The sequence below is a fragment of the Tachysurus fulvidraco genome, chromosome 5 (genome assembly GCF_022655615.1).
Source record: "Tachysurus fulvidraco isolate hzauxx_2018 chromosome 5, HZAU_PFXX_2.0, whole genome shotgun sequence".
NCBI classification, from domain to species: Eukaryota; Metazoa; Chordata; class Actinopteri; order Siluriformes; family Bagridae; genus Tachysurus; species Tachysurus fulvidraco.
Genome location: NC_062522.1, coordinates 28,416,473 through 28,488,561, shown reverse-complemented (window position 1 = coordinate 28,488,561; position 72,089 = coordinate 28,416,473). Strand labels below are relative to the sequence as shown.

Here is a 72,089-nt window from a genome sequence, read left to right as displayed (position 1 = left end):
TAAATAATTCCTCAACGGTCGCACATAATTTCCCACATAATATACTGAACCCCCGAAAACACTACAGTGAATAAAAATACTTAAAATGTCTGGAATGCAAGAAATACCATAGGATGTACATCATCCCTGGAATATAAGGAATATATGGAATAGTGAAAGTGTCTGAAATAGACAGGACATCTGGATCACACAGATTAAACAGAAAATCTGGAACAGAATACGCCTTGACACAAGTCAATACAACTTATGCAACAACGAATCTATCCAGAACATTCCAAACACCCAGACCCCACAGAATCCAAGGTGGTCCTGGAACAAACTCTGGAATACCGAAAATGATCAAATCCAGGAAAGACAGGAAAAATCTGATTATTTCGGAACACTCGAAATCCACCAAAGTTTATTTTATTAGAACACAGAAAGCGGCCAAGATAAAAAGAGCACACTGAAACAGCCTGGACAACACGGAATGCTTGGAATACTATGGAAATACATGGAATAATGAAAATGATTTACAGGATGTGCAGAACTTTAAAATAATAATAATAATAATAATAATAATAATAATAATAATAATAAGACAATGCACAGCTTATCCATAAAATACACCCAAGACATGAAATTCGAACAGAATAAAATGGAAAAAAACACCTAAAACACACCGAATTACCCACAGAACACACTTATCAAACCGGAAACACACACACACACATACACATACATACACACACACATGCACATACACACAAACATACACACTTACATACATACTGTACACATACATGCATACACATGCACACACATACATATATACAAACTTACATACACACACACACACACACACATACATACATACTGTACACGTGCACACACATACATACATACACATGCACACACATACATACATACAAACTTACATACATGCACACACACATACATACATACTGTACACGTGCACACACATACACACACACACAAACATACATACATACACACACACACATACATACATACATACACATGCACACACATACATATACAAACTTACATACATACATACACACACACATACACATGCACACACACACATATACAAACTTACATACATGCACACACACACACACACACACACACACACACACACACCCTGAATAAGTGACACACACGCATCAGTTGTATTGAAACATTTCCATTAGTTTTTAAAAGCAGCTTTGAAAGTTGTTTTGCAAACAAATCAGCAGTGTAACCGGTTGTCATGGCTGTTTAAAGCGGATCCCATCACGACATGTCCCCACACTGACACACTGATTTACTGACCAGATGAAGTCGGTGCAGTGGCTACAGAAAGTCGGTTGCTTGAAGAACCTCGCGGTGAATTTGTGGTTCTTCACTTCGTGGACGTTTTTCTGCCTCAACGCTCCTTTACGGGCGAATCGGTTCGCGACGTCCGCTGAGGACGAGTCAGTGACATCAGCCATGGCACGATATAAAGAACCAAAACAATGTAAACAAAATAATTCCTCGTGCAGCTGACAGAAAGTTGCTGTCAGATCAGAGTGTGTGTGTGCGTGTGTGAGTGTGTGTGTGAGTGTGTGTGTGTGAGTGTGTTAGGTTTTCCAACGTAATGCAACAGGCTCGCCGATATTCCGGAGGCGGAACTCGGACCGACTCGCGCTCTTCTACTCGTCGTTACTTCTACGCGGTTTCAGTTCGTGCTCGAGCTCGTAATCCTCCGCTTCCTCCTGGAGCGCGTGGTGACGTCACTCAGGTCCATAATTGAATGGGAGGGATAGAGGCGCGCACGAGGCAAAGTCTCATGCAGGGAGCGACATCCGGCGGCCAAAGAGCAGCTGCACAAACAGGGTGCAAATTTATGCTCATTTCTGTAAGGATAGAATCTCTACAGTCGTGGCCAAAAGTTTGGAGAATTACATAAATATTAGTTTTCACAAAGTTTGCTGCTAAACTGCTTTTAGATCTTGGTTTCAGTTGTTTCTGTGATGTACTGAAATATAATTACAAGCACTTCATATGTTTCAAAGTCTTCAAATGTTTTTTTATCGACAATTACATGACATTTATGCAAAGAGTCAATATTTGCAGTGTTGGCCGTTCTTTTTCAGGACCTCTGCAATTCGACTGGGCATGCTCTCAATCAACTTCTGGCCCAAATCCTGACTGATAGCAACCCATTCTTTCATAAGCACTTCTTGGAGTTTGTCAGAATTAGTGAGTTTTTGTTTGTCCACCCGCCTCTTGAGGATTGACCACAAGTTCTCAATGGGATAAAGATCTGGGGAGTTTCCAGGCCATGGACCCAAAATTTCAACGTTCTGGTCCCCGAGCAACTTAGTTATCACTTTTGCTTTATGGCACGGTGCTTCATCGTGCTGGAAAATGCATTGTTCTTCACCAAACTGTTGTTGGATTGTTGGAAGAAGTTGCTGTTGGAGGGCGTTTTGGTACCATTCTTTATTCATGGCTGTGTTTTTGGGCAGAATTGTGAGTGAGCCCACTCCCTTGGATGAGAAGCAACCCCACACATGAATGGTCTCAGGATGCTTTACTGTTGGCATGACACAGGACTGATGGTAGCGCTCACCTTTTCTTCTCCTGACAAGCCTTTTTCCAGATGCCCCAAACAATCGGAAAGGGGCTTCGTCGGAGAATATGACTTTGCCCCAGTCCTCAACAGTCCATTCACTATACTTTCTGCAGAAGATCAATCTGTCCCTGATGTTTTTTTTGGAGAGAAGTGGCTTCTTTGCTGCCCTTCTTGACACCAGGCCATCTTCCAAAAGTCTTTGCCTCACTGTACGTGCAGATGCGCTCACACGTGCCTGCTGCCATTCCTGAGCAAGCTCTGCACTGGTGGCACTCCGATCCCGCAGCTGAATCCTCTTTAGGAGACGATCCTGGTGCTTGCTGGACTTTCTTGGACGCCCTGAAGCCTTCTTTGCAAGAATTTAACCTCTTTCCTTGAAGTTCTTGATGATCCTATAAATTGTTGATTTAGGTGCAATCTTAGTAGCTACAATATCCTTGCCTGTGAAGCCATTTTTATGCAACGCAATGATGGCTGCACGCATTTCTTTGCAGGTCACCATGGTTAACAATGGAAGAACAATGATTTCAAGCATCACCCTCCTTTTAACATGTCAAGTCTGCCATTCTAACCCAATCAGCCTGACATAATGATCTCCAGCCTTGTGCGCGTCAACATTCTCACCTGAGTTAACAAGACGATTACTGAAATGATCTCAGCAGGTCCTTTAATGACAGCAATGAAATGCAGTGGAAAGGTTTTTTGGGGATTAAGTTAATTTTCATGGCAAAGAAGGACTATGCAATTCACTCTTCATAACATTCTGGAGTATATGCAAATTGCTATTATAAAAACTTAAGCAGCAACTTTTCCAATTTCCAATATTTATGTAATTCTCAAAACTTTTGGTCAAGACTGTATATTCAATCGTACAAACAAATTACTGCTCTATTACTATCAGGCTCTGACCCTGTGCTCTGGCCCTGTGCTCTGACCCTCTGACTCTGACCCTCTGACTCTGTGCTCTGGCCCTGTCATGTCATAGATATCTATGTGGCTCTGTGCTCTGACCCTCTGACCAGTGGTGTAGTCTAGTTTTTTGTATTGAGTATACTGTGATTTTTTTCCCCCTCCCAGCCTCATATGCACCCATCCTAGAGCGACACCCCATAGGCACCACCACACTCACTAATGCATAAAATATGCATCTACGTGTAATTTAGAGCATTATTAAAGACTGCTTATGTGTTATCAACATTCCAATTTATTATAAGCAACAAAAGACAGTCAGTTGATAAATCCTGTGCTCCAGGTCCCATATTCATATAACATTTAAGGCTAAATGTAGCTCTTAAAGGTAAAGTTCACCCAAAAAAGAAAATTGTGTTATTTCCTCACCCTCAATTTGTTCCAAAACTGTATGAGTTTCTTTCTTCTGTTTAACACAAAAGATGATATTTTGAAAAATAACACAATTTTCATTTTTGGGTGAACTTTACCTTTAAGAGCTACATTTAGCCTTAAATGTTATATGAATATGGGACCTGGAGCACAGGTTTTATCAGCTGTCAATTTTCAATGTACATTTAAGAGTTAACAATAAACATTTGTTCAGTTTTATCACCAACACTCTTTCATTGCAGAATATTATGAACTGAATGAACTGGTAGTTTACAAAGCTTTCCAAATACATTTGTACTCGGGCTGTGGGTGAAATGTCACCCGAAGCTGCTGTAGCTTTAGGAGCAGGCTTCCGAAAACACTTAGGGTGTAGTTTGAGTCTGCTTTCGTTTCAGATCTTCTTTTACATGAGTTAGTTAATTTCTAATTTGCGCCAATAAAGACCGTCAAGCAACTGATTTTCCTCCTTGGTAGGTCACAGGCCATGGAAGCCCCAATGGTCCAAAAACGTTAGTGATTCGCAATCGCAACCACAGTCTGTGTTCGCAACACAGTGCGGGGTGAATTTATGAATTATGAACGCTTTTTAAGTGGGTATACAGAAATCCTAGGCCTTTCCTAGTGGGTATACAGCGTATACCTGCGTATTACGTAGACTACACCACTGCCTCTGACCCTGCGCTCTGACCCTCTGACCCTACGCTCTGACTCTGCACAAACAACAACAACAACAACAACAAAATGATTATAAGATTATAAGATTATTTGGAATCTGAAATGTGGCTTCAGTAAACATTGCAGTTAAGGTGTTTTAGTATTCATTAAGTTTGGGCATGGACACAACTAATTTCTGTATCAGTTCCCTATGGTGGAAATTTCCTCCTAGTTTTAACCAGCAGAACTTTTACTTCATTCATTTCACTTTTAAAGCACTGATAATCAAATCTTTTCACCAATGCTTCCCACAGAATATCTATAGGGTTTAGGTCAGAACTCTGGGAAGAATCCTTTCAAAAAGTTACTGGATTGCTTTGAATCATAATCCTGGTTAAAAAAATCCACTTCTGATGGATCATTAGTTTTATTTACTCATTCATCTGAGTTCGTATGTCCATCAGTGAACACAATTGTAGGAAAACCAACCTCAGCCACCTTCCTGAATTCCTCTCCTGGTTTTCTCCACCCAATCCCTTGACTATCAGCGTCACTAAAGTAAAATTTAAATTCATCTGAAAATAAGACTGATTCAGAAGGTTCAAAATTCTTCCCTGCATTCTTATGCTTGTGACTGATGAATGGTTTCTGCTGTAAATAATTTGTTCTAGACCTATATCTGGTAATAGCCATTGTTGTCTGACGTAAGCATGGCTAGTTAGTTATACTGCGGTCTGACCCTCTGACTCTGCACTCTGACTCTGCGCTCTGACCCTGTGCGCTGACAATCTGACTCTGCGCTCTGACTCTGTGCTCTGACAATCTGACTCTGTGCTCTGACCCTGTGCGCTGACAATCTGACTCTGTGCTCTGACAATCTGACTCTGTGCGCTGACAATCTGACTCTGTGCGCTGACAATCTGACTCTGTGCGCTGACAATCTGACTCTGTGCTCTGACCCTGTGCGCTGACAATCTGACTCTGTGCTCTGACCCTGTGCGCTGACAATCTGACTCTGTGCTCTGACCCTGTGCGCTGACAATCTGACTCTGTGCTCTGACAATCTGACTCTGTGCGCTGACAATCTGACTCTGTGCGCTGACAATCTGACTCTGTGCGCTGACAATCTGACTCTGTGCGCTGACAATCTGACTCTGTGCTCTGACCCTGTGCGCTGACAATCTGACTCTGTGCTCTGACCCTGTGCGCTGACAATCTGACTCTGTGCTCTGACAATCTGACTCTGTGCGCTGACAATCTGACTCTGTGCGCTGACAATCTGACTCTGTGCGCTGACAATCTGACTCTGTGCTCTGACCCTGTGCGCTGACAATCTGACTCTGTGCTCTGACCCTGTGCGCTGACAATCTGACCCTGTGCGCTGACAATCTGACTCTGTGCGCTGACAATCTGACTCTGTGCTCTGACCCTAACTTACAAAGTCTGGATTTTCTTTTGGTATTTGTTATAAGGAATAGAAAAAAATTATGATTTTGTGGTTGTTTGTGGTTTAAAAAAATAAATAAAATAAAAAACTAAAACAAAACAAAAAATAATTAAATAATTTGTTCTAGACCTATATCTGGTAATAGCCATTGTTGTCTGAAGTAGTTTTTCTTACATTTTACTGACAATTACGGTTGGATATTGTCTGCATTCATCCCCAAGTCCTTCATCTTTAAACTGTTAACATTATATCCAATGGGTTAAAAGAAAGATTTAGTGTTTTTGTTGATCTGGTGAAAATTGAGGTCTTCTTTGTGCAAAAAGGTGATGATTCTTAATCATTTACTGTTAACATTTAGCTGGTCACAAGCATTTCAGAATTACTCATTTTAGCACCAACATTTTTTGATGTCAGGATGTTGCCACTTTGGGAATTAAAGTTTAATGACCATTGTTGTGATTAAGGTTTAGTTTTTCCATGTTTCATGCACAGAAAATTTAGTTTTCAGAAATTTACACCGCTGTACTTCCTGATGTTGACACACACGAGGAATTTGGTTCTAGCTGTTTGTGACTCTCAAAAGTACAGACATAAATAACACTATACTGTACAAACTATACAAGACAATGCAGACGATGAGATACAATATAGACAGAATGAGTATTAAATATGAATATAGAATATGACTGATCAGTTATGTATATAAAGTGTGAGAGTGCAAATAACAATAATGTGCAATATTATGCTTTTTGTACAATATATAGCAGCAGTAGTGTGTGTAATATATACAGATGATGTGATGACTGACAGTCCTGATAATGCAGTGCTTATAGATATGAAGCAGTGAATAGAATTATGGTGAGTTGTTGATCAGGGTGATTGCCTGGGGAAAGAAACTGTTCCTGTGTGTCTGGCAGTTTTAGTTTTAGTAAGCAAAGTTCTGTAACGCCTGCCAGAAGGGAGGAGCTGAAAGAGGTTGTGTCCAGGGTGTAAAGGGTCAGTGGTGATTATTCCTGCCCAGTTTCTGGTTCTTGTGTTGTACAAGTCCTGGGGAGTGGGCAGGGGGGCGGCAATTATTTTTTTCTGCTGTTCTAACCGTGCGTTGCGGTCTGTTTCTGTCCTGCTTTGTTGCTGCGCCAAACCAGATGGTGATGGATGTGCACAGGACAGATTCAATGACCGTAGTGTAGAACAGCATCAACAGCTCCTGTGGCAGACCAAACTTCCTTAATTGACATAGAAAGTACATCAAGACGTGTTTGACACATGGACGTTTCCTTCCTTAGTTTTGCCATGAGGCTTATGGCATTTTATTAAAAAAAAAATTTTGTATTTTGTAGCATTAGATAAGCCACCACCTTGGATAACTGTTTCCTAAATCAGTTTGATATCATTCCATCTTTTTATTTCCTGTCTCCTATCTAACGATTATGAATCTATATAAATATCTCGTTATTTTTACTTAAAAACAAGATTACAGTGTTGACATGTTGTTATGGCAAAGCTTGTGAAGAGACATTTCTTTATCATTTATGGAAGAAGTCTCCTGTGTCAGCACTTTGGTTAAATATGTTTAAAGCATTGTCGTAATTTTCATTTACTATCTTCATATATTGTCATAACCGATGTCCTGTTGATACGGTGCAAGTTTTTGTGAGTAGACATTTTATTTAATGTTGATGGAAGGAGTCTCCAGTATCAGTAACAGTCAGGAAACTTTGATGTGCTGCATCATTATATTATATTAAATGCAGTCCACTTTTTAGGCCTTATCTCTTAAAGCCTGAGTGAAAGACGAAAAAAAACAAAAAACGCCAATGTTAAATTGCCAAAACAAATCTCTTGTTCTGACCTTTGAGCTCAGATTTGTCAATCTCAGGAACCCAACGGCTAATAAAGCAAATACCACTGCTCCGATGAAGAAAAACACGAACACTAAACATCTGCTTGCTGCTTAATAGCTGATTTAATTTCTTTTATAAAGGTATTATCTAGAATTGTCACATCTCTGAAACTCAAAAAGAGGAATAAACTGTTTCTGACATGAGCTGTTTTGACTGGATCTGTAACACACAAAGGAGTATGAAGGTCAGAAACTTTTGAATGCTGGTAAATGACGATGACCCGGTTTCTCCATCACCTCCCCCAGCTTGTCTAAACAAGATTTCTACTGTACAAACAGCCCAGAAAAGTCTCTGTAGTCAGTATCAGTGGATTAAAAACACCTACAGTAAATATGAGGATGAGGACAGCTTTTCAGTGCTTGCTGTTGTTTATATGGCACGGGTGTCTGCTCACCGCTGTAACCTCGACCAGTGTAAAGTAAAGGAAACTTACGTTCTAAATAATGGTTTTATGATTTGTTTGAATGTTCTAGGTGTAGCGTCTGGTACATGTCGTTTTAGATTTCATGTCCCAGGCACCCCAAACTTCAACATCTACTGTTCAATTAACCGATGACCACTCAGGTTTTACGATTTTATTGAGGGCTACACTCCACAGCGTCACACACCCACACCTGGCCCCAGAATGTCTGGAGCCTCAAAAGACCAGATAACCCCATGCGGCTTATTAGGGGCCCGCAAACAGAACACACACACACACACACACACACACACACACACACACACACACACACACACACACACACACACACACACACACAAAACACAATGAGACATTCCTTTTACTAATAAAACCCGAAGATAAGGTACTCTAAGGTTCTCATTCTTATAACCCTGTTGTAATGCGTCCTTCTTTTAAGGCTTAAAATTATTTGCTCCTTAATTTCCTGACAAGGGTGTATTTTATTCATGTGTCAGAAAACAACATTGTATTTTAAAATCAGTTATACTCTAATTACTGATCATGGCATGTTAATGTATACTTGTTCTAATGCCGTATGCCCCTTCAAGGTCTAATGTCAGAATGTATACGAAGCTATCGTTTTCTTTTTACTTCCCTAAGGAAAGTGCAGTTTTGTTCTGTGTTTCATTTTTGTTTCTTTGCCTTTATAAGAACACAATATCGTATTGACATCAGTCACCCTTCGATTACTGATCTATGTATGTAATGTACCGCTGCCTTCATACCGTCATTACCCTTCATGTTTAGTATCCAAATGACCACAAAATTATCGGTTACTCATTTTTTTCAAACACTGGTGTATTTTATTTGAGCATGAAAGGTGCCATACCATCTTAATATACCCTGGATCAAACTTTAAAGTCATCTAAAAGTTTGATAGCTAAACCACGCCCACAGAGACCTGAAACAAAGGGAGCTTTTCCCTCCAAAACCTTGACCGAAGTATTGGTCATCTCCCCAAAGATGGGTGGAGTTCGCGACCTTTAAATTGTCACAAACACCACTAATCCGTGGTCAGACTTTTGGAACAGCTTAGAGACGACGCCATCTTCCTTCATAGAACTTCCGGCAAGCTCCACTCTCCAGAACCTCCAGGAAGAACGCCTGACCCCATTCTGACTGAGATTTCTCCGTTACATCCAGATTCTTGTGCTGCAAACCAATGCAAGTAGCCGTTTCCTCTACCAATCAATTTAGATGCATAATTTTAAGTAGGAATCTTTCATTGAATCATAAGGTGAATTTAAGTTTCTGTGACAATTTCCCAGTCAGGGTGTGATTAATTTTTGAGTCTAAGCTTGCCATTCCTTTCCTTCCTTTCTCTAGTTTTCTCTTTCCAGTCTCTTCCTCCCTTTCCCCAATTTTAATTTCTTTGTTTTACTTTATTTATCATCTTCGTTTTCCCTATTTCTTTTGTTTGTTTGTGTAGTTAGTTTTATGTTGTGTTTGTCTCATTCATTAAATGCCATATCTTTGTGCCAAATAAGTGATTGTCTCTGAGTATCGCTCACAAATTAAGGTACCTGCAACATCAGGTCTGAACTACATGCTCTATTAAGTTAATTCAATTTAAATTACGGTGTAGAGTAAAACGGGAGTGAACCTTCCTAGGCCGGGAAGATACCTCCTTCATAGAATTAATAAAGTTACACGGCCTGTTCGGTGGACGAACAGACCAAATAAGTGTAATGTTAATTCCAGTACCGTTAATTTCAACTCAGGTTAAAATATTTAGAGTCACTATAACACATTACAATTACTTATAAATATTTACCTTGCTTCGCGAGCCAAAATCGCTACATAGGATTTGACCGAAGGGATAACTTGAGTATTAGGTATCAAGGAGAAAGTATTCGGGGGCCTTAATTGTAGTATAAGTAAGTATATATTGTATAGTTATCGGACCGTGGGTCAGACTTATTTTACGTTAGCTCAGAAAAGTAGCTTTAACAGTTACTTTAGAAGAAATATTTAATCCAGAAAAAGAATTTACAGAAATACAGATGCAGAATGTGAGCCCTAATGATCAAACCAGGAAAATGGGAAAGAAACCTTGAGAGGAAACAGACTTGAAAATGAAGCCCGTTCCTTTCTGAGATTATAAATCGTTGTCTGATGTGCATGGTTATGATTACCGCAACTGGTCTTAGTTACAGTACATATCTACAGTATCACGATCTTCAGATCATCCGCTGAAGCAAGCATGAAAACTTGGGCATAAACTGTGACGAGACTAAGTTCTGAATCATAAACAATGAAAGCAGTCTGTATGAAACTAAATAAATAAACTAAATTGATATGAACGTACAGTATATGAGGTTTAATATTGTACAGAAAAAAGGTACACCATATCTTAAAAATAGATAGATAGATAGATAGATAGATATATTGATTGATTTCTGGCATTTAGCAGATACCCTTACCTAGAGTGACTAACAATTTGTTTAAATTTATATAACTTCTAATTGAAGGTTAAGGGCCTTCCCCAAGGGCCCAGCAGTGGCAGCCTGGTGGACTTGGGATTCAAACTCATGACCTTCCAGTCAGTAGTCCAACACCTTAACCACTAGCCTGGTAGATAGACAGACAGACAATGAATACCTCTGACTTGGGGAATATTATTGATTGAACTCCAAATAAAGAGCAATTTAACCTGAACTAGAGCACCAAAGACGGCTAAAATGACAGATTTCCACAGGTTCTCTCTTGGGCTCTGTAGAACAAAGCGATATGCAGAACACTACCGAAGAACTATTTTTAACAGGGTTGTGTAGTTGTTCAAAGAGTGCAGTGTAAAGCTCACATTTTTTGCATCATGATGTAGTATATCACAATATATTGTTACACCCCTATTAATCATAATGCAGTGGTGGCTCAGGCGGTTATGGCTCTGGGTTGAGGATCGGGGTTCATTTTTAATAATGTACAACGTCACAAAACAGCTTTACAGAAGTATAAAATGAAACTTTGGAAAGGAAAAGCTCCCTAAAGACAATTTGAGGAAGAAACCTTGAGAAGAATCAGACTCATCCTCATGTCCTGTTGTGTGTATGTTGTAGCATTAGATAGGCCACCACCTTGGATAACTGTTTCCTAAATCAGTTTGATATCATTCCATCTTTTTTATTTCCTGTCTCCTATCTAACGATTATGAATCTATATAAATATCTCGTTATTTTTACTTAAAAACAAGATTACAGTGTTGACATGTTGTTATGGCAAAGCTTGTGAAGAGACATTTCTTTATCATTTATGGAAGAAGTCTCCTGTGTCAGCACTTTGGTTAAATATGTTTAAAGCATTGTCGTAATTTTCATTTATTGTCTTATTATTTAAATTGAATAACTATCTTCATATATTGTCATAACCGATGTCCTGTTGATACGGTGCAAGTTTTTGTGAGTAGACATTTTATTTAATGTTGATGGAAGGAGTCTCCAGTATCAGTAACAGTCAGGAAACTTTGATGTGCTGCATCATTATATTATATTAAATGCAGTCCACTTTTTTGGCCTTATCTCTTAAAGCCTTAGTGAAAGACGAAAAAAAAAAAAACGCCAATGTTAAATTGCCAAAACAAATCTCTTGTTCTGACCTTTGAGCTCAGATTTGTCAATCTCAGGAACCCAACGGCTAATAAAGCAAATACCGCTGCTCCGATGAAGAAAAACACGAACACTAAACATCTGCTTGCTGCTTAATAGCTGATTTAATTTCTTTTATAAAGGTATTATCTAGAATTGTCACATCTCTGAAACTCAAAAAGAGCAATAAACTGTTTCTGACATGAGCTGTTTTGACTGGATGTGTAACACACAAAGGAGGATGAAGGGAGTGTGCAAACATTCAAAAGGTCAGAAACTTTTGAATGCTGGTAAATGACGATGACCCGGTTTCTCCATCACCTCCCCCAGCTTGTCTATACACGATTTCTACAAACAACCCAGAAAAGTCTCTGTAGTCAGTATCAGTGGATTAAAAACACCTACAGTAAATATGAGGATGAGGACAGCTTTTCAGTGCTTGCTGTTGTTTATATGGCACGGGTGTCTGCTCACCGCTGTAACCTCGACCACTGGTAAAGTAAAGGAAACTTACGTTCTAAATAATGGTTTTATGATTTGTTTGAATGTTCTAGGATTTGACCGAAGGGAAAACTTGAGTATTAAGTATGAAGGAGAAAGTATTCGGGGGCCTTAATTGTAGTATAAGTAAGTATATATTGTATAGTTAATATTACTTACTTTACGTTAGCTCTGAAACGTAGCTTTAACAGTTACTTTAGAAGAAATATTTAATCCAGAAAAAGAATTTACAGAAATACAGATGCAGAATGTGAGCCCTAATGATCAAACCAGGAAAAATGGGAAAGAAACCTTGAGAGGAAACAGACTTGAAAATGAAGCCCGTTCCTTTCTGAGATTATAAATCGTTGTCTGATGTGCATGGTTATGATTACCGCAACTGGTCTTAGTTACAGTACATATCTACAGTATCATGATCTTCAGATCATCCGCTGAAGCAAGCATGAAAACTTGGGCATAAACTGTGACGAGACTAAGTTCTGAATCATAAACAATAAAAGCAGTCTGCAGCAGCTTATGATTGTTATGATTGACATGTGATCCACGCGTCTGTGTTTCTGAGCCTCGATCCCCGGGACAATATTTATTTTGTGGTTTTGTGTGTGTGTGTGTGTGTGTGTGTGTGTGTGTGTGTTGTGTGTTGTGTTTGTGTGTGTGTGTGTGTGTTGTGTGTTGTGTTTGTTCAGTATGCCGTCGGCCTCCTGAGGAGAACGGCTCAGAGCTGAGTGGAGGACAGTTATTTTTCGAGCCAGGGACGGAGGTTACACTGTCATGCACCCAGGGATACTCAAATGCCGGGGGGTCACGTAAAATAATCTGCAAAAATAATGGAGAGTGGACCACGCGCGAGCTGAAGTGCAACCGTGAGATAAAGCAGACAACACACAAACTTGTAGTGATGTTAAAAAGAATTGATCAGTCTCAAAATATCATTTTTAAGGTTACATTTGCCTTCCTAACCAAAATCTTTTACCACAGACACTAAACTCCACATTAAAACTAAATAAATTATTCAGAAATAAATGAAAAAAAATTACTGGAAAAAATGTAATAAAGGCAGCCATCTTGGAAATACAATTTGGCACCATTATTTACTAAGGACTTAATAATATAGTATAGTATACAATAATATAGTATGGTAATAATATAGTATATATATATATATATAAATACGTACATTTTGTAAGAAAGAAACATACTGTATAATTGTGTACTGTACAGTATATGTACTGTATATGCTGATGTTATCTACAAGAGGTTTCATATTTGACCTATTATTTATTAAAAGTTTCACCAGTGTAAGATTATGACAAATTATATTGTTGTCTTATTAATGAGAAGGAATAAAGAAAAGGAATAAATCACTTTATAAATCATTGTATAAAAGGAATGAACTCCAGAGCATCAGATCAACAGTAAGTGATTAGATTCCTATAAACAACAAGCGACATTAAGTTACTTATTCAAGCAACGTGAAGCGTTTTTTATACTTCTATTCTTACACAACTAAACACACATACAGTAGGTGACACACACACAAACACACACAAATTCAAAACTTATGGCTCAGTCATATTAGACCTCACTGTGTTTACTTTCTGAGACATCTGTAAACACAGTCCTGTGCTGTCATACTCACAGAAACCTAACCGGGCTTCAGCTCAACTTATCAAGCATGCTTTGATTTCCTGCGCACAGATTTCCAAGACGGTTTTAAATAAGCAATAATCAGTATAAAGGCACTAAATTAGATTCATGTTGCACCCCACATGTTCCCATGGTGATGGTTTATTATGTTCTAATGTTCTCACGCAGCAAAGCGATGTCCGGTTCCAAAATCACTGCAAAATGGAAAAGCAGACTTCGAAGGAATTGTTTATCAAAACGTCATCACGTATTCCTGCTTGGAGGGGTGAATACATTTCACTATACATATTGCCTCATATCTTTCTATAGAAGCTTGGAATGTACTGGATTTGGTGTTTCTTACATACAGAAGCCCTGAACCTCAAGAAAAATCCATTTTATAACGTTACTATGTCATTTAGGTAACGTTTATGGAAGAAGTAGGGCGTACAGTACGAGAGCTTTGATTAGAGTCATGTCGGGATTTCAATTCAGTATCTTGTTATTTTTAATTAATAACTTGTTTTTTCAACACCAGTGACAGTTTTGAAAGTGCTATGTCGTAATTTCTATTTAAAGACAGGGTCTTCGATTTTTGAAAGCCAATGTTGACAAAACAAACAAACAAACACGCCCCTAACCCAAATAGGTCCCACCCCTGTATTGATAGCTCCGCCCGCACATACATACGTAACCCAGGCTACTAATGGAAAGAAATGTGTCTTTATCATAGCTGAAGGGAAGAACAATACGATTGTAGATAAACAAACAAGCAAAAATGACACAAGCATAATCATGTAAAGGACAAAGGCATATATTATTTCTGTGTAACAAAGCAAAACCAACGTTACTCACCTATCGAGAAGGAAAAAAGCGCCTCGGCGTCTTAAGTAAAGTTGACTTTCCCGAGTCAGTAACTCCTGAGCTAAACGCTGTTACTACACAAAACGAGGTTGTAGCTGCCTCTCTACATTACTACGATAGAAAAGAGGTGTTATTTGTGTAGTAACAGCGTTTAGATCAGGAGTTATTGACTCAGGAAACTCCAACCTGTGAATATGCGCTAACTTCCTGCTCCTTCAGTTCTCTCCAGCACTGGAAAGCTGATCCTATATTATTAACACGTCCTACTTCTTGCCTTATCGTAAGTCTTTCTTCGCTTTCTTTCTTTGTTTTTATCCTTCATGTCAGTGTTAAAACCGCTTTCTGCTAATGTCACACATGCGCATTGAACACTCTCTCCGCTGCATATTGACAAGCCCCGCCCCTTTCTTCTCATTGGCTACACGTTTGTTTTGATTTTTGTTTTGATTTTTGTTTATTATTCGGCCCGACTCAGTTTTCTGAAGCATTTCTCAAAAATCGGAGACCCTGCCTTTAATGTTATGTCATTATGGATATCTACAGGGATGTAGTATAGTATAATGTATAGTATGGATGTAGTAGCCTAGTGGTTATGGTGTTGGACTCCCAATGGGAAGGTTGAGAGTTTGAATCCCAGATCCACCAAGCTGCCACTGTTGGACCCCTGAGCAAGGCCCTTAACCCTCAATTGCTCAGTTGTATAAAATGTAAGTCACTCTGGATAATGCCATATGCCAAATGTTGTTGGTAAGGAACATTTTTCTGTAAGCAGACATTTTATTTAAAGGTTAAAGGAATGAGTCTCTAGTTAATTTATTTTTTTTTGCTTCAGGGAAACTTGTGCTTCAGGGATTCTGTACTTAAATATAATACAAATATTCATTATAATATTCCAAATGCAGTTTTAAACACGTGTGTATATACTGTAAAACATTTCTGGTATTTATTTGTGTGTGTTTAGATACATACTGGTTGGAGCCAGTCAAAGCAAATGCTTACACACGGGCCAGTGGAGTGAGACTCCCCCACAGTGTGAAGGTACGCCAACACTTAATCATCATCAGACTTAGTTAAAACCTGATGTCCTGCATCACAGTCTAATTGTTTGTTTTTTTCCACCTCAGCTATTGTTTGTGATCTTCCGGTTATTCCACCTTACTCCAAAATCGTATATGACAGAGCGTTCAGTGGGAACACCGTAGATTTTGGTTTTGGAGGAACCTATGAGTGTTTGCCTCCCTTTGTTCTCTTTGGTGAGAAAAGAGCCACGTGCACTGCCAACGGCACATGGAGCGAACCACCAGAGTGCAAGCGTGAGTACGAATTACTTCATTACCTCAGAAGTGAATGCTGTAGAATGCTGTAGTCCAAATCCATGCTTCCAAATCCATGGTTTCAAAATTTCCAATTTTTGCAAACATTATATTTCTTGGCTGAATGACAGTGTGTGCTCGGAGGTTAAGGGAGACTCATTCATTCACTCATTCATTCACTCTCACTCATTTCTCATTAATACGGTCCTTTTTTTTTGCAGTAGTAACATGTCCCGTGCCCAGAGTAATAGAGAATGGATTTCTGTCATTTGCTGAGACTCGAGAGCATGGGTATACGGAAAAAGTCAAGTACGGCTGTAACCCATCCTATGTCCTCGTTGGACCAGTGGAGGCTGAATGTACAGAAACTGGCTTATGGTCCAGTATTCCTGCATGTAAAGGTACCTGCACACACACACACACACACACACACACACACACACACACACACACACACACACACACACACACACTATGGATACTATATATCGCAATGCTGCGATTTGTATCTGATTCTCTTCAGTTCCGTATCTGGATCTAGAACTTGAAGTAGGCATTGTCTAAGCCAAAGGTCACATGGCAGTGCAAAGCATTACTGGCATCTTCCATATACATAATCTCACAGATGCCTACGGCTGGCTAGCGTCACTGTGATTGACAGTGAGATCTTACACACAAGACATTCCTTTACCTTTGCTCTGTTCTACTTCTTGCAATAGAAACTTCCGTGACTCTGAACATGCAGTCACTAAGGATGCTGGAATACAGATCTGACACCTCATTCATGCCTGTAGGAAAGTTAAAACCTCCCCCTTACACAACTGACATATGATTTGGCCCTGATCTCTATACACACCTAGACTAAATGCCTTCTATGGCTGTAAACAAATCCATTGATCAGATGAGCAGATAATACTAGACAGAGGTATTTATACTGTATAAAAGTATATAGTCAGAGACCATGATCCTGCTGGACACAACCAGAAAACGTTGCACAAACATGTGGTGTTGTTTTGGTGAACTTTGGAGAACTCACTGAAACTTGTGGGGGAGGATTGCTTGGTTTCACAAATTTGAAGTTGTATATGAATATTTTGAGCACTGAACAGATACAGAGACAGAAATGGATAATGGTATCGTGATACATGCCTCACCTTACGAAACACGCACATGTTTTAGAGAGAAAGTGATTTGAATCTTTTAGACCACATTACGTTACAAACCTACACTGATATGTTGGAAATCTTATGCGCGCACACACACACACACACACACACACACACACACACACACACACACACACACACACACACACACACACACACACACACACACACACATTTGACAAACCTTTGATCCTGAGTTTATAATGTAGTCACATCAGGCCTGTGTTTGCTTCCATAGACATCTGTGAACACATTGTCAACGTCAGCCATGTTTTTTATTTCAACATTGATTTTTTTAAAATCCAGTTTACAGAAGGCTGTGAGAGATTAACTGTGCACCACATGTTCCATGGTGTGAGCTTCATTAACTTCAGACCAAGTTAGCGAGGAATCGGTTGAACTTTTGAACCCTATCTTGATTTTGCCTTCGTGCAAATACCACAGAATTTCAACGTAGCTCCAAGCGCTGAAAAAACAACAAAACATTTATGAGATATGCACAATTAAAAAAAAAAAATAGGGAGATTTGTGTACAAACAGATATGTGTATGATTCATACTTTCTGGGCTGATTGGATTGATTAAGATCGGGTTGATAAAAAAATTAATGACTTCAATAAAAAAAAATTATTGCTGTGGCTTTAAATTCTAATTGAAAATTAAATAATAATAATAATAATAATAATAATAATAATAATAATAATAATAATAATAATAATAATAATAATAATATGGACATTTGTTTTCGACATGTTTTGGAGTGTCACTGATCTAATAATTCTTACTAATGTTGTAAATCACAGTAACAGTTAAACAAATAAAGAAAATAAATAAATGTCTAAGCTTAGATAATATTGTAAGCATATATAGATTGCTATGAACATATATGAGGTTTAATATTGAAAAAAAACATGTACACCATATCTTAAAGATCTTAACGATAGATAGATAGATAGATAGATAGATAGATAGATAGATAGATAGATAGATAGATAGATAGATAGATAGATAGATAGATAGATAGATAGGAAGAGAGAGAGAGAGAGAGAGAGAGAGAGAGAGAGAGAGAGAGAGAGAGAGAGAGAGAGAGAGAGAGAGAGAGAGAGAGAGAACAAATAAATAAATACTTTTTTCCCTCCTCATTCTCTGCCAGGTCCTTGTAAGGTTAATATATATAGGGGACGCATTATGTACAAAGGTTTAAAGATATGGATTGAGGACTTCAGTCCCAACCTGGTGTTGCACTCAGAGTCTGTCACTGTCTACTGTATGAATAATGGGAGAAACTGTGGCTATCCTGTGACAATGCAGTGTAACGACGGACAAATGCCGATTCCCACCTGTTACGAAGGTACGTTCAACTACATTATATTTATTACATTTATAAAAGCAAGGCTGAAGCAGGACAGGCCTAATGACAGGCATAGTGCATACTATGATCTTCAATAGCATCCATTTGATGATTTGGTTTGTACTGGACTGGGGGGGGGTGACAGAGAGAGAGAAACATTGAGAGAGAGAAAGATTGAGAGAGAGAGAGAGAGAGAGAGAGAGAGAGAGAGAGAGAGAGAGAGAGAGAGAGAGAGAGAGAGAGATATTTTTATTCAAGCTCAATTCCCACCCAATGGCCAGCTCGCTTCTAACTACCAACAATGGTGATTTTTTTTATATATCTTTATTGAATGGATACAAGTGGATGCGTGAAAAACCACGATATGATCTTATCAACATTAAACAACAATAAAAAAAAATGATGGTGAAGGTGATCACATCATTCCAACTGAGGCACTTGTTCATACCTCTGCAATCAGACGCCCCTGATTGGTTAGTGTTGCTGTGATTGACAGGAGAGCTGAGCGACTGCAGGCCCCTCTTTTTAAAAATCTTTATAGACTTATGGGAGAAATTAGCAAATTATGGTCCCCACAATATGACCCCAGAATAACCTGGACAAACTCTTTATCATGTTTAATGTCCAAAGTAAATTATTAATTTATTATTATCACTATGGATGGTTTGAGTCTAATTAATTAAGTCGTTCATTAATTAATTCTATTTTTTGCTTGTTTGTTTACAGAACCTGGTGCTATGTCATACAAATTTCGGTCAGGATATCTGCCATCTGAGATCGAGCAGTGCAACTGATCACTGCAAGCTAGGACACGAAAAGGATGAATAGAAAAAGACATTTTGACGTCTGCTTGAAGAAAAACAACAGTTCTTGCTTCCAGGGTTTAAGATCACTCTTCCAGCATGTAATATTATGACTGATCAAGACATTTAAAAATATAATATCATTTTAATTTTTTTATTAAAAAAAAGTTTTTGCTTTTAATAATAATAATAATAATAATAATAATAATAATAATAATAATAATAATAATAATAATAATAATAATAATCTATTTTAGATTATTATATTTAAATAAAAGCAAAAACACAGAGACTGTTTTGTCTTTTGGACTTTCCACAACCCTAAATGGGCAAAAGTACAACTTAGATGCCCTTATCAGAGTGACTTACATGTTTATCTCATTCTCTTTATACAACCAAGCAATTTAGGGTTAAGGGCCTTGCTCAGGAGCCCAGCAGTGGCAGACTGATGGACCTGGGAATTGACCTCACAACCTTTGAATTGGTAATAAAGTACCTTAACCACTAGGCTACCAACTCCACCTTATTATTATTATTATTATTATTATTATTATTATTATTATTATTATTATTATTATTATTATTATTATTAACTAGTAAATTAATGAATGTTTTTGGCAAAGGAATAAACACTTGTAATAAACACAATACTGAAAAGCATTCACATATTTTTTCTGTAAAACAATAAACTTCTACTAATACAATAAAAAAAAAACTTAATATAAGTGATGAAGTGTGTTTGGATGTGAAAGTAAAGAGACTCCCTGAAGTTTGTCAAGTTGTTTTTATCCTATAAAACAAGTAGAAAAGAAGATGAAAGTGAAGGAAAGGAGATGAAACAGAAGAGAAGATAAATGGTCTCTGTAAGACTGTAACTGTAAGAAAAGAAAAAGACAGAACAAAAGAGAAGAGAAGCGGGGAAAAAAGAGAAGAAACTTTTCTATAATAATCACCACAAATTGTAATTCAATAAGAAGAAAACATTGCTTACTGTGTTGCATCACCATCCTATAAGCTTTATAGTCATTTATTTAAAGTTCACTGTATGGCCGCTAGATGGCGCCAGTGGTTTTAAGTAGCGTAAATATCAACACACAGAAACGTCGCCCCCTAGTGGAGACTGCTGGAGTTCTATAATATATAATGTGTGTGACTTTAATTCTAACAGTATATTCTAAATAGACAAAATAGACAATAATGTTGTTGGAAGATTATTTTAAAAACCATTTAAGGACCCCAAAGTTGCACAAATGCCATATTCATGAAAAAGAATTTTAACTATTTTATTTTTTGCAAAAAGTCATTTTTGGACATTACGTTTGTATCCAAAAATTCAGATAAAAGTTCATCCTAAACCTCAGTGTTATTTTATTCCCCACTACAGCTTTACCTAATGACATTTCCACATTAAGAATATTCAAACATCTTAATATTAATAAAACATGTTGCTCATCTGGAAAAACTTAAAACTTAAAAAAAAATCATTTATAATGATTATTATTATTATTTTTTAATTAAGCAAGTTTAATCTTACTATGTGCATTAGTTGCAGTATTGAAGCATGTACAGAAGAAAACAGAAGTCACAAGTCATGCTGTTAAAGTCATGTTTTTGTCCTTTTTTTGTCCGTTTATATGTTTTGTGTTGTGTAACATCTGAAAACATATAAAAAAACATGTCTCAATGCTAAAAAAAAAAACAAGAATCCACAAAGTCATAAGTCTTAAACACGTCTCCATATCAGAAACCTTAATAAGACAGAAAGTTACAGCTTTAACAGTGATTTCTACAAAGCTCTCACACTGGAGACTCCTCCTAAACAACAAAAGCTAAATAAACATCTCCTTAAATAAAAATTCACCATGACTATAATGAACACAGTCTGTGGTGCATCAGTCATACAAGTCCTTAGATAAGTTGTTACTATAGAAAGGATCTACAAGAAAAGGACTAGTTTTAAAACCGCTGTTATTGGAGAAAAAAAACCCAGCATCTTGTAATTCATCAGAACTGAGAATCTAACAGGAATTTTGTATAAAATAGGCATCAAATCTAAGATTTCTCCAAAATAATGTCAACACTAGGCAGAATGATATTAACATAACACGTGTTAGATATTTATTCATTCATTCATGCATTCATTTTCTACCGCTTATCCGAACTTCTCGGGCCACGGGGAGCCTGTGCCTATCTCAGGCGTCATCGGGCATCAAGGCAGGATACACCCTGGACGGAGTGCCAACCCATCGCAGGGCAACGTGTTAGATATAATATTTAAAAAGAATTTGATGCTGACTGGTTAGTTGTTAAATAATCTCTTTCAGTTAGTTTTTGTGTGTGTTGTACATATACTTAACATAAAAGAAATATTTAGATTGTTTGTGATCAAATATGGAAAGTCTAAGTTATTTCTAACAGTAACTTCATTCTAGTCAGGGTCACAGCGGACACGAAGCCTATCCCTGGAACACTGGGCGTGAGGTGAGAAAACATCCTGGATGAAACTGACAGGCAGAAATGCCCTGCTTCCTTCACCGGGATTGATACTGTTTGTCCATTTCTCTTTGAGGGAGACTGACGAGGCCACAACACTTTCAGTCAGATTAACAGGCTCCAGGCCTTCTTCACCCGAGCTGACAGGCACAGAGACCATGACTCAGCATGTATTTTTCCTGAATCCACGGTGGTCTCCGTTTTTTTCAACGGAGAAGAAACAGTTAATTGTAGCATCATCTGTGTGTGTGTGTGTGTGTGTGTGTGTGTGTGAGAGAGAGAGAGAGAGAGAGAGAGAGAGAGAGAGAGAGAGAGAGAGAGAGAGGCTTGCGTAAACTTCATGTCAAAAAGTTGGTCTGTTATCTCGAGCTGGATTTTTTTGTTTGTTTGTTCTGGAGAAGGCGGCCTCCATATCTCAGAAGAGGTTCATGTTGATTTATCTGCTTTTTTTTATTATTATTATTTTCCTTTTTGACCTTCCATGTCCGCATTCTGTTTTTCATTCTGCTAATCTGCAGCACCATCTGTGTAGGACGTGATGGCTCACCACCTGGAAGTCATAGCCCTTAGAATGTACTCTCTCTCTCTCTCTCTCTCTCTCTCTCTCTCTCTCTCTCTCTCTCTCTCTCTCTCCCTCTCTCTCTATCTCTCTCCTTATCTTACTGTATTGCAAAATCTTGGGAATTTTGCCGTGGTACCTTTCCCCAAGTGTTATCTTACATCATGGCTTCACTCCCTCACTGAACCCTTTACCCAAAGAAACAGCGCTGTCAGATCATCCGATTATATCAAACTCAACCCTCATCCTCATCAGCTCAGCGCGGGAAAGGTCGTAGCCGTCGGTCATATCGGACGACCTTTGTTTCTAATCCTTGGCCTTCTTCTTTCACATTCTTGCGCTGCATACAGTAGGTTTCTGCATTATGCTACGATTGGTTATACCGGATGTTATAAAAATAACAGTAAAAATACTGTAAAAGGCACAGCTTAAGAAGACCACAGTGTTAAATAAGTTGAAGATTTTTCAAATGGGGAATTTTGGGATTTCTAGGTGTCATGGATATGTCTTAAATATATATATATAAAGCTGGAAAAAGTTCTGACCATCAGGAACAGGTGATGCTCTTTGTTCTCATCTTTCTGTCCGTCTTCGATTCTCTTTAGATCGTCCGCTCTGTGCCCTTTCGCATCACTGCATCTAGCCACATCTTGTTTCAGCTCCGGTTTTAGCCATATCAAACTCCCCCAATGACTTCCTGTTTGGCCCATCTCTATGTAGTGCCCTTTGTAGAGCGCTTCAGAGTCAGCATCAGTAAGACTGACCCTTGTGGAGTTTGATGTCCTGTGGGATTAGAGAGAAATGGAAAGAGAAAAGTTTGTCTTCTTCCCTCTGGCTATGGTGAAAACAGCAAAAAAAAAAAAAAAATGGAGAAGCATCACATGTGAAAACATCAAATGTCCAGCGCGGAATAAAAGTGTGCTATTTGTTGCCAACTACAAAGTGGAGATGTGTGAACTTCAAACGACATCTGGCCTGTGTGAGCTATTTACACACACTCACACACAAACACACACACACACACGCATGCTAATTAAGTCAATTTGAGCAGTGTACAGGGTACAAGCCAGCATAGACACTGAAAATAAGAGAGAGAGAGAGAGAGAGAGAGAGAGAGAGAGAGAGAGAGAGAGAGAGAGAAAGAGAGAGAGAGTGTGGGTAGGCGTCTAACTTTTTTCCTTTAAATGTCCCCATTATGAAAGGAATACATGAGACATCGTGGGAACATTTGGCTTGTGTCCATAAAGACAAGTGCTTTCTAAAAAAATAATATTTTAAACACTAAAAGAGCCAAAAGATGTCTTAAGATGTTTTTGGGTACAGAGGTTAAGGCTTATGAGGAGGCTTAGCATTACTTAGCATTACATTCTCTACAAAGATAATGCTGAGAGAGAGAGAGAGAGAGAGAGAGAGAGAGAGAGAGAGAGAGAGAGAGAGCGCTATAACATACAGTATGTCTTCAGGAAGACATTGATTCCACTTTCAAGATGTCTGCTATGACTGTTTGAGCAGGGCAACATCCTTTTGTCCATTTTTATAGAAGTCAGAAACCACATGAGAGACATTACTGAGCAGCTCATTGTGGTTTGAGGCGAGCATGTGATAATTTAAGCCTGCAGTTTGCATGATGATAAACTAGGGCCTGTAAGCTTTCCTAACTTGATAGCTACATTACCATGGAAGTCCGGCACAGCTTAAAACTCAAACCTCAGACACCACATGCATTGGCTGACAGAATACATTTGTACGTTCTTTTTTTTATTTTCAGATGAACTCTTTCTTTTGAGGTTTACGGAGATCTATTTGAATTGCAGTGTTGTGTAAGAAAGGAATAAAAGCAGATGAGGCATGCTGTTCTAGATATCATTCATTCATTCATTCATTCATTCATTCACTACCGCTTATCCGAACTACCTCGGGTCACGGGGAGCCTGTGCCTATCTCAGGCGTCATCGGGCATTGAGGCAGGATACACCATGGACGGAGTGCCAACCCATTGCAGGGCACACACACACTCTCATTCACTCACACACTCACACACTACGGACAATTTTCCAGAGATGCCAATCAACCTACCATGCATGTCTTTGGACCGGGGGAGGAAACCGGAGTACCCGGAGGAAACCCCCGAGGCACGGGGAGAACATGCAAACTCCACATACACAAGGCAGAGGCGGGAATCGAACCCCCAGCCCTGGAGGTGTGAGGCGAACGTGCTAACCACTAAGCCACCGTGCCGCCCCGTTCTAGATATAGATTATATAATAATAATAATAATAATCTCATGTCATAATAAAGTGACCCCTATGTGCCTTTGACAGTTACTCTTACAATGTGACCATCGTTTCCATTAACACCAGAAGTGTTTCAATCTTTTCATTCCGGTTTTATTCCTCTGTGCATTTTATACTTTTGTTCATAGTTAATGTTGTGAAATTTCCTTATTATTTGTTAAGCTATAAACAGTTGTTCCTGCTGTTGTTACTATAGAAAAGATGATGCTTGGCGTAAATGAAATGAAAGAAAGAAAGAAGCAGTAAAACGATTAAAAAACACCTTGTAAAGTCATCATCGTCATCGTATGCCAAAACCAACAATAGCATCAAAGAGCGGATATGAGCAGCGTTCATCAGGATAACATTCTCCCTCTCTCTCTCTCTCTCTCTCTCTCTCTCTCTCTCTCTCTCTCTCTCTCTCTCTCTCTCTCTCTCTCTTTCTCTCTATGTGATGAGAGTGTAAGCAAGACCAGTCCACTGGGAAAGTGGGTTAGAGCAGGACAATGGCGCCAAACTGGTCTGCAGATTTGTGTATAGAGGAGAGGAAAAAGAGGAAGAAAGATTTAACTGATATGCTTTGAAGCCTGAGTACATTGTTTGTAATAGATAAAAGAAGGAATGGCGACTGTGTGTGTGAGTGTGAGTGTTGGTGACAGTTTATTTTAGAGGAAGAGGACTGTCACCACTTTGTCATTCTAACCTCTAGCTTAACAACACACACACATCTTGAAGAGGAAGTGTCAGGTTGCCCATTGGCTAATTTGGAACGCGGAGATGCTTTGAAGATGAAGTTAATGAAGTAACACTTTTCCTCTGACGATCTCATTGTGTTTCCAAAGAACAATTAGATTAAAAGTATGAAACCGTGTCCTTCACGTCCCCAACAGTCTTCCGCATTCTCAGGAACAGGCTCTCCTTCTAACAATAGTGGGGTTTTCCTCAGCCACAGATGCAAATATATTAAAAAGGATAATTAACAGAACTTTTTTTTTTTTTTAATTATGGTATAGAATATGCTTGTGTTTGTCCTAAATTCACTGGAGCCTTTTAATGCTGTTAATTTTTTATTTGTCACTTACAGTTCACATTCATACGCAGTACGACATGTAGAGAAATCCTTGATATAAAAATAGCCAATTACACTAAGTAGAGAATAAAAACTAAAATAGTGTAAGGAATAAAAATAAAACATAGAGTAGATACAATTTAAAGAAGAAATAAATAGATCAAAAATAGAGGTAGTAACTGAATATGGTGCAGCGAGCTATGTGAATCTGGGCACGTCGTATGAATTGAAATGAAATGAATATCTCCACATGTACATTAGAGTGCAGTCTAATATGTTTCTTCACATATCCCAACTGATGAAGTAAGTTGGGGATACAGAACCACTGGAACATGGATGGTTAAAGGCCATGCTCAAGGGCCCGATCCTCCGATCAACAACCCAGAGCCTTGACCACTTGAGCCACCACTGCTCCTAAATATATAAGAATATATATATTCTTAAAATGCAAATTGTGTAAAAGTCCCACTGTGGTAGTGGGTGTTGTGGCAGTCCTTAAAATTTCAGAAATGAACCAGGCTCTAGGTGTTCTAGGTGTAGCATCCGAATAACCTACGGAAAGAAGTTCGCTCTGTGTTTGCTTTCAAGTTGCAGAAGCACTTCCCTGTAAGCAACAGAAAAAAAAAATTAATTGATGGGATATCTGAGGTCTTTTATTATCTTCCTAGCCTTGGACCACCACTGCTTGCTGTAAACAGACTCCAGGTCAGGGAGCTCAGCCGATCGCATCACCCTCTGGAGTGCTCATCTGTCTTGTTCGGTGCTGTTGTTGCTCATGTTGGAAAAACTGCAGTTTCACCATAAATAAGATGAGCGAGGAATCAGGAGAGCCAACCAGTTGTCTAGTGTGTGATTATTATTTTGCCTGACATTTTTTTATGTCACACTTAACTTCAACTACATTTGCTTACACCTCCCTTCATCTGGTACCCTACCAATGATTAGCCATACAGTATATCTTTATTAACATAGCATAGAAAATAACAAATATCTGTTAATATTAGTCGTACATTACGTGTGCCATTCTCTAAACAAATCCCAGCTTGAGCTGTTACTATAGAAATGCATGAGCACATTAATATAAACTCATGTTTTGTCTCGCAGCCAGAGCTACTGCCCCATCCATGGCGTTGTAGAAAATTAATCAAGACCTTTTGACAAATCAGAACTGAAAATCCAACAGTGCTGTTTGTATAAAAGAAATAAAAGAATGACTTCATGAGTGATTGTGTTATAACACTGAATCATGTTGTTTCAGCAGTAATGGTGTTACTCATTAAGTATTGCATTAAATAAGGTTTGGGAAACGTTTATTTAAACACGAGCCAGCTGTGAATTGTGGCAAATCCATGGCTGGATTCTGATATCTTCATTTTTAGGCTGCTTACGTTTGTGTCCACTAGGAAGCAAACTCAAATTCAGTTAAAATCCTCTTCTGAGTTGATCCTGAGAGAAGGCTAAGAAAGAGAGATAGACCAAAAAAAAAGACCTGGCATTGACTAATATGATGAGTCTCTTCTTGCCCCAGGCGAGTCTTTACTCGAACTCATTCCCTTTTCCCAGTCTGGGACAATTTTCCTGGAACAGTTTAACAAAGACAGATTCACTTACATGGCTGTTCCATTAGTTATGGTGTACATGATTATCAGAACATAGCTGCTGGGGATTTCACTGGATCTCGAGATTGAAGGTTAAAGTCTTCTAACGTGAAGCTGAGACATCTGTAATAAGAAAAAAAAACTGTTTTCAATCCTCAGTGGACTGAGCCACATTCACAGAAAGAGCCGAGGACAGTTTTATGATTCTATATGATTAATGTTTTTGTTTCCATGGCAACACCTTATGTAGATGCTCCAAGGTCTTTTTCCATTTATAGAAGGAGTCTTCAGTGTCTGGAAGTAGAACCTGTGAAAAAAAAGTATATTTTTCATGTATGACAGGTTTCTGTTCTCGTGTTTACCAGAAGTGTAAACTGTGTGAAATTTCAAACATTACACCATGTCTTGGATCAAGTAATCAAGATTATGCATTGAAAACATATTTTCATTATTAGCTCCAGAATTGTAATCTTGGAGTAATGTCACTGGAAGTTATTACAACAGTTCGGAGTTTAGAGTCAATGTATAAAGGTTTATATTTTAGTCATATTTAGTTAGTTTGACTCTAATAACAACACACCCAAGCTTTAAGAAAAAAATTATAAATTGTATGATGAGTTAAAAATCCTCATGTTAGCTAGCTGACTAGCCTTGTCAGTGGAGATTATTCACATTTAAAATCCTCTCAGAAATCCTGTCAGTTTACCTCGTTAGCTAGTTGACTATCCCTTTCAGTGAAAATTCTGAACGTTTATTGAGTTAAAATCTTTTCAGAACTTCTGTCAACTTACATCAAGTTCGCAAATCGACTAGCCTTGTCAGTGAAAATTATTAACTTTTATTATGACTTAAAATCCTTTCGGAAATCCTGTGAGCTTACCTCATGTTAGCTAGCTGAATGGTTTTTCCAGTGAAGAATATGAATTATGGCTAATAATCCTTAAACAGAAGTAGATAGGCTTATCTAATAATCTAATAACTTAATTTTATAAATAATTAACAAACCATGTAAAAAGTTTATGTACCAAATAAGGTTGGTATATTTCTTATATCGAAGTATCATGCAAACATCTCTGAGAGAATGTTTTGTCTAAGTAATGCAACCACAGTGAGAATCAGACCATCTGCATCTGAAGGTTCTGCATTAATGATATCGAGCACTAGACAAAAAATAAAAGCAAGCAGGAATTTCGCAGGAAATTGAGTCATCAGGTTTCACCTGACGTGTGTTCATAAGGGGCCTGTAAGCAGACAGAAATGGACGATTGGGGAGTTTGATAGGGAGTAGAAACACACAGCAGGAGTCACTTTTTTGTATGTTATAAATCTATAATCCTCAACAAAGTAACACGTACAGTATATGTACATGCACATTTACACAGACACATACACAGACACACACAGAGTGTGGGTGGATTAAAAAAAAAAAAGCCTAAAGACATATAGAAAGAGATATAGTGATTATCAGCAAAGCAGTAAAGAAAGAGAGTGAAAAATTGAAAGGTAAGTTTGAGAAAGGATGAAAGATGGTATGAGAATAACATTCCTCTAGAAAAAAAAACAACAAAAACTGACCATGATAGAAATCACACATATAAACGGTACTGTTTTTGATAGTTAGAACATGTGGTATGAGTTAGAGCAGTATAGAATATTTCTCAATATCTGATCTTATATCACTCTACATGACACCTGGAAAGCCCTTCATGACATCTGACTTGAATCTACATAAATATTTACAAAGGCTTATTCTAATAGGGATCAGCTGGTGTATTAAATCCTGTTTCTTTATTTTGATGTTGAAGTCGAAAGACATTGATTTTTGCTGACATTTGTTTGTGTTATGAATTTCTGGGCTGATTTGCGTTACGACATGACATTTAAAGCTCTGGGTATTTCTGGTATATCAGATTATACATCAAACCCAAGGCCAATTTAATTCAGAGACAGAAAAACTATACATAACTGTATTAAAATGGTGTCATGGTGTTGCTTTTATATTAATCGCATAAATAGAAACTGATTAATGCCTTTGTTTATGTGGTTATAGCTATGGTAACATTCAGAGGTAAAGTTGGTCCTATAGGTTTTTAGACGAACTTAAGGCTTCAGGACAAGAGGCTTTGCACCTTCTCAAGATTTGTGGATGATATTCACAACAGGAAAAGAAAAAAGTAACTAAAAGTAAGACAGAATCTTAACCGATCAAACATGGACATATACATAAAGTAGTGTCCTTTAACTAGTGAAATTTGTTCTGATGTCTCTGTCTATCATATAAACAAACCCCACTCGCTCTATACCTCTTTCTTCCATGCACGATGTATGTATGTTTATGTATGAATAATTTTTTCAGCAGTCCATGAAGTGTAGAAATCCCCACATGCGCACACACTTTATCTCTGCACACTATTAATCATAAGATTGTCTAAGCTCAGGATGTCTAGAGGGCGGATATGACCTCCAGATGTCGGTAGCGGTAGACTTATAGAACAGTAGCACCTGTAACCAGTAGACACACACACACACATATACTGTATATACACACACACACACACACACATATACTGTATATACACACACACCTCACACAAATGAGTCATCGAGTCATCCGGTCCAAGTCATGTTCTTCATTGGTCATGCTCTCATCAACGACAGTGCAGTTGAATTATTACTGTACATATGATGTTTGTGATGAGTGGGTCACATAGTGTAAAAAATAAAAAAAATAAAAAAGTGCACCGGTTTTCATCTTGCCATCATTTTTCATTTAGTGTTCGCAATCAGATGTAATGCGAATAAAATGTGCCCGGAGATAAAGCCAGTTTACTTGAATGGGAAACACATGGGAACAGAAAAGGAGAATTCACTTCCGATAGCGGTTAATTTCTCTGTGCACTCAATTTATCAGGATGAACTTTTGTGAATCTGTGATAATAGAACGTGTAAAGAAATAAACAAGAATGTGAGCTGCAGTTGATTAAGAACTTAGTATTGAGTAAGTGCTTGATGTCCATTGTGACCTCTGCTTTAACACTGAAATAAATAGAAATGTTTTTGTAAAAAAAAGTTTAAATCAATATTAGTCATATTTTTTGCATTTGATACATTATTAGATATTAGGGCCTTTACATGTAAGCTCTGTCAAATTTCCTATTAATTAAAAGTACTGTAGCTCAGAATGGGCACGTTTTTTTTTTTTTAGCTAGCTAGCTAACCAAGTAAAAAGATTTCTGAGAGGATTTTTAACTCAAAGATATGTAAATTTTTTTCAAAGTAAAGATACACAACTAGCTATCATGAGGTAACATCTGAGAGGATTTTTAACTTATAATACTTGTTCACAAGTACAGATAGACAGCTGGTTAAAATGAGATATCCTTCAATCATTTTTAACTTCAACTTTAAACAGTCAACTAACTTGGCGTAAACCTGAAAAATCTCTGAAAGGAAATTTAACTCACAATAAACTTTGACACAAGGAAAGACAGTCTTTCTAGCGAACATGAGGCAAGCTTGCAATATTTCTGACAGGATATTTAACTCATAACACCTAGTTAACATGAGATAAACTTTCATGTTTTGCCTTATTTGTTTAAACTTCTAATAAAACCGCACCAAGAGGAGATAACTAACTAGTTAAGTTCATAATCTTTATAAAAGAAAAAAAGGATAAAAAGCTATCTAAAATCTATCGAGATGATTTTTACTTCATAATAAATTAAATAAATAATAAATTCAGAATTTGATCATCAAAAGTAACATTAGTCAGACAAATGTCAATCATTTTCATGTAATCATCCCTGCTAATGCTAGCAAGATGCTATTTTGTAAACCTGACAGGATAAAAAAACCTCTAAGCACATAATACATACTGTAATAGAATAAAATACATATCTGTAGGTCATGTCTTGCTAACCCACATAAATTAACGGACTTAAATGGATGTGTCCATCTGAACCAGTTCAACAATGTGTATCAGTCAAAGTCTGAAAAACCCACCAATGAACTAGTCATTTTGTGATGCAATAGGGGAATTAATCGGCTCTATATAATTTCCTAACATCACACTTAAATTTTTTGTAACTTCTTCCACGGAATATGTATTTTGAATAAATAAATGTAATGAATGTGTCAGTTATGCTCCAGGGAGTTATACACTATTCGGCTAAAGGTGTTAATGTGTGGATACCGTTCCATCTCACCTATATGTGCTTGTTGACCATCGCATTTCAGATGTAGTCCTTCTTTGCTGTTATAATAACCTCCACTATTCTGGGAAGTCTTTAATTAGATTGTGGTGCAAGGCTGTTGGGGATTTCTAACCATTCAGCCTCATAGGTCAGACACTGATACTGGGTAAGGGGGTCGGGGTGCAGTTATTGTTCCAGTTCAGTGGAGTTGGGGTCAGGAGTCTGTGCAGGACACTTAGAAACTTCCATTCCAACCTTGGCAAAATATTTGGAACATGTATGGCCCTATTCATTCAAATAAATTGCAATGCTACAGCATATGAAGATATCTTATACAATTTTGCTTCCGAATTTGTGGGAAAAATCTTGTGGTAAAAGTCCCAAATATGATCAGATGTCCACAAATGTTTGGCTATATAGTGAAGTATAGATAGAACATAGAATATAACCAAATTTGTTAAGAGAACTAGAGTAGGACATCTTTTGGAAAGACTTACGTCATGTGTTTCCTTTTTCACGCTGGTAGCGTATTCAAAAAGAGGCCCATAACCCATGAGAGACGTGTGGGACGCTATAGACACAGTGATGTTCCCATATGGCGTACCTCTGACTGTCTTTTGCTGTTCCTCTCCTGTCTGCATTGAAAATGTGGAGCACCTGTCCTGTAAAACTGTTCTGTTGTTCTTCCAATAGCTAAAAACCTCAACAAAAAAGGCACTTGAATAAAGAAGCGAGAAAAGAGAAGATCCTACTCCATATTGATCCTCACATTAACACACTAAATCCTCACCGGAACACATGTCAGGTGCGTGGTGTGTGTTAGATCGATGTTTTTAATAAAAAAGTTGTAAGATGTAGGAAAAGGAGTGTGTGTGTGTGTTTGATGGTATCTTTGATGGCCCGGGGGGTGTGTTGCATCATTTGGTGCACTGATTCATATGCTGGAATGTGAGAGCTTTGGTTGGAAGAAAGGGGGAAAAAATCCATCCTTTTTAAAGATACATTTTTAGATGTCTGAAAAAGCGTTCAAAGAGTGCAGCGAGATGGCGGAAGATGGACCTTGCACACTGATCTTTGAGTTCAGACCTTGGCTTCCTCTTATTATTGTAAAGGCTGGGATTTGACTAGATGAAGCTGAAACAATCTGTAAGAGTGCAATCGATTTCAGTTCTCAAAGCTGAAAAGTTGGATGGGTTACAAAAGTGCAATAAAAAACACTAAATAAAGGTTTTGAATCATCTATACATTCATTTGATCGCACAATGTTCCAATCAGAATGCAGCTATCTATATAATGCTGTCCCATTCAGGGCCTGAATATGTTATACTCAGAGTATGTACAGTAGTGTGTGTTCGGGCTCTGGGTTGTATTAAGAATCTACAGTATAGCTTCAGGACCTGAGGTATGTGTGTGTTCATACACACCAATGATTTTATGTTATTGAACAGTGACTGTGTTTTTACTGTGCGGTCTGGACCTGCAGTATGTATTCATGTCCTGAAGCTGAAAGAATGACCTACAGTATATTGAATCCAACCAATACCTTAGCACTGTCCATGTGCATGATGGATCTCGGAGCAACTCATCTGTATGTGATGGACATTAATATGTTCAAAGACGCCTTTGGAAAAAAAGGGGGAAGCTTAATGAATAATGAATCTGTAGCTGATGTCAATTTTAAATGGATTTTAGAATTACAAACAGCATGTAAATCGTCAGCTCTCAGAAGAGGAGCCCCGGTGCTCAGCTGTTGTTTCCTTTCATCTGGCTAGAGACTTACTGCTACTGAACAAGAACTGACAGATAGAGTAGAGAAAAAGAGCGACGGTGAATATCACTGACAGCTGGTGCTATATAATATATGAATAATATTACATAGTATATTCTGTAAGTATCTATTCTATCAACTGAGTTGCCGGTTTATTAGATAAACTTTAGAAGTAATTATACTCACTGACCATTTAATCAGATGCGATAGTTGCGATATGGTTTTTTTTCTACAAATAGAGTTTAAAAAATGTTGCTGCATCTTTTGAAGTTACACCTCCATCTTGCACTAAAGATGCAATATGCAAAAACAATGCAAACACTATTTGTAGGAAATGGTATATAATTATATATATAAAAAATTGAATATCAATCGATTGCACATGGTGGATTAGTGGTTAAACCTTCGCCTCACACCTCCAGGGTTGTGGGTTCGATTCCCGCCTCTGCCTTGTTGCATGTTCTCCCCGTGCCTCTGGTTTTTCCGGTTTCCGGTTTCCTCCCCCGGTCCAAAAACATGCATGGTAGGTTGATTGGCATCTCTGGAAAATTGTCCGTAGTGTGTGAGTGTGTGAGTGAATGAGAGTGTGTGTGTGTGTGTGTTGGCACTCTGTCCAGGGTGTATCCTGCCTTGATGCCCGATGACGCCTGAGATAGGCACAGGCTGTGACCCGAGAAGTTCGGGTAAGCGCTAGAAAATGAGTGAGTGAGAATATCAATCGAACCATAATTCAAAGTGTTTACTCAACCTCAGAATTCCCTAGACCGATCTCAATCCGATCATCATCAGTGGGATTTCCTGGACAAAGTCCAATCCACGGAAGCTCCACCTTACAACTTACAAGCATTAAATGCTATCAGCTTGATCTTGTGTTCACAACAGACATTTAGAGTTCTTGTAGTGTCCATACCCTGACATATCTGAATTTCTGGTGGCACAAGAAGAACCTACACAATATTAGACAGGTGGTGTACATTTATGGCAAATCAGTGCGTCATATTCTGCTTTAGCCAACACCATGTCTAATTGATGCACAATTTACAAGCATAAAAGCCTAAACACCACAGAAATCTATTGGAATTACTTACTTCCTCTTGTGAATTACAGTATATTTAAAGTCATTATCTACACCAAAGTAGTACAAGTGCTCCGGTTCTACAGGTGGTACTGTATGATAAATATCTTGGCGATTTCTTTGCATGCTGCAAGGTGACACCAAAATAAAATAAACTCCTATGTAATTAGCCATGTCAGGCTTGATCACATGTCCTTTTGCTCCGTAATTACATCATGTTATTTGTGGAAGTCAGCCAAATGTCATCTCTGCATAAAGAATGCTGAAGCCTCTAGACTGTAGAGGGTAAGTGTTTACACAGTAATTACACACAAATTATGTTTGTCGACTGTCTCATTTTACATTCCTATATAAACTATGTTGTAAGTGTACTTGTCCCGACATGTTGAATGACCCCATCTCATTTTCTACACTCACAAAAATGAAACCAAGTCTTATGGTTTGACTTGAAACTTGAATTCCAGATAAGATAAAGTTTTCACAGTTCAACCCCACACTTGTGAAAAATAGTTCATGTTATCCTGTGAAATTCTTTTCAGATTTGGGTTTTTTTAATGGGTTCCCTTTCAGTCTGGTTCCTCTAAAGCTTTCGTCTTCATGTCTTCTTCATGAGGAATTCCTTGCCACTGTTACATATGGCCCAACAGTGGCAGCTTGGCAGTGATAGGGCTTGAACATTTTTGCATATTCCAATTTATTAGGAAGATGGGGTCTGAGCACAGGATCAGCCATTGTGTAGCTGTTGGGGTCCCAGGAGAGGCTTGAATCCACTCTTCCCGACCCAATCCTTCCATTTTATCTGGGCTTGGGACCAGCACTGAGAGTTAACCCCTTAGTAGCTGGGTTGGTTTCCTGTCCAGAAATCATACTTGGGCCACGATGGTGAGAGCATAGGATTAGCCGCTGGACCAGAATGGACTTTATTTACATGCAATATTTATAGAAATGTAGACAGCCTTAAGCACTTCAGCAGAATTCAGAATGTGTAAAATGTTGAAAAATACATCACACAGCATGACTAATTGTAGACATTTTTATAGACGTTTTGTCCACCAGAGTATCGACGACCATCTTAAATTTTTTTTTTTTTTTTACTCGTCCAGCATTAGTGCCAGGGGGGCATGGTGGCTTAGTGGTTAGCACGTTCGCCTCACACCTCTAGGGTCGGGGTTCGATTCCCGCCTCCGCCTTGTGTGTGCGGAGTTTGCATGTTCTCCCCGTGCCTCGTGGGTTTCCTCCGGGTACTCCGGTTTCCTCCCCCGGTCCAAAGACATGCATGATAGGTTGATTGGCATCTCTGGAAAAATTGTCCGTAGTGTGTGATTGCGTGAGTGAATGAGAGTGTGTGTGCCCTGCGATGGGTTGGCACTCCGTCCAGGGTGTATCCTGCCTTGATGCCCGATGACGCCTGAGCTAGGTACAGGCTCCCCGTGACCCGAGTAGTTCGGATAAGCGGTAGAAAATGAGTGAGAGTGAGTGAGAAAGAGCATTAGTGCCTCATAACCCCACTACTCTTCAAGTAAGTAAGTAAAGCTGTGAGTTTTGAGCATGAATTGTCCAACCTTCCATTCTTGAATTTATTGGTTAAATAAGTATATTGTCCAGGTACATGAAGTGCACTCTTCTTCTTTTCATTGTGAACACACTTCTTACTTTATGTTGCAATTTCGGAAGCAGGTGACCTGTAAATGCAGGTGAGTATAGCTATAAGTTAAGTCTACCTCTAAGTCCAAGTGCACTTGTGCATAAATGGTGGATGTATTTTGATGGTTAATGAAACATCGCATGGCTGAGACATTATTTGTTTAGACCATTGGAGGCGAAAAGCAGATGATTCCGGTGGACTTCAAAGCCTTTTACTCCAAGGATGTTGCTATTTTCTCAGGTGCCTCTGGAGCTCTGGAAACTTGTTAGTTTATAAACACTGCTCGAGAGGATGCCAGCTGTGTACCAGGACTGACCCTCAGCAAGAAAGGGGACAGAGCGACAGAGAAAGGAAATAAGTGTGTGTGTGTGTGTGTGTGTGAGTGTGTGTGATATAGAGAGAAAGAACAATGTGTGCCAAATATCTTCCTTCTCTCAGCCTCCTCCTGTCCTAAAGAAAGTAATCTTACATTGACAATCTTACATTGACTTACATTTGTATCTAATATTATACAGCAATTGAGGGTTAAGGGCCTTACCCAGGGGCTCAGCAGTGGCAGCTTGACAGACCTGGGATTCAAACTCACAACCTTCCAATTAGTGACTCAACACCTTAACCATTGTGCTACCACATCCCACAGGATGTGTCAATTAAACCCCCTCAACCTCCTGTTAAAGTTTCCTTGACCAGCCTGACTCCAAAGCTGTGGCTCGAGCAACAGTGCGACACATCAGACAGTTAATTAATTTCTGTGTTTGTGTTTTGCAAAGTCCAAACACATGCCGAGCCTCAGAGGAATCTGGTCCACTTCAAAGCACAGCACTGGAAACACCTGCAGAATCCCAGAGTCGAGGAACAGCAGGGTGACGTGACGACACGAGCCGTACTGTTTATCTACATGTTACTGAAATCAGCACGACTTTGTACTTGGATACATTGAAAACAACAATGACAAGAAAAGCACTACATCAAAACAATGAGACAGCCTACAGGGAAGAGGTACAGCATCTGGCCGCATGGTGTGCCGACAACAACCTGCTCCTTCACACCAGCAAACCAAAGGAGCTCATGGATGTCAGGAGGGAGAGAAGAGGCATGCACCCCCTCATCCAATCCACATCATCCAGCTGCCAGTTGAACGTGTCTTCAGCTTCAAGTTCCCGGGGATCCACATATCAGAGGACCTGTCATGGACCACCAACACCTCCAGCCTGGACAAGAAAGCTCACCAGTGCCTGTTCTTCCAGAGGACAATGAAGAAACATCACCTGGCTTCAGCCATCCTGGTGTGTGATTAATAGCCTGACCAACTGTGACAGTTTGTTATGGGGAACTGCACTGCTGCAGACCGCAAGGCACTGCATCGGGTGGTGAAAACTGCCCAGCTCATCACAGGAACTTTACTTCCAGCAATTGAAGACGTCAAAAGAAAGTGCTTAAAGACTCCTCTCACCCTGCCATAGATCATTTATCCCCTTCCCTCTGTTAAGTGCTTCAGGAGCCTCTGGACAAAAACCAGTATACTGAAGTATATTATGTCAAAAGCACCTGTATATTTGTCTGTATATCTTGTATATCTATTCCTATATATCCATAGTATATTCATCTGTATATTATGCTGTGCATACTGTACTGTATATACTGTACAACTTGCACATGCTGCTTATTGCACAACTGCATTTCGTTGCCTTGTGTAATGACAATAATGTTGAATCTAATCTAATCTAATGATAAGAACCGGGTGCTGGTTCAGAGTTGGTTCCACTGGCGAACCTTCTAAGAACCGGTTTGCCTTTCCACCGGCTAGAGAGCCATCACAGCAACGAGTGTGACGTCACTGTATACGTGTCACGTGTCCCAGCAATGTTAGCTCAGCAGCAGCAAACACAACAATGGCGGATGTTGCTTTACTGTTAATGTTCATGGCTTTGCTAACATACATTGGCATCCAAACGCGGCAAATAAAACGTGTACGTCCAGCTCCATGTAATCTGTATAAACGGAGGCTGTAATCGATAAAGTACATAAAGTTATTTAATCATTAACACTGAAAAAAAGCCTTAGCATGTAGCTACCTACTATCGTGTGTGCTGATAATGTATCATATTGCGTTAAAGTAAAAGTGTATTAAACATTAGTATACTTAAGGTACATTATCGAATACACTAACAGTAGCCCCGCCTACAGCCCCACCCACAATCGGTTCTTAAGTCTAGACCGGCAACGTTTTGGTGCCACTTAAGAACCACTTTTCCTGGTTCGGAGCTTTGGCGGTAGAAACAGAAAGAACTGGTTCTAAATTAGGCTCTGGCTCCGAACCAGCACTCAAACTGCCTTGGTGGAAAAGGGACATAAAAGCTACCTTCCCTAATCAAAATAAAAAAAATCTGGGAAACAAAAGCAAAATGTATAGTTTGTCTCTCCAATGAATATATAAATTTTTTGATGACTCGTCCTGTACTAGTCTTGTGTTCATCCAATTAAATGTCCTCTTTATACTCTAGATTCTCTACATACGGTAGAAGCTGCCCCCAGGGATAGATCTTGCTCTACATTAGCAGCTTGTTTGGTCCTTTGTTGCATTTTTCTTTTTCACCATCATTTGGTTAAGAAAAAAAATTATTTGCTTGGAGTTAATTTAAGTGTTTTACCATCTCGGGACTGTTCAGTCTTATAACTTTGCAACTCAAGTAAACACTAGTAGGTGTGTAATGGTTATGACTCTGCAACTCTAAGTTACAAAATACACACAGCGTTTCATTGTGTATGATTTCATCTGATTCCTGATCCACTGGAAGTGAAGGTATTGTTTGGAAGTCTAAAGCCCTATTCGGACGGGATTAGTTTTACGTGGGGACGTGGGGGTAAAGTAATTATTACCAGAGCTTCTCTGTGATTTTAGTCCCGTCCGAATGTGCCATCCCGGTAATCATTACAGACAATGTCAGTAAAGATTATGGTCACTTTTACCTTCTGTAGGGTTCGGAAAAATTACCTCAGGTAATACTAAACCCGTCCGAAAAGACCCGCTGTAAATATGTACGGTAAAATTCCGTCATTTCCTGCTTAAATGTAGTTTTTGGCACGTTTTGCAAGCATGTAGGCGCCATGTTGTCTGTTTGCGCACGTGATAACAGGAAGCAACGTTATACGCACATGACGACAAGGAAGTTACTGTGGTGCGTAAAGCGAGTTACCCCTCCCACTTCTGCTAGTTTTACTGAGATGTCTTGTCCCATGCGAATTGGCCAATTAATATTACAGACGTCCTGATGTAAAATTGCATTACTCCACGTCCCCACGTAAAACTAGTCCCGTGCGAATAGGGCTTAAGAAAACCTTTAATTCTAATGTCTGTACTGTTTCTAAGCAAAATATACAGTACTGTATGGCTGAATGTTTCTGGACACCTGACCATCACACTTATATGTGGGACTTTCTGAAACTGTTGTATACGATGATCTCGTGTAGCATTAAAATTTCTCTTCACTGGAACATGTAGCAAAATGTAGGGTGGGTGGGAATTTGGCAAATTTGGGTGGAACCGCCCCCCCCCCACAAAAAAAAACAACAACAACAAATAAATAAATAAAACATATACAAAATATTCTTTAGAATGATTTCTAGTTCTCTAAACAATGGACCAGTGTGTTGTTTCTTTACCATTATTATTAGTGCCACAATGAACTGAACAACTATTTCCAACCACAAAGATCCTTTCCTGTAAACATTTATGGTGGGAAAATATTGTTCAGTGTTTGTGTCAGTGCATTTTGCATTTCCTAGCCGTATCCATGAGGATATCCTCTGCTCTAAATGGGTAGAACGTTAGAAGATGTCTAAGCCTAATTTAAAATAATAAGCATTAATCAATAAGCGTAAACATAAAGTTCTTCAGATTTGATTACTTTTGTGTGAGTTGTTTTCATCCTCCCCATTTCCCTTTAGGAACCAAGGCCTTTCTTTTGTAAGTATCAATGAAAAAGGCTACCAGCTGTTTTTTTTTTTTCCGTCCAGTGCCTCCTAAGGAGCATCTGAAACCATTTAAATCAAACCCAGTCACAGTTTCCACAGAGCATTATAGGCATTCCAGCAGCTCCTTGCTCCGTGCTGGCCTGCCGAGCTCTGTGGGGGAAAGGGGAGGATGAAGAGGATGAAGAGGACTAGGAGAGCACAAATATTCGGCCCTGCCGAGCTCCCTACTGACGCTTTCAATGAGCAGAGATGCTGGGAGAGCCTTCAGGGTCCAACCCTTCCCTGCGCACCGATAAGACGGTGCCCTTTCTTGTCTCTTTGTATACCTTCTGGCTGAAGAGAGGAACAGAGAGTCCGAGGGAGGGAGGAAGGGGGAAAAGGAGAGAAAAGATGAATCAGAAGGCACGGCGCAGGCTGGCGCACCCCTGCGGTGAGGCGTTCACTCAAAAGTCAGCGTGAAAACAACGCAAAGTGGGGGGAGAAAAACCCAAAAGAGAAAGAGAACAGCGTGAGATACTGGCTGCATGACAGCCGCGGATTAACGTTTGGTAAACTATGTGAAAGACAGCGTTTAGAATCTAAACTGCAAATAAGCCACAAATTTTACATCATCTACTTTTTATTTCTACCTTTTAAAATGTCATTAAAGGTAGATGATTTAAAACATGGTCGCCTGGGACCCGCTACCCTGCGGAGCTGAACTCAAACGCTAATCTAACACACCTGGCTCAAATATTCAGTTGCTACTGAAGACACTTATTAGCTGGATCGTGTTTGTTAGGCTTCAGCTGGATACAGTTTCCATAGCCACTAGGAGTCCAGGAGAAGGGTCAAAATACTTCTATACCGGGATGTGCTAGGATCTCTAGGAGGCTGGCTGTTGCTAAGAATTAGGCCTTTTTGCTAAGAAACTGGCACTGAGTATCACTCAAACTGAGCTAAGAGACATTTTGTTCTTGCCTGCCAAGTGATGCAACAGAAAAGTCTTCATGCTATCTCAAAACTAGTCATTCTATCCAGAAGAGAGGGATTGCATAGTCTTTTTCACCTGTCAGTCAGTGTGAGTTTATGGGCATCTGTGAGCTCACGGATGCGGAAGAAGGCAGAATGTCCTGCAAACGTATTAGATACCTATAGCACAAGAGAACAATACACAGTACTGCATGCTGCATTTCCCCAACGGTTGTCTAGAACATAGAACCACTATGACGTTCACACGTCCACTTGTCCAGTCCTTGCCCTTGCTAGCACCCGTCGCCTTCTGGTCAGTGTCTTCAGGCGCCGTGTCTTCTGCTACATGCGGTGCTGTTGACAGTGATTGAAAACAGGACAGGTCAAAATGTCACGCTGCGGGCACACTGCAACAACGGCTGGACACTGGCTCTCGAATTCGGGGCCAAGTTTAGGCAAATACACAACACAGACTTTAGCCCTCCATTGAGGACAATTGAGGAAGGGAGGTCCGTCCCTGGTGGTCTGCAGTCATATCATCTTTCACTGGACAAAAGGAACAGGAAGAGACAAGAGATCCACGCATGCTGTGGGAGAACGTGTTAACCAACCAACCCCCTACACACACACACACACACACACACACACACACACACACACACACACACACACACACACACACACACACACACACACACACACACTCATCTTGGCCTGGAGCACCTACAGGCCCCACAGCTGTTCTAAACAGCTGTCAAATTGATTATTTATAGATTTTACAGATATGCTCATAAGATTTTATCCATATTGATAACTGCATATCAACCAGACGTCAATCAGAAACCGTTAGTTCTGCATCAAAAAGAAGAATTCAAAACTCACAACTTACAAAAAACAAAACACATTCACATTTATATTTACCTCTATAGAGCAGAAGTGTTCTAGTAAAAATGAGCTCATGTACAATACCATCTGTGATTGAGTCAAGTGTCTCTAATCTTCGGAATCACACGCATGTTCAACTTTCCATTTCTTTCTTTCCAACTACCCAAAACAAAACAAACTGAGCCTTGTATTTGAAAGCAAAGCCCTGATATGCATATTTTACAAATGTATACTACACATAGTTTTGTCTAATTCTAAGGAATGAAATTCAAGCACATATGGATGTAATACTCAGGTTTGTACAGGAACCTCCGGAATGAATAATGTGTATTTTAAATCAGAAAGGAAAAGAAAGTACTGGGCTCTTTATATTTACACATTTTGTAATGTGTCCACAACAGAAAGGGTTCTGTATTCACTCGGACTTGGATTGTGCATTCGACTGTAGTTTGTCAAAGTCAGGAGATCTCAGTATGGCTGTGAGATCCAACCAGGATCGTGACTTTTACCTGAACTATTCACCTCATATCCATCCATGCATCCATCCATCCATCCATCCATCCATCCATCCATCCATCCTCTACACCACTTATCCTACTGGGGACCCTAGAGCCTACCCCCGGAGACTCTGAGGACACCCTGGACAGGATGCTAGTCTATCACAGAGCGGAATCGCATACACACTTACCCATTCACACACTTCAGACAATGTCTAAACACATGAACTGAAGGAGTAAACTGGAGTACACTGAGGAAACCCTCAAACCACTGGAACAACCGGCAAACACCATAAACACATGGCGACATGGTGAAGTTGGAAATAAGCCCCCAACCATGGAGATGTGAGGCAAGCATGCTAACCACTAATCCACCATATTCTCTGTACCATAAATAGTTTGGTGTGTTGGTTTTGTCAGGCAGTATACTAAGATTTTGGATATTGTTATGAGCTTAAAGCCTATTTTATAAATATAAATTATAACATTCTAATTTAATATTTATACATAACGACCAAGCCAAAGGCATCTGTAGCAGTAAAAAGCTCCCTGAGACAATATTAAAAAGAAACCTTGATGGGAGCAGGAAGTTCAGGGAAGTGATAATAGAAGTTCCGTTACTTCATCGTTGAACTCCTCTGAACCGGATTCAGAGTCAAGTCAAGTCAAGTCAAGTCAAGAAGCTTTTATTGTCATTTCAACCATATACAATATAGCTGTTGCAGTACACAGTGAAATGAGACAATGTTTCTCCAGGATCATGGTGCTACATATAACAGAGACAGAGCTAAGGACTTAAGTAAGTTAATCCTAGCCACATAAAGTGACATCACACAAAAGACATTACACAAAAGCAGCGCCGACCATTGTACTATGGCACATTAATATCTGCACACTGCTTTTGTAAATCTAACATACAAATACCTGAACATCTTATAACCAAGCATCACTGCTGTACAGTATATGATCCTAAACCAAAAGATTGCTAAACCAAAGAGATTTACACTCCTACGGTCTGTGCCAGAGAGAAATTTCACCCAAACTTCAGATTTAATTTAATACCAGAGAGTGCAAAGCTGCAGCAGGCTACAGACTGAAATATTCACCCATGTGCTGTTTACATTATGGGCATACACTGCTAGATACAAACAGCATGAATATTGTATTTCGGAGTGCTGCTAGCTAGAAAACACCCAGTCGATAAACAGACATATTATCATATGAAAATCATGAATATAGTCAAATCTGCCAAGCAGATTCTATTGATTATTAGTAGAATAAAACAAATTTAATATTATTAAACTTAATTTGTACTCATGTCAAGGATTAGAATTTTCTAATTCTGTTGATTTGAAATGTCAACAGTAGAAATAGGTTTTAAAAATGCATGGTTTGTATATTTAGGGGAAAAAAAACAAATGAACCTGATTATATTCAAGAATATTTCCCTTCACAGTTCAAACTAAAAAGTGAAACAAAAAGCTGGAAACACTCCTCCTGCACTGTGATATACTGTAGTAAATACACTAAATGTAAGAATTACGTTCTAAATGAAGAATGAATAGAAGGAACTTGAAAGAAAAAGAGGTTTTGTGCCATTATGTACAATTATGTTACTTGTAACTTGTACATTTTAAATTTGTTGATCATTAGGCTCCAAATTGAGCAAGCATGAATGAAATCAGTAATATTAATAATAATAATAATAATAATGATGATGATAATAGATTCCATAAGTCAAGTTTCTGCTCATAGAGCTACATTATGTCTTTAGAGTTTTCCTTTGGACTTTTCATGAACTTATAAACACTCTTTACACAGTAGACCTCTGCATTTTCTTGCACTTTAATTATAACAGATCTTCATAACTGTTCTATATTTATATCACTATATTCCATATGTTTCGTTGCCTTGTACTTGTACATGTGTGATGTAATGTAATGTAATGACAATAAAGTTGAATCTAATCTAATCTAATCTAATCTAATCTAATCAGTCACTGAATCTTCTATTGCTTTATTTTGCACTGTCAATTCCACTGAACCTTCTTTTATCTTCTTTACTTTTGTTTTAAATCTTTCATTTCATTCTTTAAAGTTTCGGTGTATGATTGTGTATTGTATGTATAGCAATACATTCGTCTCAACACAATGTTACGACTGAGTTAGAGAAAAGAGGAAGATTTCTTTCCAGCCAGAAAGCAATGGGAATTACAGTATGTGCTTTCTATTAAGATCCTCAGCCACAGACCGTCGTGGCATCTATCCATTCTAGGAAATAGATTCTGGCTCATTTATCTCTTTGATGAAATCGTCGACCGAATGAACGAATGGAAATGGCTTGGCGTGTTCGTGTGGCAGCTGTACAGCCTCACTTGTAGCTGTGGATCGTCGGTTTTCACCCCGTCAACTCAATGAAGTGGTTTAGAGGTTATGAGATTACAGATGGAGGCAGGTGAACGTCAGCGAATAGCAAATTCGGTAAATGAGGCAAGTAAATCGAAGGATAAGTGGACAGGAAGGAATCATCTTAATACAGGATTACGAGGCTTTTCTTGGTCATCCCTGTCTGCTGCACAACCTCAGTACATATTATTTCCCCTCTGTCTCTCAAAACAAAATCTCTAGCAGCTCGAATTAATCATCAAGTCATGAATAATGTTTAAATCACTGTTTCATGTGACATAGTGCTAGGGGTGACTTCATGCCAGAGATACAGAATGATTTCAATCAGATTTCACTGAGCATTATTAATGCTTTATTAATTGTGTATTAATTATTTATTCACATGAAGAGTGCAAGGGAATGATGCATCGTGGTTAAAAAAAAAGGAACAAAAAAAGAAGGGAAGGAAGTGGGGTTGTGGTTGATGGGTGGGACAGTGACATTTCAATTTTATTGGTTACGCACACAAATCATACACAATACGGCGTGCAGTGAAATGTTTTTCGGATGTACGGGTCATAAAAAAGAATGAAAATAGAATAAAAATTAATATGGAAAAAAATTAAATAGACTAAATAGAATAAAAGGTGAATTTAAGGATGCAGGTATAGAAGGTTAAAATATATAGTGTGATACATCATGTCAAAAATATGTATAAAATATAAAATATTTGTATAATTTATAAAATATTAGTAGAATATGAAGTGTAGCACTGCTTCTAATACCTCAGTGATATGGAATTTCCCTGATATGTAGACTTAAATGTAGAATTTATTTGTTTGTTTATATAATTAATTAATTGCACTGTCTAAAGTGATCAGAGAGTGGAGTTTAGGTATTAAAATAAGATAATTAAAATATATACTATTTAAATAAAATATTTTGTGTGGACTAGTATGTTGATACATGTTTTTTTTGTTTGTTTGTTTGTTTGTTTGTTTGTTTGTTTGTTTGTTTGTTTGTTTGTTTAAATTAGAAATATTCAATCTTGCATTTTGCATAACAGATTTTATTTCATAATTATATAATTCACAGGGGGTCACGGTGGCTTAGTGGCTAGTACATTCCCCTCACACCTCCAGGGTCGGGGTTCGATTCCCGCCTCCGCTTTGTGTGTGTGGAGTTTGCATGTTCTCCCCGTGCCTCTGGGGTTTCCTCCGGGTACTCCGGTTTCCTCCCCCAGTCCAAAGACATGCGTGGTAGGTTGATTGGCATCTCTGGAAAATTGTCTGTAGTGTGTGTGTGTGTGTGTGTGTGAATGAGAGTGTGTGTGTGCCCTGCGATGGGTTGGCACTCTGTCCAGGGTGTATCCTGCCTTGATGCCCGATGACGCCTGAGATAGGCACAGGCTCCCCGTGACCCAAGAAGTTCGGATAAGCAGTAGAGAATGAATGAATGAATGAATGAATGAATGAATGAATATAATTCACAGTTGCACACTGAAGTAAGGTAAATGAACTGTTAATCAATGGGAATTTTGATTACATCTAATTATGAATAATCATATTAATTAGGCAAAATTGCTTTAGCAGTCCAGCTAAAATTCATTATATAGCCATTACATGCTCCGCCACATAGGTGCAGCTCATACCATCATTCTTACAGTGACCCTTGAACTTCTTTTCTCCGTCGTGTTTTTTAACGATTGTTTCCGTGTACAAAGTTTCAATCCAGCAGAAAATGCACACAAACCCCTTGTTTTCATCGGAAGCATGCTGGATTATGTAGGAGACTTTAATCAGTTTTCAGGAGAAACCTTATCCAGGCCTCAGGATGACTGAGAGGTCATAACAGCTTTCACTCTCATCTCTGTGAATAATAAACATCCACAGTGATCTCCCAATCACTTCATTGGGTCTCTCTCTCTTTCTCTCTCTCTTTCTCTCTCGCTCTCTCTCTGTGTGTGTCTCTTTGTGTGTCTCTCTGTCTCTCTGTGTCTCTGTCTGTCTCTCTGTCTGTCTCTCTGTCTGTCTCTCTGTCTCTCTCTCTCTCTCTCTCTCTCTCTCTCTCTCTCTCTCTCTCTCTCTCTCTCTCTCTCTCTCTCTCTCTCTCTCTCTCTCTCCCTGTCATGTTTGTCAAGGTTCATTCCATCCTTAACACACTGATTTATTCATGCTTTCCTTTGTCAACCCTTTCCACAGTTTCGGACCGCAAGATGTGGTTTTTTGTTGTTTGCCGCTCTCATCTTTAGCACTGTGATTGTTATTTCCCAAATGAACGCATGTGTTCATTTACATACAGCACAGCAAGAAGCTACAAAGCTGCCAGAGGCTGCCAGAGCCTTCTCTTCTCATTGTTCTCTCTCTCTCCCTCTCTCCCTCTCTCTCTCTCTCTCTCTCTCTCTCTCTCTCTCTCTCTCTCTCTCTCTCGGGACAGAGTTGGAAAAATGTTCTTTTAGGTTATAAGACAATGAATATTTTTCAAACTTGCAATCTCTCTCTCTTTCTTTCTCTCTCTCTCTCTCTCTCTCTCTCTCTCTCTCTTTGTCTCTCTCGATTTCTCTTCTCTCCATGATTCATTGATCTGCCTTTGGTTTAGCCATCATGCCGTTTGGGTGAGTTCATCCTGCATGAATCTTTCTTCATCCTCACAGACAGAAGGAACGAATTCTACACATGGTCGTGTTCCCTCTCCATATGTTCCTGGTCTCGCTACGCATCTCCTACACAGACATTTCAAATGCCATCATCAGTCATACATTATGTATGCACTGTGATAATAGCAAGCTGTGTTACGGATTCTTTGTTCAGGTCTAAAAAAAAAAAAAAAAAAAAAAGTACACGACACACAATAATAAATAAAACCTTAGTACTATATATATATATATATATATACTGCTCATGGAAATAGGAAGAAATCCTTGGAGAAGTAAAAGAGAAATGATACCCAACATTATCCAGGCATCTGGTTATGTGAAAACTGAAATACTGCGAAATTGAATGACATCCTATGAAAGCGAACAGGTGTATCATGATACAATAACCTGAAGGCAGGAACATTACCAATAAAGATATGCTATATGTATGTGGTATGTCATACATTTAAGTATTAATTATTTTTCCCTGAAGCAAAAAAAAAAAAAAAAATAGAATATGACCAACAATAAACTCGCCAGGGCAGTTTTTTGGATTCCAAGTACAAATTTTCTTTATTATGAAAAAATTTCTTAATTTCTGCCAAGATAATGAAACTCACTACTCACGAAATCAATCCCCACAAACCCCCCTAATCTCCCCCACACCCCTGCCCCAATCAGTTTATCTCTTCTTTTTTTTTGCTGTCACAAGAAGCTGTAGCATTTATATTACTCTCTTCATTCTTTTGCTCTTTCTGAACATTTCAGACATTCATTTCTTTTTCACCCACATCAGAGAGTCAGACAGGCTTTGTGTCCATCTCAGCCCCTTAGGGAAGTTGCGTCACGGGGCAGATTAATAATTACAGAGGACATAATTCATGATTCTTTGATGGCAAATATGAGAGAGACTAAAAAAAATTCTACAAACATTGGTCTAGAGAAGAAGGGAACAAACGTTTGCTGTCTCGTTTCCTGTTATTATCAATCAAACAAAAAAAACAACAAACAAACAAAAAAAAAACAAATAAATAAATAAAGGCAAACAATAGAAAAAACAGATAGATAGATAGATAGATAGATAGATAGATAGATAGATAGATAGATAGATAGATAGATAGATAGATAGATAGATAGATAGATAGATAGATAAATAAATAAATAAATCGAAGGGAGTCGAAGGGAGACGCAAGTGTGGAAGTGGTTTATGTCATTAGGTAATATCGGTAATATTTAGGTAATATAGTTGTATGACGAGGCATATTTGGTCAGCAGCAACGTTTAGGTAAGTGTTACATGTCTAAGTAACATCCACATGAATGCAAGGGCAGGTAAGCAAAACATTACCCAGATCATCACAATGCCTCCACCGCCTTGCCTCCTTCCCATAATGCATCCTGGTACCATCACTTCCAAAGGTAAGTGACACACAAAATTACCCATCTGTCCACTTTATGTAAAAAACCATGATATATCAGACCAGACCACCTTCTTTTATTGCTCCATGGTCTAGTTCTGATACTCAGGTGCACATTGTAGGTGCTTTCAGCGGTGGACTGGGTTCAGCCTGGGCACTTAGACCAATCTGTGGCTACGCTGCCTCCTACACAACAAGCTGCAATGCACTATGTGTCCTGTCACCTTTCTATCACAGGCAATATGAATATTTTCAGTAATGTGTGATACAGTAGAGTTCTTTTCTGTAGGATCAGACCAGACGTGCTAACCACCACTCTTCAAGTATATCATTGGGCGTCTGTGATCCTGTCACCGGTTCACCAATTTTCCTTCCCTTGATCACTTATTGTAGGTACTAACCACTGCATACATCCCATTACATCCCACAAGACCTGCTGTTTTGGAGATGCTATGACCCAGTCATCTAGTGTGATATATATATATATATATATATATATATATATATATATATATATATATATATATATATATATATATATATATACAATTTTCAGGTTCTTTAACTTCACTTTAACTCCGTGCATTTGCATTCAAATTCTCCAGCATTTATTTCTTTAAAGTCAGAAGTAATGGAGAAAAATGGTTGCACAACCTAAAGGTAAGTTCTGTTTCCTGGATTCTTTACTAAAACCCAATAGGTGAGACTCCAAAAATCGATCATGGAAAGTTCTTTGACTTATTCAGTGTAATTTATCTCAGCATGGAATTTAACCTTGGTGATACACGGCTAAATGAAGTAAGGGCAAAGTGAAAAAAAAAAAAAGCATAGATTCATTCACTCTCCCATATCCAGTTCACCCAACACATTCATGCCATAAACCTGATTTTTTTTTTCTTCCCTAAATGTTCTTGGCAACATGACAAGTTAGCTGATGTTGCTGCAACAGTTTTCACAAATATGCAAGAGTTCGTGCTTTTCTGTAGAAATTAGGGAGGAACAGCATGGCTCCGCCGTCATCTTTAATTAATCAAGTGTCAGGAATCCAGGCTTTTGAAGACCTCAATGAAAAGCACATTACATTCGTTTCAATAAATTGTACCTTTCATCGACTGCCATGCCAGGCATATTTAAGACACAGTGATGCCATGCAAAGACTCCTACACCGCCTCTGCCTCTCACGACAAGCAACGTCAGAGACAGCATGTCATTCGAGAGGCATGGAAGGAGACCTTTGTCTTGTGTCCAGTGTGTTTCAAAGCATAATAGGACGCGGTCAGCAATTCCTGGCACTGACATTTATGGAGGATGACTCACTGAAGACAGTAAGTTACAGTAAGTGACTCTAGGTGAAGACCACATCAAAGCGTTCCACAAAACCATCACACACACACACACACACACACACACACACACACACACACACACACACACACACACACACACACACACACACACACACACACACACACACACACACACACACAGCCTGTCATTACTTAATTATTCCATAGGGCTTCATCCGCTCTCTATAAGTCACACTGATGATGACGTTTCCTATTTATTAGGACAAGAAGGCAAATGGATGTCTGAAAGAAAAAGAAGGAAGCCAGCATTAGTCCTTTCTAGGCCTGCATGCTACACCGCTAATGACATCAGGAACCGGATGGCTATTTATTATTTCTTGAACTTTCGTGAGCCAGTGGTATGCTGACGGCGCAAAGCAACAGGGAGAAAGTGTTCTGCAGTTCAAAGGTGAATGATGTGTTGATGGGACGAGCAGGTGTTAACAGCACACTGTTTATTTCAGTGACGGATCGATGACTCGTCTTAAAAACACTACGAGCACTGTTGCTTGCCGTCAGCTCGTTGTGTTGAAATCTAATCAACTCATTAGCCATAATATGTCTCATGGAATTCGTCGTACGCTGGCGATAGGTCAAGTAAGAACAAGTCTATGGCGTGAATGTACTTTTTACCCTTGTTTTTCATGAAGTGTTTAAATAAGTGGATGGATGAACTTCTTTGGATAAGTATTATAGTATCTATAACTAAGTGTAGGTCTCAGGGGTTACATCCTAAATGTAGTGTCTTTTGAAAGAAGAACATAGTCCGGAGTCCATTATTTAATTCTGACTGCCGGTTAGAGTCTATCGAGAGTCTCACAAACTCAAGCTCTCTGGCTGGGTTACTTCAGGTTAAAACAAATCAAAAGTTTCTGTTTCTTTAAATACATCATTTAAAATTTGCTTCTATATATTTCCACATAACAAATGGGTTTCAAGTAAAATGCTGAAGGTCCAGCTACTGTACATAAAAATCTCTAGATCTCTAAATTCATTTGTTTATTTTTTTTTTTTTACAATGATCAGTAAGGCTATATTATTATTGCAGTGCATGGTTTACAAAGCAGTAGAATATATTTCCATCCAATACCTGTTAGCATACATTGAAAATGGAAAAAATATTTAAAGTGACGTGACATACGGCTAAGTACTGTGACCCATAGGCAGAATTCGTTCTATGCATTTACATTTACATTTACATTTACATTTACAGCATTTGGCAGACGCCCTAATCCAGAGCGACATGCATTTAACACATCCAAAGTGCACACACACAGCAGTGAACACACACACACACACACACACACACTGTGAACACACACCCGGAGCAGTGGGCAGCCATTTATGCTGCGGCGCCCGGGGAGCAGTTGGGGGGGTTCGGTGCCTTGCTCAATGGCACCTTGGTCATGGTATTGCCGGCCCGAGACTCAAACCCACAACCTTAGTGTTAGGAGTCAGACTCTCTAACCATTAGGCCACGACTTCCCACTTATAATTATAAACCAATGTACGATTCAGTGCAAAATAAAACTACAATGGTGAAAAGTCAGGAATGGAACACAAAATTTACATTTATGGTTACATTTCCAGAGCAACATTATTTTGATCTCATTTTATATAACTGAGTAATTAAGAGTTAAGGTCCTTGCTCAAGGCCCAGCTATGGCAGCTTAGTGGACCTGGGGTTCAAAGTCATAACCTTCTGATCTGTAGTCCAACACCTTGATCACTGAGCTACCACATGATTTTTATATAGAAAACCGAATTTTCTAAAGTAATATATATGAAGATTAAAGATGAAAATGACATTAATCAGATTAAATATTTATGGACAGTAACATTCTGCCCACCTCAGCCAATATGGATGCTATTGGTGTTCATTCATTCCTGGAAAACCCTGATAGCAGGAGCAGTGACCTAAATGAAGAATGATGCATGCTTGAATAATCATCCCAGCTGTTCCTCACATCCACCCAGCTCTCTGGCTAAATTGTGAGCCAAATGAGATTGGAGAGTGAAGGACAGAGACTGAATAAACACAGTACATTCCTGGAACCTACCGCTACAAAGCCGTCGAGGTCCGGTACAAAAAGGTCACATGCACTTATAGAAAGAAATAAAAAAATAATAATAATAATAAAAGCTTTTTTTTTTGGTGTTTTATGGTTGATATTTGTATTTTTGTCAATGATACACTTACCAAATCCGAGACGAATCTAAGCACAGGAAATTCTGACAGTAAGCACACACCCAGAGAGCGGAGGAAGGACAAATTCTTCTGCCATACAACATTTGAAGCTTATTTGTTCCATCTGGAGGCAAATTGTTTTCAGATGCGTTATGCTGCCAAACTGAATTGCAAACATCCACTCATATTTTTTTCCTGCGTTATTGCAAAAGCATCCTGTTTTGATTTTATTCTCCCCCCTCATCGTCAAAGAAATCCACCATTTGAGCAGATCTTCCCGTTTCATCTTGACCTTCTGGAGTCTATCCTCACATAACAAGGTTGTTAGCTTGGTTGTCCAATAGAAACCAGGTTTGAGGCCAGAATTAGTGACACTGTATGGGTCAGTCCAATAACATAAAGAGACATTATTAGGGGTTGTTATTTTTTTGGGTGTAATTGAGACGTGATGTGGATAGGATGAGATAAAATATCACGCTTAGTGGAAAAGGCTAACGGGAGGTCATCGTGTCATCGGTGAGGAGTTAAAAAGCATGCATTCCTCTCACAGACCTGGAGGATGACTACACCCTAAAATTCAATGTTGTTTCCTGATCCAATATATTTGATTAAGCAAGGAATGCAATGATCTCACTTTTCTCTTTTTAAATGCTACGTGATATTAGAGTTCAGGGCCCACTGACTTTCTGCAAGCTTTTCTTGCCAAGTAGAATATGTGTAAAGTACATTACTGATACGGATTAGGAAATATGTTCGATCTGATCCGATATCAATCCAAAGCAGCAGTTCGGTCCAGAATTTTTTTCTGTTTTAATGAGGATCAAATCGAATACATTTACATTATGGCATTTAGCAGACACCCTTATCCAGAGTGACTTACAACTGAGCATTAAGGGCCTTGTTCAGGGGCCCAGCAGTGGCAGCTTGGTGGACCTGGGGTTCGAACCCATGACCTTCTGATCAGTAGCCCAACACCTTAAACTAAACTAAACTAATGTACTGTAATGTGCAGCACTGTAATCTTTCAGGACTTGATCTTCTTGTGTATCTGCTTTATTTCTCCAGAATGCAGGTTTCTTAGAATAGATTTTTTTACATGACTGATTCACTCAGGTTAGATTTGCTCAGCTGCCGACTGTGAATTCTAATAAGCAATAAGTAATCTAGCTGTTTTTCTAACATGTGAACCCTAACCTCAATAGGTGTTTCTCACATTAGCATTTCTCAGACATAATCTCTTAGGAATTGGTTCTGATTTACTTCTGAATGAAATCTGAATCCCAATTAGGCTCAGCGCTTTAGACAGCACAGAATATCAGGTGATGTGGTCGACTTCCTATTATACACACTGTTTTGCTTAAAACTGAAGGGGAAAAATGAGATTTTCTGTGATTTTTATGCGACGTTTGTTCTGTAAATACTTCTACAAACAATTTATCCATTTTGATAAACGATGCTCATCTGCAATGTACAGGAATAATGTAGTAAGACACGCCTCAAAGAATGAGAGAGAGGAAAGGGTTAATGTCTGTACTGTGTGATGAGAGAGGAAAAAAAACGTGATACAGATACCGCAAATTAGAAATTAATGAAAAAGGCTAGGGAAAAAAAAAGAAGAAAAAACTGTCTCCCTTTGACAATCGCTACGCTTTCTGAGCTGAGATCTTTTTGTGTGGTTTGGATTTGAGCTGAAAATTTATCTGAGACCTGGCAACCTTGTGCATATAACTCAGAAGCTCACAAGAGTTTGGCTTTATTTATTTTTTTTGTGCGAGTCTGCTAGTGCTCCCAGTCACAATCACTGCACCCCTTTTCCAGAACTACACAGAATTTACATGTTTGCCAAGAACACTTAATATTCATCACTTGCAGCTCTGCAGAGTGTTTGTCAGCAAGTGCAACATCTTAGTTCCAAATTTAACCGTCTCCCAAAAGGCTTTCCATTTTATCCGCATTACAACATGTTTGGCTTGCGTTAGACTGTACGAGATAACACCACGCATGCCAAAACTCTTGCTGTCTTCATCAATTCCCAATAGATCATGTCATCTTGTCAGCATCTATGAATCTTGCTCACATTTTGAACTGGTAAATAACATCTGATTGTCTGACGCAGGTTACAGTCATGCCATCCCTCTAACATGAGCATGAGGAAGTGAGTGTGTGTCAGAACTATTTCAGTATGCTTTGAAGTCTTATTCTGCATCACCCTGGAGGCAAATGCAGAGACTCTGCAGTAAAACTAAACACCCTGCTGTATTAAAGGGACTAGAGAGAGACAAGGGGAAGTGTGGAGGAGCCAAAAAATTTGCATTGAAAGTTATGATACATGACACATCTTACATACTTTCGAATGCTGGACCGTTATAAGAGTACAAAATATTTATGATATAAAATATTACACAGAGGGGGCACGGTGGCTTAGTGGTTAGCACGTTCGCCTCACACCTCCAGGGTTGGGGGTTCGATTCCCGTCTCCGCCTTGTGTGTGTGGAGTTTGCATGTTCTCCCCGTGCCTCGGGGGTTTCCTCCAGGTACTCCGGTTTTCTCCCCCAGTCCAAAGACATACATGGTAGGTTGATTGGCATCTCTGGAAAATTGTCCGTAGTGTGTGAGTGAATGAGAGTGTGTGTGTGTGTGCCCCCTGTGATGGGTCGGCACTCCGTCCAGGGTGTATCCTGCCTTGATCCCCGATGACGCCTGAGATAGGTACAGGCTCCTCGTGACCCGAGGTAGTTCAGATAAGCGGTAGAAAATGAATGAATGAATGAATGTTACACAGATGCAGTTCAGAGTGAATTTCTTTGACTCAGGTCAGTACTGGCCCCATAGCTATATCCTGCCCAATTATTCATGCAACCAAACATAACGATTTTATTAAACAAAACGATGGCTGTTGTAGAGGGACACTCACACTTCCAGGGATGGAGGTTTTATTACCACCTCTGCTGTGTGTGCACAGAGTTTGCATCCCATCCTTTACGGGAATCATTAAGGTCCCCTGACTTACAAGCATCTTTAAATTGTGTCTGTATTGGGTGTGATTGTGCTCTGCGATGGACTTTCACCCCATGCAAGGTGTCCACTTGTGCCTTGTGCCCCAAAACCCCTGATGCTCCAGGTACCTATTGACCTTGCATAGGACAGGTGGTACACAAGATGGATAGATAGATGGATGCATGGATGTTGTCAGGGTGGTTCAACACGTAGCACTGTCATCTCACAGAACAGAGTTTGACATTGGTATAATAAAGCACAATGCACTCAATGTCTATACCAAGTCTGAACAGATCTTCACACGTTCTACGTGTATTCCACTGGGTTTTATACTGTTTCTTTGGTTTCATCAATGCCTCAAAAACCATATCAGTAGGTGGATCAGTAACTAAATATAAATAAGTGTGCATGGTTTCCTGTGATGGACCGGTGTCCTTGTCCAGATGTTCAGCATCCCCACCTTGTGTTCTAGAGATGCTCATACTGTAATTAGACAATGAACCCCGACCTTGACCAAGCTCTACCTGAGGATAAATGATTGAATTAGGTTAATGGTTGTAATCTCAACATTTAAAAACAAAAAAACATTGCTTGAAGTACAGTATGAACCATTCCTTCTAGATACATTTATTTATTTTGTACAAATAAGAAAAGGGATGGAGGGATCCCTTTCCCAGGCAATAGGGAATAAGGAAATATACAAGGGATAAATATTTACAATAGTTACAAAGAGTAAACACTACACACACACACACACACACAAAAAAAAATTAAAAACCCAAGGTAAAAGGGACAAGACTGATGCAAAAGAAAAGAAAGGAACAAAACAAAACTTCAGTTGCTAAGCAACCTTAACCTACAGTATGTAAGCAAACAAAAGGAAAAGAAAATCTTCAGCATTACACACCCTACCTAGCCAGAGTAAAACGTACAGGGGTTGGTGCTCGCTAATACAGAGAACCACTCTATGTGTGCACCATGTTTGTAACAGAAAACCGTGAGACTGGTCACCATCAGGAAACTAACAAAATATAAGGAAGCAATGGAAGGGACAAGTTGTGACAGATGAAACGGAATGGAACAACTGTAAACTAACACAAATGCAAACGTTTTGGGTCAGCAGCAAAATGCTAATTAAAGAACAGCGAAAAACAAAATTAACTCGAGCCTCCTGTCATGTTCTAGTTCTGGAGAAAAAGAACACAGACGTAACCCCAGGGACATACTGTAACATCTCTACCCTTAAGAACAAACACCAAGTTCACCAAGTTACTAACTAACTCTAGAAAGGGTGTCACTTCCTAATTATGATTTTGTTCCACTAAAGACCACCACAGCACTGGTTCTGGCTATTCATTCAGGACAGGATTACCAGAGGCAGTGATGGACAGTGATAGAAAGATTGCTGGATCCACCATGAATTCAAAATGCTGTAATGCAAGTAACAAAGTGAAGGCTTCCTTCTCAACGGTTGAGAAATTCAACTGCTGTCTGTTGAATTTAATATTTATTTACTTATTAATAGGATGATCTATCTAATATTAAAGAATTTCCATTTTATGCTTTTTGGGGTTAAAGTATTCCACTCACTCACTCATTTTCTACCGCTTTTATCCGAACTATCTCAGGCGTCATCGGGCATCAAGGCAGGATACACCCTGGACGGAGTGCCAACCTATCGCAGGGCACACACACACACTCTCATTCACTACGGACAACTTTTCCAGAGATGCCAAATAACCTACCATGCATGTCTTTGGACTGGGGGAGGAAACCGGAGTACCCGGAGGAAACCCCCGAGGCACGGGGAGAACACACACAAGGCGGAGGCGGGAATCGAACCCCGACCCTGGAGGTGTGAGGCGAACGTGCTACCCACTAAGCCACCGTGCCCCCCTTAAAGTATTCCAGTCATTCTAAATTAAGAAACTGACCATGGTGCCATTGCAATACAAAGTGTAGAGTTTATTGCATTCAATGAGATTTTTGAAGATTTTCCCATAAAGAAAATTGCTGGCAAGTTTAATACATTTCTTTAACTTCAGAGAACAACACCCTTTATTTTATTTTTTGTCCAAAATCTTTGACCGGGGCCTCTAACATCACACCCAGGGGATCTTCCAGACTTCGGCATGGTTTCTCTTCACATTCATCACCCGCTAGCATTGATGCCCCGTAGACACCCTGTAGTCTCGCCGCTCTCTCCAGCACCAGGTAGGGTGCCAGGGAATGACAATGCCGGAGGATTAGCATTAAAAGACCAGGGACTGAGCCCAGCATCCCAGGCCGCTTTGAGGCCTCTGGGGGGGGAGGGGGTTGGTGGCAGAGAGGGCTGCAGTGGCTGGGGTTAGAGCATCAGGAGTCCTGGGGAAATAGAGTGTGGAAACGGCTGCCACTAACACCCACCATGGGGCCAGCTCGGTACACAGCGGGTGTCTCTGTGTGGAAGCGTACATCTGTTCACAACAGGAGAACACGCCTGACACAGAGATAATTCTTTCCCTTTCTTCTTCTTGGTCCTGCTTTTCGCCCCCCCCCCCCCTCACTTCACTTCAAATGTTTTTTTTTCACGTCTCAGTTATTGTTTTGTCCTATAACTAAGTCAGTGAGTACACAGTCATTTTCATTAGCTTCTTGATCAAAGTTTCAATCATGTCCAGATGAACTGACATCAGACCAGAGCAAACTTAGCTAAAACTGCTAGCCACTCGCAATCATGATTATGCATGCAGTCTTTCAGAAGGAATAGGATTACTGTTAAAAAAAATGCTTCTGTTTTTCTCCACATGAGTATAAAGCATAACTGTCATGATATGTGTCATTTTAAGCCGATTTTCTATCCTGTGAACTGGAGCGAAACAGCAGATGGCTACAGCCCAGTACGGTTGCTAAGGTTGCCTCAATTCTGCTCGCAAAGTGTTCAGGTTAGCATAGACCAAGACAAGAGGTCTACACACAGAATAGCTATCAATCCAGGAAAAAACGTGTAATTCTTCTTCTTAAAAAAGTCAAACATTCTTTAGTCCTCTGTGTTTGGATGGCGAGCATATTCGCAAGTTGTCATGACAACAGGGATGTTCTGCTGATGAAGACTTGCTGTCGACTGTCCAATCGGATGACGGCAGCTTAAACTGCAGCGTGAGCGCAAGTATTGGGGGGGACATGCGTTTTCCACATACACACAATGCCAAGGACGACGCCCTGGTCCAAGACCACCTACGGATCATCATCGACTGCAGGAGAGGGACGGCTAACCGACTGACACGATCCGTTTCGGAATGGAAACAAAGCTGAAGAAGAGACAAGATGGGGACAGGTAGGTGGTCGCCGTAACGTTGACTGGTCTGAATGTTATTGATTATCTTTGCCATCTTTGCATCCCGCCATTGTTGGTTATCGATGAGAAACATGACATGAAAATGTGGAAATTTGGTAACAAGATTACTGTTAACAAGATTAGAAATCATGAAGCTCTAGCAGGTGGTTATAAGGAGAAAAAAATGTTTAAAGAATATCAAAAATAATGGTATATAATGGACAAAATAACAAACCTGCTAACAACAAGCTAATACTGGCACTAAACAAGCTAATACAAAAAAGCTAACAGAAAAAAAACAAAAAACAAAGGGCCTTTCATTTCTGTGCCATTTTCTGCATTTCCTTCCCTGTTAAATTGGATTACAATAAGGAGCGGTAAAATGCCTTTGGACTACTGTAACCACCGTTTAGCAATGGATTCACTGGAAAGGAAACCCCACTTTTTTCCATCTATCACCACAGGTAGTCATATACTCTTACCCTCTCCAACAGAGATCCTTTCGGCCTGAATCACAGAAAACATTTTATAAAAATCCGCACACGGCCTCTTCTCATAAGACGATTAAAATCTTCATTCATTCATTCACAGTGAAACCCTTTTACATCCCCTCCTTCTTCCCCTCTGTTCCTCAAACCTCACCATCATGGGGTCTTGATGTGAAGCCAGTGAGAAAACTGACCCCCAGTGGTGAACTCTTCAAACATTTGGCTAAAATGCATATTGTCAGCATGCAAAATCCACTTTTATTGACTCTTGGTTGGATATCACACAGATTAGATATTGGATACTGTCCTTGTTTTGAAAACCTTTTTGTTAGTTTTAACATGATTGATGGTCAGGTCGAAGCCATAATCGTATCATTAGATTCGCTTTAGAGATATAAAAAGTGTTGAGTACGTAAATTAGTACTGAATGAATACTGTCCTGTGTACTGTAATGAAAAAAATAAAATAATGTAAGTATATTTTTTTGGTTTTAATACCAATAAGGTAATCAACAACATACATAATATTAAGCAGTCCTGCACATCAAGGAATATTTTATTCATGTGCTTTATTTACATGTTGTTTATACGGTAAATGTCACTAGTAGATTTTAAACAAAGTACATTAGCTAGCCATAAGTTAGCTTGGATCAACAGGGTTGGAAAGATTTTTCTGTAGACCTGTTAGTATTTTCAAGAATAAGATATTAGACCTTTTTCTAGCCTCGTGTTTGCTGCAGCATGTGTTGTTCGAGTGTGTTGTTAGCAATATATGCTGGTTTTATATTTATGTTTAGCTTGAGTCTGTTTTGTTGTGTCCATGTGCAGCATTAAATGCCTTTGTCATGTCCCACTCTATACTAGTGGTTAATATAAGGATCATATCAAAGTAGACACTCTGAGCTTTAACAAATTTTAGGTTTTTTTATATTAGTATTTCTGTCTTTACCTAGCCTGCTAGGGGCAACAATTTTATAGAAAAGTTTCAAAACCATTGTTTGTTTTAACCCAAATGAATGTTTCTATCTTTAAAGAAACCCAAAGTATCAAACCCATTTCTGCTCTCTGAGATGCTGCACGTGCTTCTTCATAAGCTTCTAAAATTTCTAAATCTAAAATTCTGTGTAAGGTTATCCAACAGAGGAAAAACACACGTCTCATACATAGAGTCCTGACTCGTTTTATTTCAGACTTGTGGCAATAAAATATTTGATTTGTTTACATTTACGGCATTTAGCAGACACCCTTATCCAGAGTGACTTACAACTGAGCAACTGAGGGTTAAGGGCCTTGCTCAGGGGCCCAGCAGTGGCAACTTGGTATGTTCGAACCCATGACCTTCCAATCAGTAGCATAACACCATAACCACTGAGCTACCACATCCCTATATAATGGTTGAAGATGTCCCATGAGTCAATTTCCATTCTGCTGCTTGAATAAAACATTGGTGTACTGGTAAAAAGGGTTAATGACACTTGTTGATACAGCTATGGGTGCACTGTGGATGCACTATTAAACATTGTGTTTAAATTCCACTGAGGCCAAAGGACACTAGACCTGTCAAGTGGCATTGAATATTGGTATATGTTTTTTTTTTCTTTCTTTCTTTGTATTGATACTAAAACAGCTACTGAGACCGGCCTAATGTTTGTCCAAATGCATCACAGTACATACTTTTGTGACTGATTATGACAGGATTCTTGGCTTTTTCATTGTATAGAGGCCTTTCACTCCTGAAACTAGAAACTATATCTATGTTTGAAGGTCAAACCTATCAGAAAAGTCATAGAACAAGCAATTTCCAAGCATTTCAGATTTAAGTCTGGGAATCTCAACAATGGAATTGCATGCCTTGGCGTGAAACACTGTGTTGGCTATATCACAAGTCTGATGATCCAATTTCCCAGTATTATCTCTTGTCTGGTCATGTTATCACATCAGCCAGTGCAGATTGAGATGGTGTGACCATTCAGACAGTGTGACTGAAACTGAATTAGACAATCACCCCAGGGCTATTGCTATTATAGGACTGTGATTGCTAGACTATTGACTTGCAGACGGGGCTGTCCTGGAGCAAGTAAAGAATGTCAGCTCGGCATGTGCAGATATGTGAAAATAGAGTGTGTGTGTCTGTGTGTATAATATTAGTTTACAAATATAGTTTACATAAATTAGTATCTTGGGCACAGTGCAATTTGAAAAGAACCATGAAGAGCAAATCGATCATATTGCAGTAAATGGACATTTTTTTTCTTGTTAAAAATCAATTATTGTTTTTTTCCTCCAAGTTAAAGACGTGATTACAGCACATTTCTCCATCTTTTTGGCATATTCGCTGAGTGATGCCAACGGTAAAAGATGACCACCATGACAAATGTGACCTCTGCCACTCCCCAGTGGGACTTTCTTTAGTTATTTACAGTCTTCTCTTGACCACACACACGCACAACTCCGGAGACGCTCAGTGATCTTTTTAAACCTCTCACCATGTCTGGGATTCCCCGTCCACAGCTTCAGATATAAAGCAAATAAGTTACTTAAAGTAGGACAACCTCATAGTCATCAAAATGGTCTCAAGTCATATGAAATGTTCTAAATAATTAGGGTTAACAATCACATGGGGACCTTGTTATGCTTTTATTATCCCAAAAACTGCACTACATTTTTAAGGGATAATTTTTATTCCCTTGAGACAACTTGTTTGTGACAGTCGACCCTGCTCCTGATCCCGGAGAACATGCGATGTGTCAAAGCTTCTATGCCTTCCAGTGCCTTTTCCTCCTCTTCTCACCTAATAAAAAAGAAGCTGCAACATTGCTTTTCATGGCTAGATGTTGTCCTTCACATCAACCATGGAAAGAGCGTTCTTACTCTAGGCAATGCGTTTTTTTGTGTTTCACCTCTGTAAATTGGATGCAGGAACGCTATTGAGGTGCGCTTCATCTGCCACTGGGAATGTTCAGAGTCTTCATATAATTGATATTTTGCATAAACCCATTCATCCTGGGAGTTCCTGTCAGTACAGCATGTAGGCTCACTACACCCTGCATGGTTTGATAGGTAAAAGCATGGACATATCGAAGACCACAAAACCTGGCATCCAAACATGAGCATCTGACAGGTGGACAGGTTCATCCCTTTGTTTCACTGTCCATCATTTATCCCTTCACCCACCCCATGGCACTTCATCTAATCGCCCTGTCTTCCACCGAGTCCAGTCAAGAATTGGAATATCTGCCTGACTAAAGACACAGGGAAGATCTTTTATTTGCTTCATTCACCTGATTCTCTAAAGAAGAGATAAATAAGACATAATATCATAAAAAATTAATTACCCAGTAAGACATTGTTGAAATTATTAATCCTCCTTGTGATAGATTTCCTTTATCGGATCAGCGATTACTCTCTGAAATAAAAACAGAATAAATTTTTCCTTGTTTCTGGGGTGGTAACAAACAAGGGTACATATCCTTTATACCTGCAGTATGTATGTTTTACCTCTGCCTCTATACAGGTAGCTTTATAATACATTATGCAGATTATATATTTTTAATTCATCTATAGTCACATTCCCACTTTTCCCAGGTGCATGAATCATAGTAACAGTAAAAAAGATGTAACCTTGATAGTATGACACACACACACACACACACCCCCCAAACAAGGAAGGAGTTTGAAAGTGAAAAGTGACGTGACATACAGCTAAGTACGGTGACCCATACTCAGAATTCGTTCTCTGCATTTAACCCATCCAAAGTACACACACACAGCAGTGAACACACACACACACACACCGTGAACACACACCCGGAGCAGTGGGCAGCCATTTATGCTGCGGGGAGCAGTTGGGGGGGTTCGGTGCCTTTCTCAAGGGCACCTCAGTCGTGGCCGGCCCGAGACTTGAACCCACAACCTTAGGATTACGAGTCAGACTCTCTAACCATTAGGCCACGACTTCCACCTTATAATTATAAACCAATGTACGATTCAGTGCAAAAAAAAAAACTATAATGGTGAAAAGTCAGGAATGGAACACAAACTTTACATTTATGGTTACATTTCCAGAGCAACATTATTTTGATCTCATTTTATATAACTGGCCTCAAGGCCCAGCTATGGCAGCTTAGTGGACCTGGGTCATACATAAAGTCATAACCTTCTGATCTGTAGTCCAACACCTTGATCACTGAGCTACCACTTGATTTTTTTTATAGAAAACTGAATTTTCTAAAGTAATATATATGCAGATTAAAGATGAAAATGACATTAATCAGATTAAATATTTATGGACAGTAACATTCTGCCCACCTCAGCCAATATGGATGCTATTGGTGTTCATTCATTCCTGGAAAACCAAGTTACCATTATTTCTGAGAGTGCGGTGAAGAGAAAACATCAGACATTATCGAATGCTTTCCAGTGACTTGCTAGATTTTCTATCAAGGGCACAAACATGATGTGCTAGTCTTAGAAATTAATAATGACTACTGCAGAGTCCCTGTCCTTGGGATTCGTATGCTCATCAGTGTCTGTAATCGCAATAAGCTAACTTTATTAGCTGCCATTTTTTAGCCTTATCCTTGACCTTGCTTGTGTGACAGTATAGATGCTCCAGACACATGATGGCCAGTTAAGATGAGCATCTACACTCCACGAGCTGTGAATTACATTCTCAAGCTTGGATGTGAAGAGGTATTACAAGATTAATAAACACTTTGCAAAGCCATTCTTATCATGTACATAATGTTGCTTTTCATATTTGACAAGAAAACAAGCAAAACATTTATTAACAACATATTGAGGGTAATTCAGTAAGGTATATGCTGGTGATTTTTTTTTTAATCCATTTACAAAAATGCCATTCATGTAATAACTAAACACAGAAAACCTTCTGGAATTACGTAAGCGATGTAATGTACGTATGTATTAATGTGCCAAGCGCTGTGGGATGTGGTTTTGTGGGATGTGGTCGCTCAGTGGTTAAGGTTGGACTACTGATCGGAAGTTCATGGGTTCGTACCCCAGGACCAAGCTGCCACTGCTGGGCCCCTGAGCAAGGCCCTTAACCCTCAATTGCTCAGTTGTAAGTCACTCTAGATAAAGGTGTCTGCTAAATGCCGTAAATGTAAGCACTGAGTACCTCTAGTAAATGTAATTATCACATCAATCACTGCAAATGGCGTTTCATTTAACAATATCGATTTGAGTTTGATTATATAACAGCCATATAAAATAACACTTGATCCAACACATCATATAATTTTTATTCTGCAAAAACTTCACAATATATAGGCAGTGGTTGCTCAAGCAGTTAAGGCATTGGGTTGGTAATCGGTGGATTGGGGTTCAAGCCCCAGCACTGCCAAGCTGCCACTGTTGGGCCCTTGAGCAAGGCCCTTAATAATCATTGCGCCAGGACAAAAGTTGGAATATGCAAACAAAGAATTTCACTCTGCTGTAATGTGTATATGTATGTGTATTTATTTTGTCTTTATATGTGAAAAAATTAAGGCTTTAATTCAATCATGAACACCCTATTAACGGTAATGAAAGAATATTTGGGTGTTAAAGCATTGTGAGAGACCTCACAGCACCAACACTTCTTGTTTTGACATAAAAACCACCGACATGAGTCATTTGTGATAATAACAGAAGATTTTGTTTGTCTTTTATCTGCACATTACTGTCAGCGTTAATTCACTGCCTGTTTGTCACGTATGCTTAAGGCAGAATCACCCATCCTCAGCTGTCACTACCTCGGCAACATTACAATCGCTCGTGTAACTCTGTCGAAATATCAGGACTCATCCTTTGGCACATGATTTGTAAGCGTGTACACAGACAAATCAGCAATGTTGAGTCGGAGTCACAATTTAACAGTCTAATATGCATCCCAACTGGTTTTATATTGGGTTTTTAACCTTAAGGATATTCGGTTTCATTGAAAGGAGTCATAACACTGAAGTATTTTTCTAGATCTCATCTGATCCGGTTCATAGATCAGATCAACAAACGTAGTACTGTTTGTTATTAGTCTTCTACAAATGTATACTATACTCGAAGTGATTTATACCCTCGCTATCTTTTGTCACACAGAAGACAATCGCTGCTTGAGTCTGGTTTCTCTTAAGGTCTGTTCACAGTGTGTCATGTCATGGATTTCTAGCTTGATAATTAAGGATCGATCTGGGTTTCTGTAAAGTTGATTTGTGACAATTCAGAGAATGAAGAGATCCTTAAGTACTAAAAGAGCCAGAAGGTCCAGCATCATTCTTTACTATTCTCTGCCCCCCCTTCTAGCATGTGAGTGAAAATAACCTTAATGTCTGACTGTTAAGCCTACATAAGGGCTTTCTTCACACTGTTTCCATTGTATGTCTTTGTATAAAGTAGCATTTTCCCATCACAGGAACTCAGAGGTCCAAACCTGATCCAGAATAATAACGTACCTGTGTGCAAAGCAATGACAGTCCATGAAAACAAGATTTGCCAATGTTGAGGTAGAAGAACTCAAATAATCTACACAGACTTCTCACATCAACCCCATCAAATATGTCTGGGATGAATTATTACACCCCCAAAGCCTTTACTAATGATCTCAATAATGCTAGCTGCTTCGCACTTTCAACATCTAGTGGAAAGCCTTCCAAGAAGATTGGAGGTAGTTATAACAGCAAAACAGGAATTAACCCTGCAATGGTATGTTCAGAAGGTACAAGCAATGTTCAGGTGATGAAAAACCTTTGAGTATATACATAATGTATATTCATGGACCACCTCTGACTTATCCTTATGACCATGGCCATATTTGCCCCACAATATTCTTCTATCCGGTTTCCTGGGTCTATAAAACGCTGTCCTCCAAACATAAAGCTTTATCTTATTACTCTATACAAACAAACTAGTTCTATTTCATTTTCCTCTTGATAAACACACATACAGTATTATCCTGTCAGCTCACAATCTCACAGTTTCCCCAAATCAATAAAGACAAGCTTGCTACTTAAGATTTGGACTAAATTTATGATCTAACAAGCATAATGTCTCTCTCAAAATACATAGTATAAGGGCTGATTTGCCTCCCTTGAATCTTATTTGCAACCCTGACCTGGATTAAGAATTTCCTGAAAATGAATAAATGACTACTTTACTGTACTTTAGCAGCTCCAAGTCTGTACTGACCCTGAACGATGACAGAAAGAAGCTTGTTCGATAGCAAGAAACAGGGTCTCAGCATCATCATGCTTACTACCGGTCTGATGTGTTGCTCGCACAGCACACTGTCGAAACTTGTTACGGCCCCTAAAAACCTCTTCCTCATTTGCCTCAAATCGCATCCAGTTCCTCAGTAATACTGAGCAGACTCGCTGATGTGGTTGAGGACACAGTGTGACTTACTGTAATCTATGATGGATAGTTCAAAGCTTTACGGTCTTGCCAAGTGGAGACAGCCTGGTATAATTTTTTTTTGCTTAACACAATTTCCATGCAAGTCTGTGAGAGAATATTATGGGAAGCTAGAAATCCAATATAATACGACATAGGTGCGTTTTTAAATGTAAAATTCTAAACACAGACTAACAACTTGGGTAATTTAAAGCATAAAATTTCAGTATTGTTCACTACATTGTTCTTAAAAAAAAAAGATTTTCACAGAACATCCATTTAAGAAGAATAAATGTCTTTCCTGTGTTATCTTCTATGACAAGTTAATAGAAAAAAGATTGTCTCTGTGTTTTAGGGGATATTTTACTGGCATGCTTTGGGTCCATTTGTCCCCTTAAAGAGAAGTTTCAAGGCAAATCAATACAGACAGATTAGCCTGTGATGAAGCATTTCTCTCCAAATAGCCTAGCTAACACAAAGGCACACTGAATGGTTTAAGGAGTATGAAAATAATGTAAATCATATGCTGTTGTCTTCTGTCACCATCTCTTCCTCTCAGCTGAACACTTAAAGTGAGATTTTAGACGCATGCTTTAGTTAAAGCTCTTCACCCATAATCAAGGGAATGGTGCTCATCAGCACCGAAAAAACTGTGACAAGGTGAATTAAAAATATTCAGGTGGTTCATGGGGTCCAACACCTTAATCGATGAATTTATTTATTTATTTATTTATTTATTTATATAATTTATGGTAACTTAGTGGTTAAAGTGTTAGACCATTGATCGGAAGGTTGTGAGTTCGAATCCCAGGGCCACCAAGCTGCTGGCCCTTGAGCAAGCCCCTTAACCCTCAATTGCTCAGCTGTATAAATGAGATAAATGTAAGTCGCTCTGGATAAGGGCATCAAAATAAATGCTAAGTAAATGTACTTTATAAATAAAATCAAGCAAGACATGCGAAGATGTGTGTTTAAATATAAAGGTTTAAGAAATGTTACATATTGTCAGATTAAGAGTGAAATTAAACAGAAAGGGCAAAAAAGAGCCAAAAATACAGACAAGCAGGAGATAATCCATCTTTTATGCCTCATCCCCTATCATTCTTAATTACTGTTGCTTAAAATGAAGCCTTGGAATAAACTGATTCACCTTATGCTTTCTGTCATGATCTTTTGCGGTTTTATCATACTGTGTGCACTGGTAAAGAAGGGGGGGGGGCAGCTACATTTTCCCCACAGCTGTAATAGGAATGAATCGTTGTGAAATCCAAGCCGAGACATTAAAAAACCGAAGCCCTAACAAACAGAGTCTTGATACCAGATGGGACTGGATGATGAAAAGAGCCTAATCCTGGCCCAGGCTCGCCTTCCATCAGCACAGGCACTACAAAGCAGCTCATGCTGAGCTCTTGCAAGCGAATACTCTTTTTTTTTATTTTTTTATACCTTGCCAAACAGAGCATCACACTACCCCTCCCGTTCTATCTTTCTTTCTTTCTCTCCTTTTCTTTACCTTCTTCTCTGCCATACATGCAAACATTGTACTCTATACAGTACATATCTCTCTCTCGCTCTCTCTCTCTTTTTAATATATATATATATATATATATATATATATATATATATATATATATATATATATATATATATATATACACTGTATATTTCAGATATACCAGCTTCCAGAGATCTTGCTGTCTCTCTTTCTTTGTTTTTCTCTCTCTCTCTTCTCATTCTCTCTCTCTATCTGGACTTGAGGATTTGCAAATATGGCATTAGCAGATATTGCGGTCATGCTTTCATCCATTGGGACTTCTGATTTCTCTACAGTTCTTAGAACACTAGGACTGGTAAAAAAAAAAAAAAAGGCCCTCCTTTCTGATTTATATTCAGTATACATGGCACTGTAAGACATATGAGTGGCTTTTATTTTCCTCTTCTCCAGTTCTCCCATCCTCCTCCAGACCTTCTCTCTCTCTCTCTCTCTCTCTCTCTCTCTCTCTCTCTCTCTCTCTCTCTCTCTCTCTCTCTCTCTCTCTCTCTCTCTCTCTGCTTCCATACTTATCCTATGATTCATAAGGCCTGCTAATTAGAATCAGCACCAAATTAAAGTGGTGTTCGAGAAAAACACATCTCGCTTGCTGGTTTCCGGTGCTTTCGTTTCTCCAGCGCTTTGTGTGAAGGCACATGTTGTTCGGCTTTGGATGTTTTTGGAGACTAAAGCAGAACACTGTGTGTACACAACATAATCACTTCTATCTGTTAACACGAGACACTGGAACACAGTGTTTTCTTTCCAACACTGAAATAAAAACACATCTCATAGTTCTTTTTGGTGTTTCCTATAGGTAAAATACAATGAATTTAGATGCTCTCGGAAAGCAATCGGAGAACAAGAGCCAAGCCTGTGATGTAAGTGTGAGGGTCTAAGAAAGCAGGTAACAAGCAACAACTAGGAACAAGGGGTTGACACATTTTCTGGATTCTGTGCCAAATCTTTATAAGAATGTATTAGTTGATTTGTTTCCTATAACAGCAACTCTGAAGTGTATTATTTCTATCACCGAAATTTGCCAATAGTTAACTTTTTTTAATAAAACATATTCAATTACTGGCATCCACAAAAACTTCTTGTTCTTGTTGTTCCTGTTATCACTGTTGTTGTATCAGCTATCAATAATCACTCCCTTATAATCCTTTCATATTCTCTCTACCCATATACATAACAGAGAGAGAGAGAGAGAGAGAGAGAGAGAGAGAGAGAGAGAGAGAGAGAGAGAGAGAGAGAGAGAGAGAGAGAGAGAGAGAGAGAGAGAGAGAGAGAGAGATTATCAGCACTATGATGTTAATAAAACATTTGTGATTTTTATTGGTAAATCTTTGTTACATTAGTGCCATTATTTCTGCAACAATAACTAGAGGTGACAGTGTGTGTGCTTGTGCTCTCCTTCAGGCTATAGTACAATGTGTTGATTAATGTCTAGTGATTTTTTATACTGTTTTTGACATTTAACAGCTTCTTTTATGATCCAGCTTGCTATTTGTTAGCTATTCTAGAAAGCAGTCATACACTGGACTCTGGAAATGGTTTAGGATTCACAAAGGGTTTACCGACAGTGCCAAAATTCAACACAATACAACAAGCAAGGGTCAAAATGTCATGCAGCGGATTATATGAGAATTGTCCAGGCGATCATTCAATGAGTAATCCAAAAAAAAAAAAAAAAAAACAAGGCCATAATGGCCATCCAAGATAAACAAAGCTATGAACATATTTAACTAGAGAATTGGCAAGACTTCGAAAAGAGATACTGAAAACTGGAATTGGACTGGTAGGGAGTGGTGATGTCTTGTGCTAGTGTTACACAAGTCTTCTTTGTGGCTCAGAATCTATGTAAATGACCCCAAATTATTGATGACCCCTACATCATTCAGACACAGGTTGCTATTTCTGCAATTCCTGAACAAGTACCAGGTTGGTCTCAATCATGTCCCCAAAAAAACATCTCTGCATATATGAGCATAATCACACTAAAATCCCAAAAGCTCAGATTGCAACAGTAAGGCTCCAGCCAGACTGTCCCTGAAGCTTGACAAGAGAAAAATGCATCTATCACAGAAATGAAAAGCAATTTATGGAGAGAAAAATCCACATTCCCATACAACATTACATTATTTTGTATGATAGCCTTTTGGCAAGGGCCTTCAATCTCATATCCATTATATTATATCATAAGATGGTCACGCTAGAATAACTAAAAGATTATATAAGGAGATCTGTCTGTTGATCATGTAACAATGGTGTGTGGTCAGTTTAAACAATAGCCCAACATGACAGAACCACAAAAAATCTCACTGCTTCTGGATATATCTGGTCATGCTATTTGAGATGGATTTTGTGGCGACTGTGACATGATAATCACATTTGCCGTCTCTGTTAGAATGCCCAAAAGCATGATATCTGTTGGGTGGCAGATTCCAAATAAAGTTTGCAACCGAGAATTCCTAAGTACTAAGTAAAGAATACGATGAATTATATTATCGTTATAAATCGTCTCAGTTTGTGACCTCACAAACAGGCACAAACAAGTCAACCAATCACATCTGACATGAAAATTCGTTATAGAGTTACGCAAAAGATCATAAGTTTTAGCTCCAGATCTTGCCTGTTCAGCCTTCTGTAGTGTTATGATGTTGTAGTATATAATATTTTAGCAGCTTTGACTGCTGTTGAATAAATAAGACTGTGATACTGACATGTTTACTTGTGACATATGTGAGCTTTGCCGGTAGTAAACTGTATTTGGGATGAAAAGAGAGCATTAACGAGATTTCAAACCATTGTTGCTATTCCTATGCTATTAGGATTTCGTATTCAAACCTTACAATTATGTCTGCTGCCATTTCTACAGTGTAAATGACTTTGTATGTGTGTAATGGATAATTAGAAGTACTGGTACTTTTATCTATCACTTTGTTCTTCATTAAAAAAAAAGTAAAAATTTGATTTCTTGTATTCGTAACCGTTTCCTTTATGTCTTTTCCGGAGTACGCACTAACGCTGCTTACTTTTTTGTATGATACAAATGATAGTATTTACTAAATACGGAAATTGCTTACGGTGCTATGAAAAAAGCGTCTGTTCTGTTCTGATGATTCAATAAATACACAAAATAATTTTATAACATCATTTAGCTTGCATTAGCTACATTGCCCTAAAAACAGTTTGCAATTCTTTTAGTTAAATATTTCTCTATTGTTTCTGGAAGACAAATAAAACTGTAAGAATTTTTCCAACATTTTTGGCAGTTTACAAGCTACAGCGATATTAGATTTTTTTTTTATATATATATATATAATGCATTGTTTTCCTTATGTCATTTTTTGGAGAGTAATGTCGCTCACTAATGTACTGTTAGTTTCTGTGACATTAAAGAACCACACTAGATTTAAGAACCACACACTAACCATACATTAAAAGAACCACACTAACCACATTTTATTTTTAGAAAAACTGTCAGCTTAAACTGCATAAAACATTGTAAAGCCTGTATTTCTCCTGACAACTAATCTATAAGCTGGTCCATGTTTATAAGACTAACTAAAGATTCTGTGACACAACATGGCACTCACTAAAAGTCCTATGTGTCATGTGTGCACCATGTTCTCTGTGAACTCGGTGCTGTTTCTGCGGTGGCTCCGGCGCCGTTTTTAAACCGCTGCCTTAACAGCATTAGATACTGCTCTATATGTCCTGTCTGGGCTCAAGGCTGACCACAACTATGCGCCTTGAAAGGGTGTTTTCTCTCTTCAAGGTTCACAAGCAAAGTC

The 72,089-nt window shown here is 38.9% G+C and overlaps 3 protein-coding genes across 7 annotated transcripts in view; 2 read left to right on the top strand and 1 right to left on the bottom strand.

The window, feature by feature from the left end:
• Nucleotides 1–1,766, bottom strand: part of prkcaa (protein kinase C, alpha, a) — a 132,047-nt gene extending 130,281 nt beyond the window's left edge. The window contains exon 1 of one of the 2 annotated variants that reach the window (XM_047813644.1): nt 1,318–1,766. In XM_047813644.1, the coding sequence (XP_047669600.1) occupies nt 1,318–1,478 (161 nt within the window). In that variant the 5' untranslated portion in view covers nt 1,479–1,766. The remainder of the gene's footprint in view (nt 1–1,317) is intronic. The other variant, XM_027133373.2, reaches the window with a different exon arrangement.
• Nucleotides 1,767–12,302: 10,536 nt separating this feature from the next.
• LOC113634606 (beta-2-glycoprotein 1) lies at nt 12,303–20,390 on the top strand. Of its 2 annotated transcripts, XM_027133686.2 has the most exons (8): nt 12,315–12,492; nt 13,186–13,362; nt 14,315–14,411; nt 15,951–16,027; nt 16,114–16,302; nt 16,524–16,703; nt 18,621–18,818; nt 19,545–20,390. In XM_027133686.2, exons 1-8 carry the CDS (start codon nt 12,411–12,413, stop codon nt 19,610–19,612), a joined length of 1,068 nt encoding a protein of 355 aa, XP_026989487.2. In that variant the 5' UTR covers nt 12,315–12,410; the 3' UTR covers nt 19,613–20,390. The 2 variants fall into 2 exon arrangements, with proteins under 2 accessions (XP_047670275.1, XP_026989487.2); XM_047814319.1 differs by lacking the exon at nt 18,621–18,818 and having other exon boundaries at nt 12,303–12,492.
• A 38,318-nt stretch (nt 20,391–58,708) lies between these two features.
• Nucleotides 58,709–72,089, top strand: part of LOC113634575 (axin-2) — a 78,955-nt gene continuing 65,574 nt past the window's right edge. For all 3 annotated transcript variants that reach the window (XM_027133620.2, XM_027133619.2, XM_047814194.1), the window contains exon 1: nt 58,709–58,885. The gene's annotated coding sequence lies outside the window, so the exon portion shown is untranslated. The remainder of the gene's footprint in view (nt 58,886–72,089) is intronic.

Bases quoted from the DNA above. Each gene is read 5' to 3' on its own strand.
- LOC113634606 (XM_027133686.2), top strand. From the start codon at position 12,411: ATGAGGATGAGGACAGCTTTTCAGTGCTTGCTGTTGTTTATATGGCAC. The intron at 13,363-14,314 runs GTGAGATAAAGC...GTTCTCACGCAG, and splicing joins GCGCGAGCTGAAGTGCAACC to CAAAGCGATGTCCGGTTCCA. The intron at 18,819-19,544 runs GTACGTTCAACT...GTTTGTTTACAG, and splicing joins GATTCCCACCTGTTACGAAG to AACCTGGTGCTATGTCATAC.